The sequence below is a fragment of the Eublepharis macularius genome, chromosome 11 (assembly GCF_028583425.1).
Source record: "Eublepharis macularius isolate TG4126 chromosome 11, MPM_Emac_v1.0, whole genome shotgun sequence".
Taxonomy (NCBI): Eukaryota; Metazoa; Chordata; class Lepidosauria; order Squamata; family Eublepharidae; genus Eublepharis; species Eublepharis macularius.
Genome location: NC_072800.1, coordinates 88,807,825 through 88,879,913, shown reverse-complemented (window position 1 = coordinate 88,879,913; position 72,089 = coordinate 88,807,825). Strand labels below are relative to the sequence as shown.

Here is a 72,089-nt window from a genome sequence, read left to right as displayed (position 1 = left end):
CCTTTCCCGTTTCCTTGCACAACATACTCATAAAAAGAGGGTGGATGTGTGAGTTTATAACTCAACTCGGGTTCATCATATGTAGGGGGGGCAGACAATCATATAGCCCCTCTGCTGATAGAAGACCGGAAGGGAGGCTGATTAGATGGATCTTTTGCTGGCCTCAACCATATGCCTGGCGAAACATCGTCTTATGGGCCCGCCAAAAAGATACAAGATCTTGGAGAGTTCCACCAGGTGGGAGCCAGGACGGAAAACGCCCTGGCCCTGGTCAAGGCCAATCGAGACTCCCTGGGGCCAGGGACCACCAGTCGGTGTTTATCTGTAGATCTATGCACTCTCCGGGTACATACGGGGAGAGGCGGTCCCTCAGCTATGTTGGTCCCAGTCTATTTAGGGCTTTATAGGTCAAGACCAAAACCTTGAACCAGATCCAGAACTCCATGGGAAGCCAGTGCAGCTGCTGCAGAGTTGGAGTCACAATTAGCCGTTCTCCTTGCCAACATGGGGGGGAGACTGTTTGTGAGATGCTGCTTCAGAAGTCCAAGCCTTCCCGCTGAAGTATGTGGCAAGAAACGTTGCCGACTCTTGAGTCTCCAGATGTACAGGCCTTGCCATGGCCAAAATAATCTCTCAGGCGGGATCATTTTGCTTCTCCTCTTTCCTCGCAGCCAGAGCTGATTTGATTATCCCTTAGCAGATGCCTGTCTAGCCTTGATTTTCTGCACCGGGACCGATTCATTTCCGTTCCTGGCAAGACTGATCCATTGCTTAATGCCTTCCCTCCTTTACAGAATGATGATGGAGGTTTTTTCCCCGCCCAGAACGTAACCTAATTCCTCCCCATTGGCTTGTAAATCCAGTTCACGGCCTTTATTGACAAGGGCGTAACATCAATTCCTGTCTCTTGTGTACCATTTCATTAACCATTTATGTAGGAAAATAAAATTACCAGCTTTCCTTTCCTCTCCTGCATGTGGTTGATGGGAGCTTGTCAATGCCAAGTTTTAGGTTTCTCTCTCGTCTTGTTTTGAATACTACAGAAATTTTATCTTACTGACTGTCAAGAACAAAGGGGAGGCAGATGTCCAGAGATTTGGGGGGCTTCATGTGAACCTGTAGGTGCTGTTACATTCTCTTTAAACCCTAGATCAATGGATGGCAGACAGCCTCCCCACCCCAGTATCAGACAGAATGCCCATTTTGCACTTGTCATCAGGTAGCCAACTCCAGGTTGGAAAATTCCTGGAGATTTGGGGGAAGGCAGGGTTTGGGTAGGGGTATGCAAAGCAGATACTCTACCATTGAGCTATGGCTCCACCCCCTCCTGTTTCTAAAAGACAATTCATTGTCTAAATTGCAGAAAAAGCTAAGATAAAATTCAGACAAATTTCAGGTACTGGGAACCCTCCTGTACATTCCATGCTTAGTTGAGTCATTAAGTTAGAGTTCATCTTTGCAAAGTCATTTTTGGGCAGTGTTAATTCTACACAAATGTGAATCCCAAGGCGGTACTTAACACCTCCCAAAGTTCTATATTCCTGATCCTAGTCTTATTATTTTGGGTTTTAACTCAGAGCTGTATTAACATATCGAAAGACATTTCCTCCTTGCTGAATCTTAAATACAGAGGCAGAGAGCCAAATCAATGTCAAGCCAAGGAGTGTCACCATGACGGGAAAATGGAAGGCGACAATCACAGTCAGGTCATGATAAGGACTTGACATAACAAAAGCAACTGCAGGCTGAATGATGGCTGATCAGATACGGACCATTCGCAAAGGGAAATCTTGGCTTCTACTTTTTTCACTTCCTACACCCAAATTCAGCTTCTTCAGAATCCAGTCCCTGCTGTGACTGTGAGAAGCTTTGCCACTGGATGCTGTCCTCAAGATAAAGGTGAGGTAAGTATCAAGCATCCTTCTTAAGTCAAGTTTCTGAGGCATTTGGAAAGAAAGTAAAGGGGGTCTTGTTGCAGATCTCTGATTGTGGGGTAGCCAGTTTGGTGTAGTGGTTAAGAAGGGCAGGACTCTGATCTGGAGAACCGGGTTCGATTCCTCACTCCTCCACTTGAAGGCAGCTGGATGACCTTGGGTCAGACACAGCTCTCTCGGAGCTCTCTCAGACCCACCCACCTCACAAGGTGATTGTTGGGAGGATAATAATAACACACTTTGTAAACCGCTCTCAGTGGGCTCTGAGGAGCAGGTGAGTCAATGTTCAATGGCACTGGAATCTTGATAATAACAAAGTACACATAGTTTCAGGTGGGTAGCCATTAGGAGTGTGCACCAGAAAAAAATTGGGTTTCCTGCTTTGGGATTTCTCTGCCAAACAGCTGATCCTGGGGTTTAAATGCCCCTTTCCCTGCTGCTTCGCAGTGGCATGGAAAGGGGCATTTAAACCCCTTGACCCAAAGCTTCCGAAAGCGATACAAATCACTTCGGGGAGCTTTGATTTGGGGTTTCCGAATTGGGCCCCACATGCTGATTCAGAAATCCCAAATTTTTGCAAATCGGGTTCGATTTGGGTATTTTACCCAAATTGGAAACCCAAATTGCACACCCCTAGTAGCCATGTTGGTCTGCAATCGAAGAGCAAGATCCAGGTCCAATAGCAACTCAAAGACCACCTAGATTTCCAAAGTATGAGCTTTCGAGAATAAAAGCTCCCATCGTCAGATATGAGGAGTGGAAAAAGGAAGGAGCTTTTATAATCCAGGCAGAGAGTGGGAGGGGTATTGTAAATTGTTATTGGACCCAGATCTTGCTCTTCTAAAGTACACATAATCTCTCTTTGTTGTTCTTTGCCTCATGTATGTTACCTCAAGGAATATTTGTGAGATTTTGACTGGATCCATGTGTCACTGGATTTTGTGCTATCAGAATCGTTCAACTAGTTTGGACTTTCTAGTCTGAACTGACAAGGCCCTGAGCTAGCTTAGCAGTCACAACTCACAGAGGAGTTATGGATTTCAGAAGAACCCCTTTTAAGGAGCAAACTGTCTAATAGCCACTGGACAAAATAAAAGAAAATGAAGTATTAGCATATTGTTCTTTCCCTGGGTCTAAAATTTACCATGGTAGGACAGCAAATTCAGAAGTAGACAGAATAATCTTTAAAAATCCAAGATTTCATTTTTTCCCCTCACATTCTTGAAGCCATGTTTGTTTTTCTTTCTACTAGGCAAGCTGGATTAAACCGAACCATTTATAAATAGTTTCTACACACGGGCCTGAATTCTCCCAAGAAGCTAAAATGACAAAACTGAGGCTATCGTACTTTGGTCACATCATGAGAAGACAAGATTCTCTGGACAAGTCAATAATGCTAGGGAAAGTGGAAGGCAGCAGGAAAAGAGGAAGACCTAAAACGAGATAGCTTTACTCAATAAAAGAAGCCACGTCCTCCATTTTGCAGGATCTGATCAAGTCTGTTAATGATGGAATGTTTTGGAGGTCTTTCCTTCATAGGTTGCCAGAGGTCAGAGGTGAATTGACAGCACATAACACACACACAAGGCCATGGAGCATCTGGGTCAGCTGCCTGAGCCCTGGGTAGGTTGGGTCTATGACTGCCCAAGCACCCTCCCAAAGAAGGGGGAAATCATCGGGCCACTGTGCATCCCATCTGTACCCTATAGGGATTGGGCAGCACCAGCTAAACTTGGTGCCCACCCACACCGTCAGTGTCTTTGGCAGCCCCTATGCAACCCATCCACCATGCATGGAGCCCTAAGTAGCCCAAATGGGGGGGGGGGGTAGTAACTCTTGGGTTTATCTTGGACTTTTGCCCAGGCCCCAGATCACTATTTTCTACAAGCATCTCCCTACCCATGTGACTGATAGCAGCCCTGCTCAATTCCTGTTTATAGTTACATAAGCAGGGACAGAGCTTGCAGGTAATCTCAAGGGCTGCAAAATTTCCAAGGAATTTCCCTCATCTTAATTTCCCCTGAGATCCAGAGTCTCTACAATTTTCTGGAGCCTCAAAAATCAGCTTTGGGGATGGCTTTGCACAGTTTTATCCAAGCTTTAGTTGATCTTCAGGTAGAGTTGCCAGCCCTCAGCTGGCATTCGTCAGGAGCATTGGGGTGGAATGGACGTCACTTCCTATTTCAAAACAGCAAGTGATGTCTCACACTCCAGGAATTTCCCAATCTCTATGGTAAAAACCATAGTGATTTGAAAATTCCTAGAGCGTGAGACATCACATGCTGTTGCTGTTGCTCTAGGAATTTTCCAATCTCTATGGTAAAAACCATAGTGATCTGAAAATTCCTAGAGCGTGAGACATCACATGCTGTTGCTGTTGCTCTAGGAATTTTCCAATCTCTATGGTAAAAACCATCATGATTTGAAAATTCCTAGTGTGTTGTGATGTCTCTTCCTGTTCCAAACCAGAAATTGACATCCCAATGCCAACGGGTGGACCATTTCCTTCTCGCTGTTCCACTGAGTGAGGGCAAGGGACAGGGAGTCAGGGACCACCACTGGAATTATGCCAGTCGGAATCCTGTATCTGGGACTTCGCTGAAAAGCAGAGAAACATCCATTTTCATGCAATCATACTTAGCTGTTATCAAACATATACTTTTTATCAGACATACACATTTTAACATGAAAACTCCTAATTTTATGGAAAAGTATCCTCTAATTTTAAAGAAGCATCCCTCTCATTTTGATGGGTCTAAATAAACTGGCATAGCATTACAATATTTTTTTTAACTTTCAACTTTTATTAAAACTGTAAACACACAAAAATTTACAAAACACACAAGTCAATGCTAATAAACAAACATACATACACATATATACACACACACACACATCTACTTACTTTGAATCCTCTATTTAATATGAATGTATATTTTATATTTAGTGTCTTATTAGTATTATATACAATAACAGATTAAAACATTAAATACAGCATGTTAATCAAGCACTGACAAACACTATATAATACTAACAAATAATATAACTTGGTAAAGTAGTAACAATAAGCAGATTGTATCAATTTAAGCAAAGATCTATAACAATTGTTTATACTAATTAATTATGGATAACTTAATCTTATGTTTAATTATTATCTTATGTTTAATTATTATAAATGAATTGGTATCCCTATGTTACACAATGCAATTAATTATTAAATCTATAAATTAAAACTCTCCACCTATTATTCTTAAAACCGACCCTTAATACCCCACACTGTTCCCTCCCAAATTAATTAGGACAGCAGCTGATTATAGTATTACAATATTAATCTTTTTTTAAAAAAAAATCTCAAATCAGTTGTCTTCTTTCCTTCTCTTCTAGATATCTTCCGAACAGGTGCCTTCACCAATATTTTAGTTCAGTGTATTGGTCCACTGGGAAATATTTTAATCACCACAAGAAGTCATAAAACATCAAAAGAACATAACCCGAAACACATGCTGACAGCAACATGACAGGAATCTAGAAGCAGTCGAGGGCCTGAAGTGGCCAACAGCCATTTGAACTCTTGTTCCTTTCGCTTGTCCAAATGTCAAGTGAGTCAAATTCTTCCTCTTTTTGGCTTCCTCTTCTTGGGTCTGAGGTGAATTTTAAAAAGAAAGGAAAGAGAAAATAAGCTCTCAGCACCAATTAGGAGCCGACCCCACTGGCAGCCTGCCAAAATGGCTGCCAGGAAATATTTCAGGCGGGAAAATGGAGGGTGTTGGCAACTCAGAGGAAGGGGGGAATAAGATCCAAAGAGGGAGTTTTTGTTGTGAAGGAATCGAGAACACATCAAGTTCCCTAGGAAGCATTCAGCATTTTCAGCTCCTAAAGAAAGTCAAGGCCGCTTGGCGACTCATAGACTTAAGGCTCAAAGGAGGCCTTTTCTTTATTTAAAAAAAAAATGTCTCTTTCAAAAGTGTTTCTCTTCTTCAAAATAACCAGCCCTTCTGACTCCAGTACAGATTGGGCCCAGGGAAATTATGCCACAGTTGGGCAGCTGACACTTTTGACTTGGCATGGTTCGTCTTCTGCTATCCAAAGTTCAGTAAGAGAAGCAACTGTTTGCTCGCTCTGCATTTCTTTTGTGAAGGATAGGAAAGCATTACGCTTGAACTGGATCAAGGGTGTCTTGTGCTCTTTACAGTGTCTTCCGCAGTGTAAATGAGAACACTGCAGATAGGAAACGTCATGGGGAGTCATAGTGAAGCATGGGTAAGTGCTATCAGACAGTTTAGGGATCAATGAGTTTAAGTTACAGGAGGGCAGCAGCTGAAGGCTAGGAGAAAATTCCAGATGGTACAATCGGTTTAAGCAATTGAACTAATTGCTTAGTTGGGTGGTGGGCTCTCTCTCACACAAAGGCCATTTCCACACACGTTGAATAATGCACTTTCCATGCACTTTAGCAATCCTTTGGAAGTGGGTTTTTTGTTCCACACATGGAACAGCAGTTCCAAATGTTCACTAAAGAGTATTGAAAGTGGATTATCCAACGTGTGTGGAAGCAGCCAAACATACCTATGAAGCTATTTCTAGTCTGGTCTTTGACCTATCAAGGTCACTATTGTCCACTCAGATAGTCAGTAGCTCTCCAGGGTCTCAGGCAGAGGTGTTTCCAGTTTGGTGTAGTGGTTAAGAGTGTGGGACTCTAATCTGGAGAACCGGGTTTGATTCCCCGCTTCTCCACTTGTAGCCAGCTGGGTGACCTCGGGTCAGTCACAGCTTCTAGGAGCTCTCTCAGCCCCACCCACCTCACAGGGTGATTGTTGTTGTTGTTGTAGGGACAATAATGACATACTTTGTGAACTGCTCTGAGTGGGTGTTAAGTCATCCTGAAGGGCGGTATATAAATCGAATGTTGTTGTTCTTGTTGTTATTCAAATTACACACAACGCAATCAATAATAAATAAAGATCACATGTTATCATTGATTGGCCTTGCTGAGCTGATACAAGTTTCCACCAGAGACCTAAGCATCAGCCAGGTCTCGGTGCAATATGGACGCTGTTCCAAATAATGCCTTCTTTTGCAATTCTGTAGCTGTTATGTCAGAAAACTGCAGTTTTTTCTGTATAAGCTCCTTTTTTAAAAAATTGTTGTTGTTGTTGTTGTTGTTGTTGTTGTTGTTGTTGTTGTTGTTGTTGTTGTTGTTGTTGTTGTTGTTGTTACAGGCCAGTCCTTTTAAATGGAGAAACCAGGGACCAAACCCTGGACCTTCTTCATGCCCTACAGAGGCTCTTCAACTGTGCCGTGGTCCTCACTGGAGGTCTTCAAGGAGAGGCTGGTCAGCCGCGGTAGAGAGTGGTCTCAAGGCCAAGCTACAAGTGATGAATGACACTTGAACAGCAAGTGTATTTCTACATGTTCACTTGCCCTCCACTCAATCCACTTGCCGTTCAAGTGTCATTCGTCACTTGTAGCTTGGCCCTCACTTTGGTTTTCCAGCATTCACCCAGAAGTTGGACTTGATGGCCTATCAAGTACCTCCTAACTCAAGGATTCCCTCCTTCCATGAGGCCCCTTTATTTCTGCAGGACTCGTACCAGACACTTCCTACAGAACACTTTTCTTCAACTCTGGATGTAGTTAACATTAATCCTTAATTCATCTTTTTTCAATAAAAAAAATGGAGCTTCTGAATTCCTCTTGGAGAACCAAGGCAAACCATTCTCTTCTTTTATTTCTCCCTCCCATCTCCTTGCTCATGTGTTTCTGAGCTTTATCTGAGTCTGTCAGGCAAGGCTGTCAAAGTACAAAAAAAGGTTCTTTTCAAACTTGATTGCTAAAGAATATTTTGTTTAATTTTAACAAAAGAATTGGCAAGCAGCTGTTGCTTATCCAGTGTGTGGGGAGACAATGGAAACTTCCTGCCTGTAGATATAGATACATTTAATTGGAGCGATCAAACCACAGCAGATCTAGGCTCATATTGTTTGGATCTCATGTTCCATCCTCTCTGTGGGATAAAACGTAGAAGTTAACAAGGCCTGTTAACCTCCAACAGAATTCAGCTGTTGACAGCACTGAATGGCCAACCTGAAGACCACAAACCCCCACACCTTTTCTCTTCAAAAACAATTAGGGTTTTAAGGAAAAATAAAATGTCACATATGACTGCTTCACTCATCTGAGCAGGACTTTCTACAGGTGCCACCATGCACACTGGCAAAATCAACAGCTGCCTGAACATGTACGTTCTTTCTGATAGCCCCAACCTCGTGGAATGGTCTGCCTGGCTGTTTACAAACTGTATAAAACTGAATTATTCCGAAGGGCTTTTTATATAGGTAGGAACAAGGCTTTTTTTCTGGGAAAAGAGGTGGTGGAACTCAGTGGTGAAACTCAAGACCTCACAATGACGTCACTTTGGGTCAGCTGGAACAAGGGGGGAGTTTTTTAAAGTTTAAATTGCCCTTGGCAAAAATGGTCACATGACCGGTGGCCACTCAGCGGTGCGGAGGGCAATCTAAATTCCTCTCTGTCTGGAGATCAGGGGGCGGGGCCACCAGCCATGTGACCATTTTTAAGAGGTGCCGGAACTCCGTTCCGCCGCATTCCGGCTGAAAAAAAGCCCTAGGTAGGAAGGCTGAAATGTAAGGAAATGGCTCAAAGAGATGCTTGGGTAAAGGGATAGGGAGGACTACAGTATACTATCTGTTGCTCTAAGTATGTTCCTGTTATGAAATTCCTGCATCGTTTAATGTGTCATGGTTAAATTTTTACGCTTTGTTTCAGCTCTCTTTTAGATTTCTGCTTGGTTTTAAACCTTTGCATGTCTAATCCTATTACACTGTTTATTGGATGTCCCATCCTCCTGTTAATCATATTGACTTACACTGTGGAATTCACCTTGAGTCTCAGTGAGAAAGAAAGAAAGAAAGAAAGAAAGAAAGAAAGAAAGAAAGAAAGAAAGAAAGAAAGAAAGAAAGAAAGAAAGAAAGAAAGAAAGAAAGAAAGAAAGAAAGAAAGAAAGAAAGAAAGAAAGAAAGAAAGAAAGAAAGAAAGAAAGAAAGAAAGAAAGAAAGAAAGATGAAGACCTGGAAGGTGTGTCAAGGGAGGCAACATGGATTTTCCCAGTCTCTCTCGTAAATATCATAGAGATTGCGGGAATTCCTAGAGTGCTACTTAATACGGTGACATCTTCTGAGTTTTCACCCAGAAGTGACATCACCACCTCGAGCAATGTCTTTCCCCATCCCTGCACGCCCACTCTAAGCAGACAACTAGCATTCCTAATCTGGAGCCTTGCATTGCCACATCCTACCAGTCTGTGTAGGGCAAGCACCCTGGTGCCAAGGCCATGGCATTCTAGCCCTAGAGGCTGGGTACAGATCCTGGCGATTCATATATTTGGTCACCAAAAATATATAAGCCACAGCACACATACAAACCAAAGGCTGAGTTGTAGTGATATCTATGCTGGGCATTGTGTCTTTTTGATTTTGTATCTTTAAAAAAGTTACTTATAAATATCAGAGTCAAGATCCATCTAGTCCAGCAAGAAGGGTGTAGTGGTTAGATTGCTGGACCTGCCTTCTCTTCTGATAATTAAATCGTTATGTAGGCTTCCATGATTGGGCCGTTAGCAGAGTCTGTCATTTGGCATAGGAAGCATAATTATAGGCGGTTGTGAGCTGGTTCTGCTGGCTGGTGTGTGTTCAGGAATGAAAATAACAAACACATACACTTGCTTTATATTTAGAAAAGAAATTAGAGTTCTTTATTGCAGGAACTCCATACTCTGATAGGAAAGGAGGAGAGAGAGATCCTATCTACTTACCTAGTCTAAGGATGGGCATGGATGGCAGGACAAGGCCTGCATCCAAGCTGCGAAGATGGAGGGAGGAGAAGGAGAGAGGTGTCGCCTGTAACAAAGCCAGGAAGAGAAGGAGTGAGAGGGAGGAAGTCAGGAGGAGGAAATCCTGAGAATAGCAATCTACATATCAAAGGATAGTCAGAGCAGTAAACAGAGTGCCCTGACCTCTCTATCTTTCTAACTCTTTGGTTTGTCCCCTTTAAAACCTGAGGAAAGAGACAGCGCCAGATCCTCCACTTCCAACACTTTCCACTGGTGAAACTGGAGTGGGAGGGAAACCAGAAGCGCTTTCTCCCCCACCCCCACCCCTCCACAGCACTCCATTGCAACACCAAGTCACCAAGCACTCTTAAGGTGAGTTCCCCCATGTACATCTGACCACGAGTCTATCTGTCAGAATGTCAGTTCTCAAGCCATGTTCTCCTGTTATAATCTGTAGTTATTTAGTTCTCTCCCTCCAGGCCCAGGTGCTGCCCAGGCCGCCTATATCCATGGGAACGAAGACTTCTTATCAGCCCAGCCGACCTTGACGTCCTCGCCTTCCCAGGCCTTCTAGACAGGACTAAGGGGGGAGGCTGGGAAGGGGTGTTGGAAGTGTTGTTACTTTCATTTTATGTGTCATTCTCAACAAAGCTTTGGTTCAGCCAAGGGCCTCAAGTCCTTGGATTATGGACCCCTGTATCCTGAGCATAATCTTCCAATAAACCTTTTGAAACCAAGAGACCTTGTGCTTCTTGCAGAAGGGGGGAGACAAACTCTAGATAACTGGGATTCCATAGTCTGACACTATCTGAGCACCTGTGAGCTGACATGTGTTGGGCCTGTCATGGAGTTCAGCTCTAAGCCATTGTCTGACATCATCTGCATTTGGTATATTGGCATTGTAATGTAATATTTTGAAAACAGAAAATATTGTGTTGGTCTGTACGCTTGGCCCCTGATCTCAAGTACAGAGGAAATGGTGTCTTCGTGTCTTTTTACTATTAATAATATGATATTGTATTCTCGCTGAGCAGGATCCAAGCTCTTTGTAGCAAGAACGGGAAATGAAGATAATTGGCCACCTCGATGGCATTGTTTCATAGTAGCTATGGCTGCTCCAGGATGTCAGAGCTACAATAATCTTTAGAAATGAACCATTAAACCTTTCCTTTTAAGAGCCTCATTTGGTCTGGAGAATCTGTTGTGGAAACAAGCCACTTGATGTTCAAATCTAGGTATGTAATAGATTTTTTTTTAAGCTATATTCTAACACTTCAGAAAATGTGTGTGTTATGTGCTGTCAAGTTGCCTCCAATTTATGGCGGCTTCAGAACATATTAATGACCATATCTGGACCTTATTATTAGGCATGTGCTTCCACATTAGATCGATCCTCATAGAACAGTCCAAGTCATTTTGGCTCTCAGATACCTCCTAGAAAGTACAGTGTGGAGAAATAAAAGATAGAAATATATAATGTAAATAAAGTAAATTTGAATAGGAGCTCAGATTGATAGAGGTTTGCTTGTTGGGACGCTTGTTGGGAAGTCAGAGATCTTGAAAGACATTGTACCTCTCCTCTTTTGATGACGTTTGTTTGACCCCGGCAGACGTAGTTAAGAGCCTAGGGGTTATACTGGATCCAGCACTGCTACTAGAAAAACAAGTTAAGGCAGCTGCAAAAAAATGCTTACTACAATCTAACTCTAGCCTGGAAAATAGTTTTTTATCTCGACACGGCCGACCTAGCCACCTGGATCCATGCTATGGGAACATCAAAACTTGACTATGGTAATACACTATACATTGGTTAACTAGGAGGCTCCAACCGGTGCAAAATACTGCAGCTCGACTGGTATCAGGAGCAAGCAGGAGCAGGAGCATCACTCCCATCCTGCAGTCACCCCATTGGCTACCTGTCAATTACCGTGCTCAATTCAAGTTATTGGTTACTACGTACAAAGCTCTTCACGGCCTTGGCCTGACATACCTATGGGACCCCCTTCCTATGTCCCTCCGCAGCAGCTTCGCACATCTGAACAGGGTCTCTTGCAGATTCCCTACTCTTCCACTTGAAGGCAGCTGGGTGACCTTGGGTCAGTCACAGCTCTCTCAGAGCTCTCTCAGGCTCACCCACCTCACAAGGTGATTGTTGGGAGGATAATAATAACACACTTTGTAAACCGCTCTCAGTGGGCTCTGAGGAGCAGGTGAGTCAATGTTCAATGGCACTGGAATTGGCCATTGACCTTGGGCTAGTCACAGCTCTCTGGAGCTCTCTCAACCCCACCCACCTCACAGGGTGTTTTGTCGTGGGGATAATGATAACATATTTTGTAAACCACTCTGAGTGGGCATTAAGTTGTCCTGAAGGGCGGTATATAAATTGAATGTTGTTGTTGTTGTTACTCTATACTACCTGTGCTTCATGTTGTTTAATGTCAGTCCTAGAATTGATTATATTCTGTTTCAGGAGTTCTTCAACCTCATCTTGGATCCTTGCTAATGCTATGTCTTTGTAAACTTGTATTCATTTACCCTATGACATTGTTTATGGAAATGTTCTTTGACACTGTGTGGAAATGCTTGCCCTTGTCCTTGCTACTGATTGTACTAATCTCACACTATGTAATCCGCCTTGAGTCTCAGTGAGAAAAGCGGAATATAAATGACATAAATAAATAAATAAAATAAGCTTTTTGAAATATTGTTTATTATAAGCCTTAGATTTTCCAAAATGGAAACTTATACTATTTAACTCGAATAGTTTAGTATAGTTAGTATAGTTTGGTGCATTGTAGTATAGTAATGAAATGTGTAGATCACAGTGTGTTCTGAGCTATTGATTTGGAAGTGGAAGGGGTATAGTGATAAATATTGTTAAATACTTTATAATAATATTTTTGGTTTAATAGCAAGACACAGTGGAAGAGAGGGGAAATGGCTCTGAGAATAGTTGTTGTGGACTTGAACATAATATTCAAATGATGTATAGTGAGTGTGTTCTAGATAATCTGTGTAAAGGGCAGGGCTTTTTTTCAGCTGGAGTGTGGTGGAACGGGGTTCTGGCACCTCTTGAAAATGATCATGTGGCCAGTGGCCCCGCCCCCTGATCTCCAGACAGAGATCACTGAAAAAAAGCCCACTTTGCCTGATGCCAGAGGGATGAGGGAATTCCCTCGGCCCTCTTGCACTGGGCGAAGGAAGCACTTGCTCCTTGCTCCAACATGGAAAGGTAGCAGCGTGGGGGCAATTTAAACTTTAAACCCCCCCTTGCTCCAGCTGACTGGTGCCAGTCAGCTGGAGCAAAGGGGGAGTTTAGATTGCGAGTGACACAGAGGGTGATTTAAACTCCCCCTCCTTGCGGGAGTACTCCCTGGGGTGGCTGCACCATGCAAGACGACGTCACTTCAAGTGACGTCATTGCACGGTCCCGGGACATGTGGTACCACGGGCACCACCTCCTGATGGGATTTGCCTCATGTGTTGGCAACCTACCGAGTTCCACCGCGTCTTTTCCCATAAAAAAGGGTATCTTAATGTTCCCCCAGTGTAATGGGTATTTCTGTTTTCCTTATCTTTTTTTTCCTGTATCTCCTTTGTTGTTTAGAATTTTTTTAAAAAAAATAAAAAGTACAGTGTGGGCACGACTTGTTTTTCAGCACCGGCACTATGATCATTCGAGGATACCTCACGGTTAGAGAGGGATAATATCTCCTTTTTGCATTTCTTTATATATGCTGGTCCAAGCAGCACCTTAGAGACCAATGGGCCTGTTGATCTCTGAGGTGCTGTCAAGTATGCACATATCCATGCCATTTACGTATTCTCTGATCTCGTGCCGTGCTCTTGTAATTGTACTCTGGAATATAGTCACTTACTAAGCTCATGCCAATGTTAGCCTTCTTAAAACCAAAAGTGCCTTGCTTGCTAATGCTGAACAAATAACCAGCCGATTATCTCTGAAAATGTGCTTCACTGACTTTGCAGCTGCAAATGGAAATGTAACCATTTCACAGGGGAGAGAGAGACTTTGATTTCTTTGTAATTTTCTGCTGTTTTCTGTCTAGACGAAGCTCACGTAACTTCTTAGATTTTCGCACCTGAATGCAAACTACTCCAGGGGAAATTATGCTCCCTATATCAATAGTACCTTTTGCTTGTAAAATCATTCCTGCCAACTTTCCCATCTATGGATGTACCCATGAACTGAATGGATCTCTAAATAAAAGCCTTTCAACCAATGCACTGGAGTGCTTGCTGTGAGGGGCTTGGGGATCTATCTGCCATGGACTGCCGTCCCTAGAACTGACAGGTGCTACTGGACCCAAATCTTGCTCTTCTACTGTAGACCAACACAGCTACCCATCTGAAACTATTTTTATATGCTGCCACCGTAAGTCTTTGCAGTCTCCCCATTTTCAACAGTGGTTGTAGTGATAGAATTTATAATTTAAGGCAATCCATTTAATCATGTTCGGGAACTGGTAGTTTCAGGACTTGCTCTAAAATCACCTTAGTTAGTTCTAGGACAAGGCTTAGAGATTGCTATACAAGGTTTTTTAAAAAAATATGGGGTTTGTTTTAAGTCAGTCTTCATTCTGGTCTTATCTGTGTGTGGACCCCAAACTGTTACATTTGTGTTTGTAATGTTTATGGCTTATTTATTTATTTACTAGACTTGTGTCTTGCCTTCAGGGGTGGCCTTAGTGATTCTGTCTGGTCTGTTGGAGATGGAAGAACGATGACCCGGCAACCGCCATGACCTGTGCCTCCATTTTCAAGGAGGCATCCAGAATCACCCCCAGGCTCCTAACTCTCAGAGCCGGTGTAAGCACCGCCCCATCGAGTGTAGGAAGCCTGGGCCCCAAATCCACACTCCCGCGACTCAAGTGCAGGATCTCCGTCTTCGAGGGGGTTAACTTCAGCCGACTCTGCCTCAACCATCCAGCCACAGCTTCAATAGCATGCTCCAGGATATCCGGGGCCAATCCAGGCTGGCCGTCCATCAACAGACATAGCTGGGTGTCATCAGCGTACTGATGACACCCAAGTCCAAAACTTCGCACCAGCTGGGCGAGGGGGCGCATATAGATGTTGAACAATAATGGGGAGAGTATTGCCCCCTGCGACACAACACGCACTAGTGGATATCACAACAACCCTGGGAGGGAAGTTAAGCTGAGAGCACAGAACTAGCCCTCGGTCATCCAATAAACTTCTATGGCACAGTAAAGAGTCAAACCTGAATCTTCTTTATTCCTAGTTTGATATTCTAACCCACCACTATCCATACTCTCTCTCTAGTCGCTGCTGGTTAGACAATGTACCTGTTACATATTGGGTGTTGATTCACTCTCTCCATATGGTATGGTTACCTCCAACGCCAGGGTTTCTGGCGCCCGTGGCCAGCCCCATGTGGGCGCGCACGCAGTGCGTGTGTGCGCCCCAGACTGCGTGATGACATCATCACGTTATGACATCATCACACAGAAAAGCCAGGCCCATTGGCCGGCGGGTGGCTGGGGCAGAGCACGGAGGCTGCCCACGCTCCGCATGCTGCCCCAGCCACCTGCCGTGCCTGCCCCACAGCTGCTGTGCCCAGCCAGGGCGTGTGGCAGAGGCGGCGCGGGGCTGGCCGGCTTGAAGCAGCTGCAGGGCAGGCACGCCAGCTCCGTGGCGCACGCCTCTGTCCCTGGCAGCCCCTCCGGCGTCCCCTCCGGTGCCCCAGTGCCCACAGCGGCTGCCTCAGCACCTCAATGGTGGCGCCAGCCCTGGGTATGGTTGGAGAACACACGAGCTAGCATTCTTGATGGAACTAAGCATTCACTGCCTGAATAGGCGGGCTCCTAGGTTCCATACATATGCCTCCCTGAGGCATACATATGCCTTCTTTCCACATGGAAGGAAAGGGAGGAGACAAATATTTATGAATGCCCTGTAGTGTTTTTAAAATCCACGCAAGCAGAAAAGTACCAAAACAGGGAATTAACAGTTTCAGGTGGGCATCCGTGTTAGACCAAAATTCAAGTCCATTCACACCTTAAAGACCAACGAAATTTCAGGGTTTAAGGTTCCATGGCTGAAAGCTCACTTTGTCAGAAATTAAAAGTCTTTGAACTCTTCCCCCCTGATATGCTAGTTTTTTGCTTTCAGGGAAATTTTTTCAGCAACGGAAGCTTGCAGAAACTGCATTCTCCCACCTGCAGTCTAAAGTGGTATAGTCCACTCTTCCCACATCACAATTCTGCCAATTCGTAATGCTGTGTGTGTCAATATTACAGTGCAATCCTATGCACACTACTCAGAAGCAAATCAGTGGAGCTTATTCCATGCTTAAGGACTTCAGGGCTGCAGCCTTAGCCATGCTTCAACCTTGTTGAAATAAACGGAGCTTAAACTTGCCACCCCGTAACAAAAAGTCTGCCAAGAAAACATGATGTGACGTCCCCCCATGGATCAACAATGACTCGGTGCTTGCACAGGGGACTACCTTTACCCTTTTTAAACTTGCCACAATTATCTAGTCCAACTGATCTTATTTTAGCAGGAACAGGTCCGCAGAATAATCAAAACTTAACCTAGGTTGACATTTTATTACGAATAACAATTTCACAAATACGAGCACAACAGAACAAAATTTTATTGTTTTTAAGCCAATGGCAAGTCCAATAATGACATATTTACATGCACAAGATAATTGTATCAAACATATTCAAGGGATAATGAGAATGTTTTCTGCTTCTTGGATTGCTCCCCCCTCTTTGTTTTCTTTATTGATCTGTGCTTTGAACTGCTTGGAAACGTTCCTCCCCCTCTGGGTCTCCTAGGTCCATTTGTTCTGTAGATGCAGGAATGGATCAACTGTCATTTCAGTAATGGTTTGGATGAACTGAAAGATGTGTGGGCTCTTTTACATGTGAGGTAGGGGCTGTGGACATTGCTTTCCGCATCAGCTCTTGGCTCTGACTGAACACTTACATGGACAAACTGACTTCAAATTTGACCGGGACAGCCAGGTATGTTATCCATACATCCATCCCACTCATATATAAATTGGGTGGGCAGGGTTCAATTTTTACACAAAAATGGAGGCCAGAGGTTACAGGAACTCAGCCCTCCTCTGTGTTGTTCCCCATACTCGATTTCTTCCGGCATTCTTCTTCCAGATCAGTTCCAATATCAGCAACGAGCCAAACTAAGGAGGAAAATTCTTGAAGAGAGGGACTGTGTGAGGAACTGTGTGGGGAAATGAGGTGAAACTACGAATTGGCCTCCCACTTTTTACGCAAGTTGTGACCCAGAACGCACCAATTCGGAATCACGTGAGGTGACAAAAATTGTGTCTGTAATAGATTTGTCCCCGATCACACCCCTAAACATAATTTCAGGTAAATTTGGCAGTTTCCATTTTGACAAAACATTTGACAATATTTTTTTTGTGGGAAGCTACGTGAGATTTGATCAGTCAAACGGAATTTCTTAAAAGGGCTGGTGCAGAAATTCATCAGTCACCACTCATCTCTCTGTTCTTCATGTACATGCTTCTGAGCATGGGTGATGATGTCACTTCTGGGAAGTGATGTCATCACGCAGGCATGGGGAGCGTGCACTTACATCACAACAGGCTGATTGGGGCCCCAAATGGCCCCAATTCGGCCCATTGGGGGCCCAAATCAGCCCGCTACAAAGCGTGAGAGTGCTTTCAGGGTGCCATGATGACATCACTCCCAGGAGTGACATCATCACACTCCTCCCAGGAGCATGCCCTGGGGGCCTATTCCCCCACATTTCCTCCTCCCAAGGGGAATGACAACCTAACTCCCAACTGGAAGTAACCTCAAGCAAAATGTGAAGGGTATGTGGGGAACTTCTGTTCTGACAACATGTTCAATAATATATTGTACAGGTGATAAATTAAATAGTACAAAGACATTTAGACAGCAATTCTTAGCAAGACTGCTTGGAATCCTCCCCAGGACTGTTCTTTGTATTAGTTGATGGTCCCTCCCAAAGTGTTCTTAGGATTGCAATGTGGCATAGGTTGATTTTATCAGCATTTCCAGTAACAATGGTTGCATCCTGAGCTTGGTACAAGGGCACTTCGGACAGTGGGGGAAGAGAGCAACTTCCTCACCTAATCCAGACCACCACATCATGCTCATACTGGTGCCACTTAGGATCTAGGGGTTGTGTCCCCTAGATGCTAAGTGGCACCAGTATGGAGAATATAGTCGTCTATGGTGGGAGGGTGAGAATTCCATTCCATGAATGAAGCATTTGGATTCAATATTCTCTTTTTTCCATCTTTGGGGGGGGGGGCGCTTCCCAACTTCAGGTTGGGAAATTCCTGGAGATTTGGGAGTGAAGTCTAGGGAGGGCAGATTTTGAGGAGGGAAGAGGCCTCAGCAAGGTATAATAATAATAACAACATTTGATTTATATACTGCCGTTCAGGACAACTTAATGCCACACTCAGAGCGATTTACAAAGTATGTTATTATCCTCATGACAATCACCCTGTGAGGTGGGTGGGGTTGAGAGAGCTCTGAGAGAGCTGTGACTGACCCAAGGTCACCCAGCTGGCTTTAGCTGGAGGAGTCAAACCCAGTTCTTCCAATTAGAGTCTTGCCGCTCTTAACAACTACACCAAACTGGTGTAATGTTATACAATCCATTATCCAAAGCAACCATTTTCTCCAAGGGAACTGATCTCATTTAATTCTGGGAGATCACCAGGCCTTACTTGGAGGTTCATAATAACCCTAGGGGTTTCATCTCATATTTCTCTGTCGCTACAAAATAGATTAGTCTTTCTACACATAAGTAACAGGAAACAAGCCCTTGGTGCAACAATAAAAGACAGTTTCTAGGTACAGAGGCTTAAACGTTGTGCCCATTTAATATCTTCCTTTGTTTATGTTATCCCTGAATTTCCCAGTTCTAGCCAGCAAAATGAAGAAGGGCTGTTTTTTTTGCATAGTAATGCCTGAGCCATTAACGAAAGCAGAGAGACTGGGGAGAGATAAGAGTGGGCATGGGGGAGATGGGGTTCTATTGGTTGGACTGGTGTGGTTTTAATCTTACTGTTAGTAACCAGAGCTATCCGGTCATGGGGTCTTCCCAATTCAGTTCTTTCCATCCATCATAGTCCACTGCTGATGGGGAAAGACCAGGGCTTTTTTTCAGCTGGAACGCGGTGGAACGGAGTTCCGGCACCTCTTGAAAATGGTCACATGACTGGTGGCCCCGCCCCCTGATCTCCAGACAGAGAGGAGTTTAGATTGCCCTCCATAAACTCCCCTCTGTCTGGAGATCAGGGGGCGGGACCACCGGCCATGTGACCATTTTCTCTAAGGGCGATTTAAACTCTAAAAATCTCCCCCCTTATTCCAGCTGACCCAAAGTGATGTCATTGTGCGGTCCTGAGTTCCACCACCTCTTTTCCCAGAAAAGAAGCCCTGGGAAAGACTCACAACCATTGGCTCCATTCACATGGCTGTTTTGTTCACATAGGCTTGTAGCACCATGTATGGCTCCCATTGTAGCACGGCAAATACATTGGAATGGGCTCTCTAAGATTCTGCCACGTATGTATGGCAGAGCTTGAAACACTAGAGAAGGTTTCTGGTTTATCCAGTTATCTAGTTATGGTTTATCTATTGTGTAAAGAAGTTTTTTTGTTGTTAGTTTCTGAACATTAAACTTCCAGGCACTGACACTTCAACATGGGTTTTCTTCGTCCGCAAGTCTTATTGAGATAGCAACATGGCACACCCTAAAGCTCTTCCCACAGTAGAACATGAATGAAATTTCTTTCCTACTTTGGTTGTTTGAAGTAATGAAATCCATCTAAGTTTGTTGCTGAATAAATGTTGCCATTTTCTTTAAAACTTATTAAATGAATTTATTTTTTGCAGGCAGCTTTCTGGTGGAAATTCTCCTCACTTAAATTGTCTAATAAAATTTAAATTCTCCTAATTATTTCTCCTGGAAATGTTCAAGGCTAATGTTTATTTAGGGGCTTATAAGGGTAATATGTAAAATCATTGGTTTTGCCTTAATATTCATTTACCAAGTGTAGTAATTTATGCTTAACATTCTCCATAGTCCTATTTGAAAAGGAAAGTAAATGAGTCAAATTCTGAAATGCGGCTGAATTTAAAATACGTGCGAAATTTCATTTTCATCTCAGATCTTTGATTCGATGGTTAGCTACATAATTTATGAGACAATCGTTTCTTTCTTTCTTCTTCCATTCCCACTCTTTATGTAATGGGTACACCAAAATAAATACAGAAATTATACATTAAATGTAAACATGCCTGGTGTTTGGCACTTTTGAATATTTGTGGTACATTGTGAAGATGAACGTTAATTGATACACAAAAATAAAGCTTGGCTTATGAGCTGTGAAGTGTTTAACAGCGCATTCCACCAATAAGATTTTTAGACAAAATTATGGTACGTCAGCCTGGTCAACCTATAGGTAACTGGAGCTGGGCAAGATTTGCTTTCTTATGATGCCTGCGTTGGGACTACATGATGTGGGAAACCCAATGAGAATCTTTGTTTGAAGGCTTGTAGTGGTTCTTTCCCGTCTTGTCTGTGGAAGCCCCTTTGAAAGAATGATCAACTGGTGGTTTATGGGCCAGATTAAGCCCCTAAACTAATTTTACTAGCCACCAACAATCCTTTCTAATGCCCTGTCTAATAAGGTAGGAAAAAAATCACCCAGCTACATTGGAAAGGATACGAGACATCATTTCCAACTGTAAGAAACAAAGGCATTCTTCCCTCTTCTCTCCTCGAATTTCCATATATATTACACAGTCATATTTGCGAATACTATGCCAAAAGTCATGTGCGCCACAACTAGATGGCACTGACTTTATTATGGAATCTAGCCCCTAGCGTAGGGTTAATTTCTATGCTAAAATATATCTCTGGCTCCTGTATCACTTTCTAAAGAACACCACGGCACCTGGGAAGGTAGAAACCAACCATTCCTTTCACTGCATTTGCCCTTCCTCATAATTTTTCTGTTCCAGAACGTGGGCCTGAAATCACTCTTCCCTCTTCAGTGACATCTCTTATAGGCAACTTCTCTTCCGCATCCATTTCTGACTATGCATTGGCCAGACGTGGACTTCACTGACATCTATCAACATATATTGGGAGAAGTTAACCTCTTTGGACAGAGAAATGTAAATTTGGGCTTTCAAAACCATTACTGCAGATCTCCTGAGCTCACATACACCAAAAAATATAATTTTAACCCTATATTTTTCTCACTGTGAAGCCACAGATAAAACAAGGCCGGAAAGTAGAAGAGAAAAGAGAGAGAGCGAGAACTCTAAAGCCTTATAAAACCGTTTGGAAGAACTGCTTGTTGTTTTATAAAGAGTCTATAATACTGATAAAAATCTCCAAAAATTCGGGTAGGGTGTTTTTTTTCCCCTTTGCTTTTCTTCTTCCCTCAACTTTCCTTTATTTTGGCTTCATCTCCACTCTTGAGTCATCTGCATCGAGATCATATTCTTCCACCTGCCCACTGGTCCAGACTTTCATGCGGTCAGTGACGTCGCTGGATCTGGGAGCCAGGATAAAGTCATAGATGAGGGCAGCGCCGGCTCCCCCAATGATTGGGCCAACCCAAAAGATCTGAAAGGCAAAGCCAACGAGAGTTGCGTTTGACATAGGAGCGTTCACAGAAATGCTCATTCATTTTGTAATCGGATCTTTTGCACACAGATAAAAATGACTCCTTGCAATGTGTGAAGCAGGTTTATCTACAAAGGGATGTATCTTGCACCTTGGCCGTTTCCACACGACTTACCTGCCTGCAGAACATCGTGTGAAAGACCCGGAAGACAGTGTCTTCTCACGTGAAATCGTGCCAGGAAGACGCGATTTCACGCAAAACTCCCAGATAACAGGCCTGGCCCTATTTCATGCGAGAAGATGCTGTCTTCTGGGTTTTTCGCACAATGTTCCACAGGCAGGTAAGTCATGTGGAAACAGCCCTTGACTAGCTTAAGTTCAGAGGAACCTTCTTCCAGAGCAAAGAGCCTTTCTGTGCAGGTTTTACTGCAGGAGAAAGGTTTCAAATCCTGGAAGAGGTACCCACACTTAGCTGAGCAGAGTGGTAGGATACAATTTACTGTGTACACATTTTTGCCACACCCATAAATACAATTACGCCAAGCTAAATTCATTAACAGAGCAATCCTAAACACAGTTCTTCTAAGTCAGTGGGCTCAGAAGGATCTAACTGTCTTTAGGGTTGCGCTATGATACTTTGATGAGTCCATTTTGCAATACAAACAAACTGGAACTGTAATAATTAATTATTACTATTGTTAACACTTTTAGTGCTTTGCATTGATTTGCTGTTTTAGAACTATGACCAATGAACTATGTAAATAAAGAAGAAATTATTCTGATACATTTTAACAATGAATCAGCCCCCACACCCTATTTCCATTTTATTTTCTCACTGTGAAGCCTAATTTGAACGTAATGCTCGCAAGACAAAAGAGCTGTGCAAACAGGGCCGGTGCACCTATTGAGGCAGGCCTAGCCCCCGCCTCGAGCACTGAGGTGCAGAAGGAGGTGCCGGAGGGGGCACCAGGGGCAGGAGTGTGCACCATGGAGCTGGCGTGCCTGGCTCGCAGCTGCTGTAGCCAGCCAGTCCTGCACCACAGCTGCCACTGCCACCAACACACACCCCCGGCTGGGCACAGCAGCTGCAGGCCAGGCACAGCAGGCATCTGGGGCGGTGTGCGGAACCTCCCCAGCCTCCGTATGCTGTCTTAGCCACCCGCCGGCCAATGGGGCCGGCTTCCTGCGAGATGATTTCACATGCAGTGACATCATCACACAGTCCGGGGGGTGCGCGTGCACTCCATGCACATGCACGTAGGGGCAGCCACGGGCACCAGAAACCCTGGTGCCGCCCCTGTGTGCAAACAATCTACATGTGCTTAGTTAGCATACCAGCATCATAGCCTCAAGGGGTATGGATCTCTGCATGGGCTGCAGCATGGTTTCAACAAGACAAGGAGCCCATGCAAAGTCTTATGTCGCACCAGTATTGTTGCCCATCCCCCAGTGGGGTCCTAAATGCCTGATCTTTTGAAAATGGCTATCAGGCCTATAGTGTGACATCACTTCTGAGGAAAACCAAAAGTAATATTATGCCTGTCTAGGAATAACCAGAAACTCTGTGATAAACCATAGAGCTTTCAGTGATTCCTGGAGAGGAATGGAATCACTTCTGGGTTTTCCCGGAACTGACATCACTGCACTTCCAATGACTACCCATGTCCCCACCACTCCAGCCTCCCACTGGCTGGGCCTGGTAACCCTGTTCTCCAGTCTCTCATTTAAATCAGGCCTAGGAAAAGATAGGCTAGGGGGAAAGGAAGATGAACAATTCTAAAATGTTATGTCCATAAAGTCCACAACAAACAGCCAAAAAACTTCAAGTGAGAACCATGGCAGAGCTCCCATCACACATCATGATTTTCCTAAAACAAGAAGCCTCTGGGGTAACTTCATTTGAATAAATATGTACCTATTTCTGTGAAACAATTTGGAACCTACCCAGTGATTAGTAAAGATACCAGTAATCACAGCCGAACCAAAAGATCTGGCTGGGTTAATTCCACAACCGGTGTAGTCAATCTGTGAAAGGCAAAGAGGAGGACAGTTAGGAAGGACATGCATTCCACCAGAACCCAGACATTCTGCAGAAAGATCCTGCCTCGGCTACCAATTGAGATGGAAAGGAAGAACGAACGAACGAACGAAGATCCTTATGTCAGCCATGATTGAAGAAGGATATGGACATGGAGAGCTTTGGCCTATCCCTCTCATCTTCATCTCAGAACAGCCTTTAAATATCCTTTGAATATTTGTTTTATCTGGAGAACTGCAGACTGCCCCCTTCTGCCCCGCTTGAGCTTATACTTACAGCGAGAAGATGCCCCAATGCCACCGACAGACCAATGGCCAAGGGAGCTGATCCAGAGACGTCGGTCCTCCTCCGGTCAGTTGTGGCGAGCACGCACAGGACCAGCTGCAATGTGGCGATGATTTCAATGCCCAGGCCTTGCCCTGCATTGACCCCAGGTGCCAGCTGCGAGGAAAGGAGATGGAGAAGAAGACCTGTTATTTCTCTTAGTGGTTTGGTGAAGGAGGCACTCCCATTGCCCATCGAAAGAGCAGAGGCCCTCACCCCAGTACATCTTGCCAGAATAATCAACACAAATAATGTAAACTGTTGGAGAAATTGTGGTCAGCAAGGCAACTATATTCATATGTGGTGGTCATGCCCCATAGTGTCAAGATTTTGGGGAAAAAGTATTCATAGAAATGGAAAATATCACATGTCAAGTTATTTATGCCACACTAGTATTGGCCCTATTAATGATCTGGAGGGAACAAAATCAAAAAGTGTCATCAAAGGGGCTGATAGTGTTCGTGCTGATGGCAGCGCATAAGTATGTAGCAAAGTGCTGGAAGTTGGCAGACTCTTTATCAGTGCATCTTGGGTACTCTGAATTATGGCAAATTGCAATGGCGGAAAAATTGATGTACCAACTCAAAGCTGGTTCAATCCAAGTAAATTCTTAACATGCATTGGTATTCCTTCTACCAATTTCCTTTCATTGTTTCACAGCAGTTAAAAGGAATGGCTTGTGAAGAAGCGATGTGAAATGGGTTAAGGGCTGACGCACCCATTGCCAACTTCCCTAGAGCACTGCCAACTTCTTTGGAGCACTTTTCTCCGTGGACTCTTCTTGATGGGCTTCTGCTTAAAGAAAGAACAAAAAATGGACGTATAATATGAATTTTTCTATGAACTTTGACACTTACCTTTCGACAAACATTGGATCAATTGTGGTACTGACCAATTTAGAAAAAATTACTAATTGGGGTATTTTTGAATTACAAGGAATAGATATATGAGATTCTTTGATGTATGTGATATATTTAATGAATTTGTGTACACTTTTTGCACTAAAACTTTAAAAATTAAAAATGTATTAAAAATTTCTAGGTCTCTTAGGACCTTGTGTCCCCTTGGGTTTTCTAGATACCATGGACAGCCAAAAAGACCAATAAGAGGGTTCTAGAGCAAATCAAGCCTGAATTCTCCCTAGAAGCTAAAATGACAAAACTGAGGCTATCATACTTTGGTCACATCATGAGAAGACAAGATTCTCTGGAAAAGTCAATAATGCTGGAGAAAGGAGAAGGCAGTAGGAAGAGAGGAAACCCCAAAATAAGATGGCTTGACTCATTAAAAGAAGCCACATCCTCCAGTTTGCAGGATCTGAGCAAGTCTGTTAATGATAGGAAGTTTTGGAGGTGTTTCCTTCATAGGGTGACCATAGGTCAGAGGCAACTTGACAGCACATAACACACACATTCTTGAAGGAAGAGGCAATCAATGATAAACCCCCTCTGTTAGTCTCTTCCTCCTCGTATCTGAAGAAAGGAGCTCTGACTCTCAAAAGCTTCTACGCTGAAAATCTCATTGGTCTCTAAGGTGCCACTGGACTCCAGTCCTTCAGTCGGAGAGGTCTCACACATCATTTATTATTGACTGCTTTAACTAGAAATGCCAGGGCTTTGAATCTGGGACCTTTGGCATGCCAAGTGGGTGCTCTACCACCGGGCCAAAAACCCAAAAAGGGCCAAACAAGTATTTGATTAAGAGTCTCCCACATTGTAATCTGATGCCCCAACCACTACTACACACTGGCTTTCAGTAGGGCTTAATAGGTCCTTAAAAATCTTCATGAAATAGATTGAACTGGGACTTTTTGCGTGGCAATCTGGAAATATATAATGCTGTTCTCAGAATATTCCTGTACCCTCAGGAACAGCCCTATAAGTTTAGGGCATCTGCAGTTTTTGCAAGGATACTGGATTATTGCTTGCACCAGAACTCTAGCCTCCTCGCTATTACTCCTGCCAGGAGTTATTTATTGTTATATATTTTTGTTTTATTTGTTTTCCATTGTGGGTCCCAGCTCTATTGAGTGAAAGACCAGCTTACGGATATTTTAAATAAATACTTATGCAAACAAATTGTTCCAGTTTGTTTCCCAAAGGTGGTGCTGCTAACGGTCTTGCTATTGCACAGTGCAAGACCCTTCATTGACATCCAGGTCATTAACTGGCTGTTGCACTTGGTGCTGGACAAACTGTGTCGTACAACAGACCAACTGGGGATGGACTGTGAAATCTCTTGTGTAACGAGGCTACTTTTGGGGGGTTACATTTTGTTTTGTGGTTCTACTTTTTAATTTTTTTTAAAAAAAAAAATTCAATCGATGCCAATTTACCATCCCTCTCTCAATGATTCTCGAAAAAATGGTTTTACCAACAAATTCGTGAGACCGTATTCAAACCACTGAATGTAAGTTTGTTTTTGTACAGGAGATTCTTTTCAGAGATTAAATTCCCTGCCAGGCAGAAGTTATCTCATCTGGCAGAGGGTTGGTGTTTATAAGGAGCTAAAGCCGTACTTTTCAACATGTTGAATTGATCTCATGGCCAAGCGGGGAATGCGCAGGAAATCAGGCTTGAAAGAAAACCTCATCTCATGCATTTCCAGTCTAATTTCCGGAAGATAACTCATTTTGATGACTGCGGAGAAGTCCTGAAATGCTTGGATGCCTAACAGAATGTTTTGACTTTCAAATCTTGTTTGTTACTTTCCCTCTTTCTTTTAATAAAAAAAGAAATCTCCAACCAGGAAATCTCCCGGTTATGTGAGCCCCAAAAGAACAAGAATGGTTACATCTGTGCAGGACTTTTTTTCTGGGAAAACTCAGTGGTGGAACTCAAGACTGCACAATGACATCACTTTGGGTCAGCTGGAATAAGGGGGGAGTTTTTTAAAGTTTGAATCACCCTCAGCGAAAATGGTCACATGGCCGGTGGCCCTGCCCCCTGATCTCCAGACAGAGGGGAGTTTAGATTGCCCTCCGCGCCACTTGGCAATCTAAACTCCCCTCTGTCTGGCGATCAGGGAGCGGGGCCACCAGCCATGTGACCATTTTCAAGAGGTGCCGGAACTCCGTTCCACCGGCGTTCCTGCTGAAAAAAAGCCCTGCATCTGTGTAATGTGTTATGGGTGCATGTTTGAACTTATCACTGGGACATGGAGACACACAACCCGCAAATGTTTTCCACTCTGTCAAAATGGTGGCAAGAGACTGTCCCACCTTGCTGTTCATATGTTGCATTCAAAGTTGTCAGGATTACATTGGTGGGTCTTTGCCCTTAAGGTTGCCAGTTCCCAGTTGGGAAACTCCTGGAGATTTGGGGGTGGAGCTAGGAGAGGGCAGGGTTTGGGCAGGGGATAGACCTTAGTTGGGCATAATGCCATAAAGTCCACCTTCCAAGGCAGCCATTTTCTCCAGGGGGACTGATCTCTGCATCTCAGAGCTCAGTTATAATTCCAGGAAATCTCCAGCCACCACCTGGAGGTTGGCAACCCTATTTACCCTACAGCCCAGAACTACAACTAATTGCAGGAACTGTGGCTTTAAATTGGATTCGATAACTTCCTGGAGGACAGGTCCACCAATGACTATTAGCCACGATGGCTAAATAGAACCATGTTCACTGGCAGTGTACTTCTAAATACCAGCAGCCGGGATGCAACCACAGGAAGTGGCTTGTAGGTCTTCTGGGAGAAGAGCATCTGATTGCCCATTGCGTGGAACAAGATGCTCAGACAGATAAGACTACTGGTCTGATGTGGCATGGCTGCTCTCATATTCTAAAAGAGAAAGTAGAATATGTTTGTTTTGAGTCTTTTCTGCTATTCCTCTAGTCGATTCCCACGTTGCATTAGAGAGCATTTAGATGGTCACTGTTGCTAGGCTAGGATCTTGGGTTTGCACAACTCTTCTTATGTGCCCCATGCATGGAGTGCCAATCAAATTCAACGGTATTTGCAAGGACTCCAGATAACAAGCCAAGCTGGGAACTCCCGAGATCTGTCTGTAGGGCATGGTGCCATACTAGACACAGGGCTTGGATTTTTCACATGCAAGACAACTGGCTTGTGAAATAGTCCCAGTGGCCACTAGAGATGGGCACGAATCGAATTACGACCCAAAAAAACGCACAAACCAGGCCAGTTTGTGGTTTGTGAACCAGTGGTTCATGGAAGCTCGTTTCCACGAACTTCCATGAAGTGGTCTACTGCTTCGTTTGGGTCATAAAGGGGCAGTTTAAATGCCCCTGCCAGCAGTTTAAATGCCCCTGCCAGCTGATAGTTCAAAGGGACCTGCCGCTGGCAAGCCACAAAAAATGTTTATATGACCATTTCCCTGGGGAATGGCTTGCCAGTGGCAGGTCCCTTTGAACTATCAGCTGGCAGGCGGCGGGGGGGGGATCCCCCCTCACCACCTGCCAGCTGATAGTTTAAAGGGACCTGCCGTTTGCAAGCTGTAGGGCCCTTTAAACTGCCCAAACCGCAGCCCCCACCCCCCCAGCCCCAGCCCCAACCCCAGCCCCACACTTGCCTTGCCCTGCAGGCCCGTGGCATCCTCCCCCTCCTCCCGCAAGGGGCGGAAAGGCCGTTTTTGACCTCTTCCACCACTGCATAGGCCCGCAGGGTGGCAGAGGAGGGCGAAAATGGCCTTCCCGCCCCTCAAATGGCAGCCCCTCAAAAGGCCATTTTCAGCTTCCTCAACCACCAAAAATGGCCTCCCTGCCCCTCACGTGGCGGCGGCTTCCTTCTGCCTGGGGGAATTGATGAAGCAGTGGTAGAGGCAGCTAAAGGGTGGAGAGCTTTGGGCTGCACGCAGGGAGGAAACCGAATCAGGTGGGTGGGGCCACCAGACATGTGATTACTTTGGACAGGTGCCAGGATGCTGTTTCATCACATTCCGGCTGCCCTGATGATGGCTAAATGAAACTTCCTTGTCCAGAGGCAGGGTACCCCAATATTAAATGCAGGAAACAAGCATCAAAGGAAGGTTATTGCCTTCTTGGCCTGCTTGAGGACATCCCGGGGACCACAGTCAGAAACAAACTCGAAGGGTGTTGGTCTGAAATAGAGAGCTTGCGGGCTTTCCAAATTCATTTATCTAGAGTTTGGTTGATATGATCTGGAGCCAGTTGACATGACAGCTATGCTCATACCCAAGTCCTTAGAATCTGCTACAATTCCTTATTTATACATTTAAAGGTCATGTAAGAGCTGAACTAATCACTAGCAAGGTCTGAAATGCCTTGGAATTCCTTGATCACATAGATTTACTTCTCACTGAGAGCAAAGCTACAAGTGACGCCTTACACAGGTTGGACACTTGTCAGCTTCCCTCAAGTTTTGGTGGGAAATGTAGGCGTCCTGGTTTTACAGCTTGGCTCTCCATTACAGCTGCAAGACCAGGGCCGATTCCAGACGGCCCTCCCCGTCCCGAAACGTCGCGCGTCGTTGTGCGGAAAACGCTAAATATCGTGTTTTCCATGCGACGATGCGCAACGTTTCGGGACGGGGAGGGCCATCTGGAATCAGCCCAGGATGCCTACATTTCCCATCAAAACTTGAGGGAAGCTGACAAGTGTCCAACCTGTGTAAGGCATCACTTGTAGCTTGGCTCTGAGATAGTAAGCCTGTGTAGCACTTCAGATTACTGATAGGAGTTCTCCATGCCAAAAAAAATTCCTGCACACAGAAAAGAAACCTGTCAGGGAAAAGGTCCAAGTAGAATCCTGATCTGCTAGTCTTCTATGTACAGGGATTCCCCCCCCCTCTATTGAAGAGCATTCAGTCACAGGAATCTCACACAAATAAAAACAAAGCTGTTGTCAAGAACTCTCATAAACACAAGACTGCCGCAAGAACTTCTGAACTTCGGTTGCATATATATGCTCTGTTTTTTCTCGATTTTGCTTGTGGCCCCATTCTCAGACATTTCATCAGGAATGTGGGTAACAAATAGCATATTTCAGATTTGGGATCCTTACTGGTTACCTTTTTAAATTAAAAAAAAAACCAGAAAGAGGAAACAGGAAATTAAACTGGACCAAGGTAAACCGAGCTCTGTTCTTTCCCAGTGGCCAGATAATATTTTTCCCACTAGCAATAAGAAAAGGATTTTATGGGGAAGGGGAGTTTCCATTGCATGGACGTTGCTATCAAAATAACACTATTTGTTTGTTATGAAGGAGGGTATTATGGTATGGAACCGCACTCCATTAGGATCAAACGGCCTCTGGCTCACCAGCAGAGCGCAGATGCCTTTGTCACTTTATTCATTATAAAGGGGATTGTGGGTCTGTCAGCCTTTTTTCCCACTTAGGCGGGAAAACTCTGCTGAGATCTGAGTTCTTCAAATCAAGATAGACTTTTTCTGAGCCAGTGGCTAAGAGCCTTGCTACAAGTGACATTTTACACGTGAAGGATAAAGGATCATTTTCGCAAGTCTTTCTGGGAACTGAAGTTCCTCTCCCCCACCGCTTTTCCTTTTGTTCCTTCCCTTCGCTGCCTGAAGAGACAGAGAAAGCCTGCGGCAACAGCAGCTTTTGCAAATCGTTCCTCCAGTCACAAGCCTACTCTCAGTGATCTTTGGGGCAGGCAACTGCAACTTTCTCAGCTTTCTCCGGAGCATTCCGCCCCCCACCCCCCCAGCAAGACGATTTGCAAAAGCTGGTGTTGCCGTAGGCTCTCTCTGTCTCTTCAGGCAGCGAGGGGAAGGAACAGAAGGAAAAGGGGTGGGGGAGAGGAACTTCAGTTCCCAGAAAGACTTGCGAAAATGATCCTTTATCCTTCACGTGTAAAATGTCACTTGTAGCAAGGCTCTAAGTTGCACATCTGCCATGCAGGGCCATTTAACTCACTGGAAACATTCCCAACAGGCTGCCTCGCTGCCGGGCTACTGGCAGCTGAGAGCAAGCAGAACCAAATCCTAACTGTGGGCCAGCTTTGCAGGGCTTGCCTTCAGTAGCTTCTGGGGTCTGTGACAATTCACCAATTATTCCTTCTCGTGCCACAGTGAATTGATAGCAGTGTGGCAGGAGGCAATGAGTGAGCTGCTTTACCGATTGTTGGTGCCAGTGGCCGGGTCTCAGCCAAGCGGTTCCTACAACACTAGTTCACTAAATTGCAGGCACAGGGAGTTGGTCTTGCTCCCACATCTGTTTAGCTTCCCGCTGTTACCACATTGTCACAGGTAGACATGGGCACGAACAGGAAAAAAAACTGAACATGGTGTTCGTTGTTCATTGCCATCCACAAACAATGAACAACGAACATTGACGAACATGATCCTGTTCACGAACATGTTTGTTGTTCGTTGTTCGTTGTTCATGGGGGCCAGCAGGCTCTCCTCCAGCCATCAAGATCCCTACCACACCACTCCCAAAAACCCTACCTGAGCAGGTAGCAGGAAAGGTACCAATAATAAATAATAGCTTGGTCCCAGAGCCTGGCAGCAGCTCTGCAACTTGAAGGGGTAGATCCCTATCCCACCACACACAAAGAAAATCCAAGCTCCAATGCACTCACCCTCTCTCTAACAGCAGCTGTCTCTCCCTGAAAGCTAGAGCTGGGAGCCCCCCTCCCCCTTGGTCTTTTCCTCTTGCAACAAATTTGTAGCTCCAGTCCACGCTTGGAAGGAAGACCTGCCTATCAAGCTAAATTGGGCTTAAATTGGGGTTTCCAGGGCAACAGCAGGAGTTCAGACAGAGTTCAGACAATCCCTGTCTGAGTTGCCATGGGAATTGATTGCAGGTGCGAGACTGTCTGACTTGATGAACAGCAAGACGAACAGCAACGAACAAGGCTTGCAATGACCACCTGTTCGTTTAGAATGGGGCCTCACAAACAGCTTGTTCGCAAACAGCAGATTGGACTGTTCGTGTCTTTTTTCCGTTCGTATTGCTGTTCGTGCCCATCTCTAATCACGAGCTGTCTCCTTAGTGGAAAGCGACATGGATGAGTTACCTTTAGGTGGTTGTGAAAAAACTCAATACACAGGAAGAACCAAGAACCATCTCCAGATCACACCACTGTTCCAAGAGGCTCAGGTTATTTTCATGGAGGGACAGCCAAGGGTCATAGAGTCAGAGAAACACTCAGAGGCCATCTAGTCCACCCCCTTGTTCAATGCAAGAAATCCAAACTCAGATCATTCACAACACATGGCTGCCCACCTAACACTTTTACCATTAGGAAACTTCTTCCCTGACATCTACTATCAGAACTTTTTGCTGGAGATGCCAGAGACTGAACACTGATTCAGACCATTGGTCCATCAAGGTCAAGATTGTCTCCTTTGACTGGCAACTGCTCTACCAGGTCTCAGAGTGACATCTTTCACATTACTCACTGCCTGCTCCTTTTAACTAGAGATGCTGGGGATTGAACCTGGGACCTTCTGCATGCAAAGCAGAAGATCTTCCACTGAGCCACAGCCCCACAGTTAACATCCGTCCAGTTTCTCGAGATTCAAAACAACCTCAAGAAGTGATCCCAGTGTACCCACATAATTAAAACCGCATATCAAATTATATAAACCGTACGCTTTCTTTAAAAAGCGTTTCTAGGTAACACCTGTACTGTACCGCAAGCAAGAACGCCATTAAGGGCCTCTCTAATGATAAATGATTGAACAGGGTTAGTAAAAAGACTGTCCACTTAAGTTCCAGCAGATTTTAACATCTCCCTCCACATGCAAGACTAGAAAGTTTCTCTCATCTTTGACAGCAAGTCTTGGCATGGCAGGAAGTTTGTAAGGAGGGGGACCGTTCAAACATGCAAGCTCTGTGTCCATGGGAGATAAAGTGTTGACCCACAAGGGCTGTACTATCCATCCTGTTGAATGTTTTTTGCTATTCCTTCCAAGAGCTCGGTGTGGCGTACATAGTTCTCATATCAACTCTGTGAGGCAGGTTAGGCTGAGAACTTGATGGCTGACCCAGAAAGACGACGAGTTTCATCAAATATAGGCTTGGATCCAGATCACATCAGGACTACTCTGACACTCTAACCACTACATCACATAGATTAAGAATGTAAGAATCAGACCAGCAGTTTATCTAGTCCAGCATGTCATCTTACATTATGGCCAAACAGTAGCAGTAAGGGCCAGCCAACCAGGCATAGTGGTATTCCCCCAAATCTCCTGGAATTTCTCAACCTGGAGCTGGCAACCCTATCTAAAAGCCAGTATATGCAAACAACAGAATGAAAATCTTATTTTCACCACCTCAGGCTGCAGGTGTGGAGTTTAGTTGCCACAAAACTTTGCCTAATTTACAACGAGCTGAATTTGGAGATTCTTCCAAATCCACTGAATTCTGAGGGAAGCAATAGAAGATTCAATAAGCCTAGCAACATTTTCGAGATGGTTTAATGTACAATTCTATTGCACAGAGGTTGAATGCTTGTAAACCCATACTTCTAATTTGAGCCTCTGATATTTCATGCAACTGGCAGATTTAAGGTGTCAAACGTTTTCATCCTGGGCGTTGCCGACTGCAGGTATGGGTTTTATGTTTCAATGTCCATTCATTTGCCCAAAATATTTTCCTGTATTTAGAAAACTAGAATTCAGAACTCTAGTATAATTCTCCCTGACATGCTAGCTTTCTACTTGAAGGGAGTTATTTTTTTAAAAAAATAGGGAGCATCCAACCATTCAGCAATCCCAAAAATAAGAGTGGTTCAGTTTGGGAAATTTTACTCATTGCTGCTTATCAAAAGTAGTCCCTTAGCCTAAAATTTTTTCATACATATGCAAATATATAAAATACCTCTTAGTTTCATAGAATATCTGGTGTACTTTGTAAGAAGTCCCTCTCTTTACTAGATCACCTATAATTCCTTATATTGTAATAAGCATTACTTAGTACAATTACTACTACTATAATTAATAATAACATAGACTTCTTGTGAATTATAAATCTTTGTATATTTAATTGTTACTTATTACTTGCTTTGACTTTATGCATGTTTTTAAATTTTGTGTGCTTATTGTTTAACAGTTTATAGTTGTGTTTTACAGTTTTAATAAAACTTTATTTAAAAAAAAAGTAGTCCCTTAATTAAAGTAAAACCCGCCTTGCTTTTCTTTTTCGACAGCTAATGTCCCAACTGTCATATCTCCAATAACTACAAAGCATGGTGAGAAACTAGTAGTCCCTTTTGTGTGTGGCAGACCGTAAAAAGAAGAATGATAGTTCTATTTACATAAAACTAAAGGATCTAAAACGTAAAGTATGATTGCCATAGGAGATAGCAAATTGCCTCATTTCTATGAGCCTTTCTTTCATGGTTGCCAGCAAAAGACATTCCCATTACTGAACTGTCACATTGAGACACCTTTGTGTCTTCCCTGTGGGAAAGTTTTCTTAGAGTTGGGGGGAAATGTTTGGAAATAAATCAGGAGGGTGTTTAAAGTGTGACTAAAACAGACTGAGCCAGAAAGTTTCTCAATAAAGTTTGAAACATTTATTTACGGCTGCAATCTCCCCTTCTGTGATCGCCATGGTTATGGACTCAGTGCAGACATGGAAATTGCTAGCAGGCAAAGATCTTAAAACAAATTGCTTACAGCACTGGAATTAACGTTGTCACTTGCCACCAAAGGCTGGCCAAAAGCCAACACAGCACTTGGTCCTTAGGTACAAACTTATTTACTCATGTTTTGATTCAGAAAGATTTCATCTGCATGTTTGGCTTAATAATAGTTTTGAAATTTGCAGCTGCCATACACTCTTGCATCTGTTTTCGTTGAATGCACTGTTGGTCATATTGTATTTTTGCTCTTTGCATGTCCTCGCTAGTGATTATATTATATTCACTTGCGATATGTAATCTGCCTTGGATCTCAGGGAGAAAGATGGACTACAAATAAACAACAATAATAATAATAATCAAAAAGAGTCCAGTAGCACCTTTAAGACTAACCAACTTTATTGTAGCGTAAGCTTTCGAGAATCACAGTTCTCTTCGTCAGATGCCTCTGACGAAGAGAACTGTGGTTCTCGAAAGCTTACGCTACAGTAAAGTTGGCTAGTCTTAAAGGTGCTACTGGACTCTTTTTGATTTTGCTACTACAGACTAACACGGCTAACTCCTCTGGATCTATGACCAATAATAATAATAAATGTTTGGAGGAATTCTGATGGAAGCCAACAGAGTTTTTGGCAAAACGCATAGAATTTTTATAGCAGAGCTACACACATCCCGAACTAGAATACCAACAGAAAGAAATGGCTTCCCAGTAACTGAACTGAATACAATTAGATAGGAATATTTGTAACAATTGGTAGAATCTGAGCATGGTGTTATGAGAATGCTCTGTGTGACGGAGGGAGGATAAAAAAAAAACTTGGGTCATCATTACATGCATTTTACAAAACCTTATCAGATTTGAAGAGGATTCAAAGCTAGGAGGGGATAGCAAACACCTTGCAAATAAAATTTAAAATAACCTTGATATGTTGGAAAGCTGGGCTACAAGATGAAATTCAGCACAGGTGTGTTCAGTTCTGCATTTAAACAAAAAGAATCATACAGACAGGTATAGGATGGAGGGGGTGGATATCTGGCCATTGTACACGTGAAAAGGATTTTAGGACTGCAGTGATTCAAAAGGTGCTCAAGAGTCGGCAGTGTGATGCAGCTGCAATACAGGCTAATGCAACTTTCGGTCGCATTAACAGAAGAGTACTATCTGTGTTACAAGGAGTAATCATTGCATTGTGTTGCTCCATGCTAGTCAGACCTCAACTGCAGTCCTGTGTCCATTTGTGCAGAGGGTTGGACTAGATGACCCTTGGTACCCCTCCAGCTCCTTGTTTCCATGTTACCACAAATTAGAACAGAAGGCAACAGAAATGCTTTGGGGTCTGTCAGACATGAGCTGCATTTCTATTAACCTTTCATTCAAGGTTGAGCCTGGGACATTCTTCCCCTGAGCCCCTCCTCAAATCATAAGCCCTCCTACTGATCCAAGACCCTCTCTCCTCATTGCATCTTGGGAAAAATACTCATGGTATTCTATTCTCACCAGGAACCATTACAGAAATATAGCATAAAGAATCTTCTGCCCACCCTCCCCAAAATTCCAACTCTCCTTAAATTCTCTGTGCAAAACAGATGCTGCACTAACAGCCCGTCTAGTAAACTGTTGCACAAACTAGCTGAGAAAGCTTGAGAAAGTGCTGCAAAGTTTGGGTTCCTCGTTTATGCCGGCAAGAGGCAATCCATCTTCCAAATGACAGATGCGGTTGCAATCATTACCGATACCACAGTACTCTTGGGGGAAACAAATGTGCTCGGCTAGTCTGATGGATTCTGGAAACTCAACTCAGTGGCGTTAATGGCTGGATAATGGAATGAGCTGCAGTTGGGAAACAGGAGCTGGTACACGAAACGTTGGGTGTGAGCCTAGGCTACCGGGGCCCAGATTGTTCTCAGGCACATTGCTCCATCTGTAAACTCAATTAATAGAATAGGCAGGAATTCAGGGCAGTGCAGTGTTTCGTAGTGGTTACAGGCAGCATCAGGCCAGAATCTAAGAGCGGGACCACAAGTGATGCCTGACACAGATTGGACACTTGTCAGCTTCCCTCAAGTTTTGATGGGAAATGTAGGCCTCCTGGTCTTGCAGCTTGGTTCTCCGACTGCTGTCCAATGGACTTTTCAACTGTCACTTGTCCAACATTCCGCCAATCTGCCTACATTTCCCGTCAAAACTTGAGGGAAGCTGACAAGTGTCCAACCTGTGTCAGGCGTCACTTGTGGTCCCGCTCTAAGAGACCTGGATTCAAATGTCCCCATTCTTCCATGAGTTTCGTTGGGTGACCTTGAGCCAGTCATTGTCTCTGCCTCAACTATCTCAGAGGGCTATCGTGATGATCAATCAGGATGGGACAACCATGTGTCCGACCTTTAGCTCCTTGGAGGAAGGGCAGAATGAAAATGCACTGGGGTGGGTTGATAAATAGATACACCAAAGACAAAGCAAAAATCCAGATCTGGCTCAGAAGTAGGCCTGGCTCCAGTTTGTTGGGTCCCATTAGAATTGCCAACCTCAGACAAATATATCTATATATGGCAGTGGTAGAGAATACCCTCAAGTCACAGCTCTCTTGTGGCAACCCCTTGTGGGGTTTTCATGCCAAGAGACTAACAGCCATGGCTTGCCATTGCTTGCCTCTGCAACTCCGGTCACTGGAGGTCTCCCATCCAATTACTAACCAAGGCCAACTATGCTTAGCTTCTAAGATCTGACAAGATCAGGCTCACCTGGGCTATCCAGGTCAGATACACACACACACACACACACACACACACACACACACACACACACACACACACACACACATACACATACACATACACATACATATACATATACATATACATATACATATACATATACATATACATATACATATACAGGGCTTTTTTCAGCAGGAACACAGTGGAACGGAGTTCCGGCACCTCTTAAAAATGGTCACATGGCTGGTGGCCCCGCCCCCTGATCTCCAGACAGAGGGGAGTTTAGATTGCCCTCCACGCTGCTGAGCAATGCGGAGGGCAATCTAAAGTCCCTTCTGTCTGGAGATCAGGGGGCAGGGCCACCAGCCATGTGACCATTTTCACCGAGGGCAATTTAAACTTTAAAAAACTCCCCCCTTGTTCCAGCTGACCCAAAATGACATCATTGTGCGGTCCTGAGTTCCACCACTGAGTTCTACCACCTCTTTTCCCAGAAAAAAAGCCCTGTGCATATACATATACATATACATTTGTTCTTGTTATGTGCCATCAAGTCACCTCCAATCTATGGCGACCATATGAATGAAAGACCTCCAAAACGTCCTCTCATTCACAGACTTGCTCAGATCCTGCAAACTGGAGGACGTGGCTTCTTTGATTGAGTCCAGCCATCTCGTTTTAAGTCTTCCTCTTTTCCTACTGCCTTCCACTTTTCCTAGCATTATTGACTTACATACATACATAGATTTAGATATACATATATTTACACGCACGCACACCCCAACATTTGCCAAACAAAGACAGACTGCAAACTTTTTAAAAGAACTCAGAACCACAGCTCACCACTAATTAAAACACTGTTGAGGTAATGAATCTCATCACCAAGGAGACATCACGGGCGGGGTAGGACAACGGATGGATACCGTCTTTGGGGAACCCGGGTAACACCATTAGTCAGACATAGCTTCCTTGTTTGTCACATGGTACCTTCAAACAGCCACAACTGTATGTGTCATCCAAATGACAGATTCAGTCTTGCTACATAAACAATGTTCCTAACATAGCAACAGCCGTTCCAGCCTTTCCAAACCTGTTATTTTCTTGTGCTGGGCCTTGGCCAGGAGGGCTTCTCCCTGACCTTCTGCTACTCAGGAGAGAGATACATTGACAATACAACAGGCCTAGAATACAATAGATCTACAATACAGTACAATACAATACAACCCGCCACCTCTAACCCAGCCTTTCTAAACAATGTTTAGGCCAAGTTCTTAGTGACATGGGAAATGTGTGTGGACTGTACCACATCAGACAGCAGGTCCTTCTAAAGAATGTTTAAGCTGAGTTCTTAGTTATGTGGTAAACATGTGTGGACTGTACCACATCAGACAGCAGGTCCTTCTAAAGAATGTTTAAGCTGAGTTCTTAGTTGTGTGGTAAACGTGTGTGGACTGTACCACATCAGACAGCAGGTCCTTCTAAAGAATGTTTAAGCTGAGTTCTTAGTTATGTGGTAAACATGTGTGGACTGTACCACATGTTTAAGCCGAGTTCTTAGTGGCATGGGAAACAGGTGTGGACTGTACCACATCAGACAGCAGGTCCTTCTAAAGAATGTTTAAGCTGAGTTCTTAGTTGTGTAGTAAACGTGTGTGGACTGTACCACATCAGACAGCAGGTCCTTCTAAAGAATTTTTAAGCTGAGTTCTTAGTTATGTGGTAAACATGTGTGGACTGTACCACATCAGACAGCAGGTCCTTCTAAAGAATGTTTAAGCCGAGTTCTTAGTTATGTGGTAAACATGTGTGGACTGTACCACATCAGACAGCAGGTCCTTCTAAAGAATGTTTAAGCCGAGTTCTTAGTGGCATGGTAAACATGTGTGGACGGTACCGCATCAGACAGCAGGTCCTTCTAAAGAATGTTTAAGCCGAGTTCTTAGTTGTGTGGTAAATGTGTGTGGACTGTACCACATCAGACAGCAGGTCACGTGACCGAATACCCCCCCCCCAGGGGACAAAATCCTTTCATATTGAAAACTGGAGGGATTTCCACACACACTCACAGGCCTCTGAGACCAGCCGGAAGAGCCTCCTTGAGTAAAGCCGGCTGGAGTTCACCCATTAATCACCTTTGCTGCTTAGACAACCTCTTAAATACACATATTCCTATTGCCTATTTTAGCTGCTGGCTCTGAAGCAAAAGGCACTTTCACAGAACTGGACAAGGGCTGGATGAAACCTTTGAAATCGTTCCAGTCTGGCTCTCCGCAGACATAAGCAAGACATTGACACCTTTTCCACTTGGCTTCCCCCTCCTTTTTGAGCTGGTTTGCTACTCAGCAGTTTTGAGGGCTTGAGTGCCTGTAACAGTTTGGAAGGTGGAAGGTGGAATTTTCCAAAAGGAGAGGTGCCAGGGGACGAGAAACGTGCCAGGAAGCCGGCCCTTCAGCTCCGTGCGTCCTTTGCCAAAGTCTCAGCTGAACAGGGACAGAAAACGGTCACCTACTGGTGAAGGAAAGGCACTCTTTGCATGCACCAAAGTGACTTTTCTCATTATTATATCACAAAGCTGGGTCCTGGCTTTAAAAAAAAACATTTCGATAGAATCCGTTATCATCTGCTGCCAGGGTTTACTGATTTTTATCAGGCTTTAAAGGTTTCAGAGAGTCCAAATAAAAATTTGATAGGAAGGTAAGTGGTGATAGATGGAAAAACTTTGTAGTTCAATAAGAGTCGGTGTGGCGTAGGGTTGCCAGCCTCCAGGTAGTGGCTGGAGATCTCCTGGAATTGCAACTGGTCTCCAGGCCACAGAGATCAGCAGGAGAAAATGGCTACTTTGAGGGGTGAATTCTATGGAATTATGCCATGCCGAGGTCCTTTCCCTCCCCAAACCTAACTTTCTCCAGGTTTCACTCCCCGATCTCCAGGAATTTCCCAACATGGAGCTGGCAACCCTAGTGTGGTGTGATGGTTAGAGAGTCAGACTAGGATCTGGGAGTCCCAGGTTCAAAGCTTGCACATACTCAGCCGAACTTGTAAAAATAAAAATAAAAATAAAAAATAAATCATAGGCCTTGAGTAGGCCTTGCATCCCCTTGCACTGCAGGTCGACACTGGAGAAGCCTCTCCAGGAAATACGTTTCACGACTGAGTGCCCGTTGCTCTTTTTGACAAGAGATGAGTAATTAAAAGTGGCGCAATGGACAGAAATGTAAGAGCTACAACTTTTCCTACAACTGCATCTCCGTTATGGGGAAAAAGTGTCACCTACTGAACCATGGATCTATTCGGGGCTTTTTTTCTGGAGAAAGAGGTGGTAAAACTCAAGGGGCTACCAGCATACAGGGCAACTCCCGGCTGGAGGTGGTGCCCCTTGTACCACATGAGGCACATAAAGCACGCGCACGATCCTGGGACTGTGCAATGATGTCACTTCCAGGAAGTGCATCATGCAGGGCACAGCCACTCCTGGGACCGCTCCCAGGCATCAGCTGGAGCAAGGGGGAGGAGTTTTTAAAGTTTAAATTGCTTTCGGCGCCAGTGATGCTGAGAGCGAGCTAAACTCCTCTCTGTAGTTCAAGGGGCGGGGCCACCAGCCACATGACCATTTTAAAGAGGCGCCGGAACTCTGTTCCACTGCGTTCCGGCTGAAAAAAAAGCCCTTTGCACAGAAATAATATCAGAGATAGGTGGCAACCCTACTTAAAATGACCTCTCTGCACATACATTTAGAAAGGGGACGTTCATCTAGGGATCCTTCAAATTCAGGCTTTCTGTCAGATCCTCACTATGTTTAGCCTCATGTGAAGCAGGCACTTCCCCTTACCCAACACCCTCCAGCTTTGCAAGCATGAAGCATCCTTGCCTCCCAAGTCTTCCTAGACCCCTTCCCCAGTTCTGTCTGTCCCTAGGCCCTATGTAAGTATTTCTCCTCTTCCCTTGATGCCATTTCCTGAATGCCCCTTCCCCCTCCGAAGTCAGAATGTTTATGAACATTCCGTGACAACTCAGCAACTTAGAGAATGTCTATGCAAGGCTACAGTCGATGTTCCATCATGTGTCATCTCTATCACAGCGATGGCTTTAACCTGAGTGGTATTTTTTCCACAGCACATTTTGTGATAGCTCCTGGGAAATCTACTTCCAGACTTCTCCGGTATTGTTTTCTCTCATGCTGAATGTGACCTCCTCCCTTTGCTGCCTTTCCTACAGAACCGATCTAAGCTGTATAAACTTCCTCCTCTTTTTCTCTTAGCGGAAAAACAACAGCTGGTGCCCTACCCATCTCCATGGAGATCCCGCCTCCTCCCCTACTTCAAGCGACAAGCATATGTCAAGCGAAAAGGGAGATTCTGCGTGTGTGATTTGGGGCCAGAATATTTTGAATATAGATTTTACGGAACAAGCAATCGAGAGGGAGTCTCATTACAGGTATGCTGCAGTCGTACAAAAAAGGTGTGTTTCTTGTTTATCTGGGGGAGGTGGGTTCCAGGGTTAATGGTACTGAATGGCTTGTCCTTCCTTTGGAAGTATTTCTTCACAAAATTACTTTATGGAACTCTTTGGTATAGCTTGCAGGACAAATGCTGTTTTAAGCAGAGTGGTAAGCTGCAGTACTGCAGCCCAAGCTCTGCTCACAACCTGAGTTCGATCCCAGCGGAAGCCGGGTCCAGATAGCCGGCTCAAGGTTGACTCAGCCTTCCATCCTTCCAAGGCCAGTAAAATGAGCACCCAGTTTCCTGGGGGTAAAGTGTAGATGACTGGGGAAAGCAATGGCAAACCACCCCGTAAAAAGTCTGCCAAGAAAATGACATGATGCAACTTCCCCCCATGGGTCAGTAATGACTCAGTGCTTCCACCTTTACCTAGTCACAATACACACCCTGAATCCTGGCAGAGTTGAAGGAAGTATAATGGCCATAATTACTTTTGACAAAGGCTTCCGATGACTGTCTGGAAGTTTGCACTGGTGTAATCCAAAAGCATCAGTTCACTGACAAGGATTTATTCCTATTCTTTGACATTTTATGTTTTGCAGCTGCAGTTGGCTTCCATGGACAGGTCAAAGTATCGGTGATTCTTATTAGCAATGGCTGAATTCTCCCCCTTACCAGGGCCGATTCCAGACGACTAACCTGAAGGCGCTGCATGCCGCCATGTTCCGGATCGCGACGGGGAAAACGCGAAATATCGCGTTTTCTCACGCGAGTTTGGCACGACGTCGCGCCAAACTCGTGCGAGAAAACGCGATATTTCGCGTTTTCCCCGTCGCGATCCAGAACATGGCGGCATGCAGCGCCTTCAGGTTAGTCGTCTGGAATCAGCCCAGCTCAGTTTAGCAAACCATACTTTCCCTTCTCCCAAAGTCAAAAAATAGTTCTTTCCTTTCCAAGCCCATAACCAAACTGGGAAAGCCAGTGGGGTAACAGTAGAGATCAATTTATTAATTTATTCATATATACCTCCATCTTTCTTCCCAATGGGTTCCAAAGCAGTTTACAACATTCTCCGCTTCTCCATTTTATCCACACAACAACCTTGTTAGCTAGGAGAGCAATGATTAGAGATCACCTTAGAGACCAAATAGACTTCCAGGGTGTGAGCTTTCGAGATCGAAGGCTCATCATAACCTGGAATAGGGTTTCTAACCTCCAGCTGGTAGCTGGAGAGCCCCTGGAATTACAACTGATCTTCAGGCCACAGAGATCAGTTCCCATAGAGCAAAAGTCTGTTTTGGAGGAAGGTCTCTATGGCATTATACCCTGCTGAGATCCATCCTCTCCCCAAACCCCACCCTTTCCAAGCTCCACCCATCCACCCACTACCCACATCTCCAGGAATTTCCTACCCTAGAGTTGGAAACCCTAAGAAATCTAGTTGGTCTCTAAGGAGCAACTGGACTTGAATCTTGCTCTGCAGACCAACACAGCTACCGACTTGACTCTGTTACGTAACTAAGAGCGGAACCACAAGTGACAAAAGGCACAGATTGGACACTTGTCAGCTTCCCTCAAGTTTTGATGGGAAATGTAGGCAGCTTGGTGGAATGTTGGACAAGTGACAGTTGAAAAGTCCATTGGACAGCAGTCGGAGAGCCAAGCTGCAAGACCAGGATGCCTACATTTCCCATCAAAACTTGAGGGAAGCTGACAAGTGTCCAACCTGTGCCTTTTGTCACTTGTAGTTCCGCTCTTAGGCTGAGAGTATGTGACTGGCCCAAGCTTCCATAGCAGAGTGGGGATTCGAACCCAGGTCTCCCAGGACCAATAACTATTACACCACACTGGTTCTTTTTTTAAGGAGCCTTCTTCCCTCCCTCTCCCTGACCCTCCAGCTCCCAGGATATTCAAACAGCAAAGTGCCGTTCTCCAGGGCAATTGAGGGCCAAGCTACACATGACGAATGACACTTGAACAGCAAGTGTATTTCTCCCTGTTCACTTGCCCTCCACTCAATCCACTTGCCATTCAAGTGTCATTCGTCATGTGTAGCTTGGCCCTCAGTCTCAAGCACAGGGGTCCTCAATCCTGTTGAGCCAGTGGGTACATCTGAGGGTGGGAATGGGTGCCACCACAAAATGGCTGCCATGGAGCTCTGGGGCCCAGCACAAGCAAAGCAATCTCTGATGATGGAGTCAACTGTTTCTGAACGGTTGTTCCCCACAGACAGAATCGGGAATGGCTCCTGGGTTCTTCTGCACAGTCTCCTGTACCAAAGAGGTTCAGGAAAGCTAGGACTGCCTCATTCTTCAATGAAGAAGCAAATGGCTGCTGGGAATCCCATTTATTTCTTTAGCCATTTTAACTCACTTTTGTCCACTCAGTGAGTGGACTCACTTTTGTTCCCTCACATACAGCAACCAAAAAAGCCCCATCGAATGTCACAAAATTAAATTTCCCAGCAACTTGAGGGAAAGAAACCCTACCCATGATGCTAGGCAAGAAATCAGTTTTACTACGTAGCACAGATGAAGTGGTAATACGGTTGCCAGCTCCAAGTTTGGAAATTCTTGGAGATCTGGGGGGTGAAACCTGGAGAAAGTGGGGTTTGGAGAGGGAAAGGAAGTTGGCATGGCATAATTTCATAGAGTCCACCCCCCAAAGTAACCATGTTCTTCAGGTGAACTGATCTCTGTGGCCTGGAGACCAGTTGTAATTCCGGGAGATCTCCAACTACCTGGAGGCTGGCAACCCTAAGTTGTAACCTTTTTTTTTTATAGATAATAGCTCAGAATAGAGACCCCATGCTTAAAAGCAGTCTACCTGATTCCCAGATGCTAGGAATAAACTAAGCTGGGGAGAAGCTATATCCATCCCTCTCTTCTGATAGCAAGTTTTCCAGAGGCATCTGGCTGCCCACTTTTGGCCTCCTTCTGTGTTATTCATATGTTCCTGCATGTCTGTGGAAATTTTAAGACTCCAGAGACAGTTAATAATATAGTTTGAAACCGTATAAATAGAGTGATTTGCAAAGCACAGGATGGAAGGGCAGGGGGGAGGCAGGAGAACCTACCATTAAATATTCAGGTATGTAGCGCTGAGAGCTACTTAAGAATGTGGGTTTTTCCCCTCAAGAGAGCGTAATATTTTTAGCCTTCTTATCCCCTCACACAGGAATAACACACAATTCATTCTCCAAACCATCTTTCTGCTCTCTTCTCACTTCCTCTCTCTGCAATTACCACTGAAATTTTGTCTGAAGCAAAATTCAAAGCAAATTGAGAGGGAGGGTAAGCAAAATTACCTCAGTTGACCCATCTGTGGAATTTCTAAGGAAGTCAAAGGGTCTTCTTCTTTTTTAGTTTAGCCATTTTTATTTTATTGAGAAATTCAAAATCCCTTTAAGAAGGGGAAAGAAAAGAAAAAGAAAGAAAAAAACAAATACAGAAGGAGAAAAAGAAAAAAAAGAAAAGAAAAGAGAACAGAAACAAAAGAAAAATGATACATATATAAGAAATTATTTTCAATTTCCTCTACAACACCTATAATATCCTTACAAACATTATACTTCTAGTCTTAATGCCTCAAAAATTTACCTTTTCTATATTAACCCCCCCTCCCCACACACACACACACACACACTTTATTTAATTTTCCCAATGTTATCTTCTTAGAAATCAAATCCACAAATCATCCATTCATTTTTGGAAGTGGAAGAGTCTTGAGGAAATGGACTTTTTGAGTGAAGCACAGAGGTCTGGCACTGGATATTTCTAGCTTGTCTAGCTGGGATTTAATGGGGATTTTGAAGCTATATTGGAGTTTCTCAGGTGAAGTTTTTTGACCCTTGTGGGATACGCTGGGGAACGGTGCCTCGCTCCCATACCCTTAGCTACATGCCCTCGTACCAACTTATTCCAGGTTCCCAAGTGGGCTCTGCCTCGATGCAAGCGGGAAACCATTTCTGCTTTAAAACTTTGTAACAGGAGCCAGAGATTCAAGGAAAATTCTCTCGCAAGCAGCTGCTTGCATGTATTTTTTAGAGCTGTCTCCATGCTGAGGAAACCCAGAGCCCCTGCGTTTAATGACGAACGAGAACGCAGTCTGGGAAACCCAGATGCCAACACCCTTGGAAACCAGACCACACATCTTTCATAGCTGCTGTCAGTCAGCCGTTTTTGGAAGGCCGTGCCGCTTGGCACGGGAGCCAGTGTGGTCGATTTTTCTGCTGCGTGGGCTAGTTCTCTAGGGCAGCGGTTTCGGAGGGAATGAGCAAGTCTTCTGTTTTGCAGCCCTGGCCCAGGCGCTTTCAAGTCAAGGGGATGGCTGCTTTGGAGAGCTGCTGGAATTCAGTTTGGGTGTTGCAGCCAGATGCTAAACATGTTGGCTTATAAGCAAATCCTATTACTTTCAGTGACATTTACTTCCAAGTCGGTAGGATTTCAGTGTGAGGTAACGGTCAGGATGTAGGACTAGTACCTAGGAGACCCCAATTCTCTCTCTCTCACACACACACACACACTCACACACACACACACACACACACACACACACACACAAACTCACTCACACACTCACACACCAGCTATGAAACTCACTAGATCATTCTCTCTCAGCCTAATCTGCCTCACAGGTTTGTTGTGAAGACAAAATGGTGGAAGGGAGAACCCAATAAGGCACTGAGATGCTTGGAGGAAGGGCAGGATAAAATGATAGCTAGAATAGAGGCAATTGCTTTATGCTGGGACAGAAGGCAGGCATAATGTTAAAAGAGGGGTCCTAGCTGAAAATAATCAAAACTATGGTATTTGCCATTACTATGTATGGATGTGAGAGTTGGACAGTGAAGAAAGCAGACAGGAAGAAAATGGATTATTTTGAAATGTGGTGCTGGAGGAGAGTTTTGCGGATACCACAGACAGCCGAAAAGACAAGTAAGTGGGTTCTAGATCAAATCAAGCCTGAATTCTCCCTAGAAGCTAAAATGACAAAACTGAGGCTATCGTACTTTGGTCAAATCATGAGAAGACAAGACTCTCTGGAAAAGTCAATAATGCTGGGAAAAGGGGAAGGCAGCAGGAAAAGAGGAAGACCTAAAACGAGGTGGCTGGACTCAATAAAGGAAGCCACGTCCTTCACTTTGCAGGATCTGAGCAAGTCTGTTAATGATAGGACGTTTGGGAGGCCTTTCATTCATAGGGTCGCCATAGGTCGGAGGTGACTCGACAGCACATAATGCACACACAGCTGTCCCAGCTCAGTTGCCCAGCTGGCCACTTTTCATGCCGCCATTTCCTCCACTTAGGAAACAAGGTGCCCCACAGGTGTATACCTGACTGTAACAGTTTGCAAAGTTAAGAAACAGCCCTGCGGGGAGCACCAGAGGGGCCACACATGGGCTTCTGACCAGGGTGAAAGCCGGTCCAACCAAGCAGTTCCAAAGGCACAGAACAGAAAGGTAGTTTGCCTGATCCTCAACAGATCTTTTTTCTTATGTCCCTTTGTATTTCCACTTTTAAAAACACAATATATCATATGGATTAATTCATTGCAAGTAGGGTGGCCAACCTCGAGGTGGTGGCTAGAGATCTCCCAGAATTACAACTGATCTCCCGGCTACAGAGATCAGTTCCCCTGGAGCAAATAGCCACTTTGGAGGGGGGGACTCTATGGCATTAGAGCCCATTGAAGTCCTTCCTCTCTTCAAGCTCTGCCCCACCCAGGTCCCACCCCCCAAATCTCCAGGAATTTCCCCAAAGGGAGCTGGCAACCATAATTGCAAGGGACCTTAGCCCCACAGTTTAATGAGTGTTGCAATCTTTCTCTTTTTCAAAGAGTTTTTTGGCCCCATAAAAAACTAACACTTTCCCTTCAATGGGTTTATAAAGTATGGGATTATGCCATACTTGCAGAATAAATCATTGCTGAATTAGGATTTAACAAGAGATTTAAGTGTATAAACCATGGTTTTAAAAAATATTACCGTGGTTGTTGCGAATGGCAACTGTGCTATCTCTTCTTCCCACACAGGTAAGAATTCAGGACCATATTTAAAGATGGAGAGAAAGCAGCAGGATTACTGAATTATATTTTTTTAAACCCTGTAAAAAGGAGCATGGGGTAATTTATTTATTTATTTGATTTATACCTCGCCCTCCCAACAAATGGGCTCAGGGCTGCTAACAACATTCATAAAATTCATTAAAAGTGTGTGTGGGGGGGGGTTCCTCCCCACCATTGCACTTTAATGTACTTAGTTAATTTATTTTATTATTTCTCATTGTATGTTGATTTTAGAATTATTGTTTTCTTGTTATTATTGATTTTAACTGTTGTTCACCACCCAGAGCCCCTGAGGATGGGCGGTTAATAAATCAAAATAATAATAACAATAATAACAACAGCAGCAGCAACAACAACAGCAACAATAAGTCACAAAACCATAAAATCAATAATAATTTTTTAAAAGTCATTAAAATAGTCCAGGAGCAGGCTATTTAAACAAATAGTGGGACTGGGAGTCCATATATGGGCATAGCAGATGGCCGAGGGCAGCTCCAGAAAAAGTGGTGGTCTTAGATGGACACCCACCCTGTTATATGCCCTGTTAATTACATGCCCTGTGCTCTTCAAGCAAGCCAAACTTTTATATGTACTGTTCTCAAAAATAAAATAAGAGCCCTGCTGGATGAAAGCATAGGTTTGTCTATGCCAACATCCTTTTTCCCACGTTGGCCAACAAGATACTTCCAGAAAAACCACCAGCAGTGAATAAAAGTGACAGAAGCCCCCAGCAACTACAGTGTCCAGAGCAACACTGCCACTGAACATGGAGGTTCTATTTAGCCATCATAGTCAATATAGTACTGAGGGAGCTTTCTCCTTCCGTGAAGCTGTCTAATCCCCCTTTACAATCTTCTTTTAGTAGTTAATTCCATAACATTGATAGCATCATTAAATTGATGGTAATGAATTCCATTTCCTTTAGGTGTCCTTGAACCCGTTGCCAACTGAGTTCATTACAGGTGACCCAAAGATCTACTATTAAGGCAAAATAAAAACCTCTCTCCGTTTTCTCTGTGCCATCCATTCGTTTATAAGATTATATAAATTATAGTTTAATAAGTCTTCTTACTTTTGTAAGAGAGGCAAGGATAGCTTCCCTTACCTTTCACAAGCCAAGCCACACCTGCCAAAATGTTCTGTCTGTTAAAATTTTAGAAACCGACGCTGCTCTCTTTGGGTCAGGCCACGAGGATTCCACCCAGGTTTTGCTATAATACCTTAATATTACAGTCCTATGCACACTAGTCTCTCACCATGAAAACCCCACCAGGGGTAGCTCTAAGTCAACTATGACTTGAGGGCATGATTTCATTCATTCATGCTCTCCTGCCTGGGAGCAAGCTCTACTAAATATGGGGGATTTGCATCTGAGTAGGCCCATTTAGGATTTCAGTGTGAGACAGCTACCTCTCTGGAATGCCTCCCTCTTTGAACCCAATCTTACGCATGACCAATCAAAAGTAATTCTCATTGTGTACAACGGGCTTACACTAAAGTAACCCACTAAACAAAGAGGCTTCTTAAAGGGAGAGCAACCTGAATCAGAATGAAGAACAAAAGCTCTTTCTCGTACACAAATAATACAAGTGTATTCAATGTATAAAGTGCTCTGCAAGAAAGCTTGCGCAAATGTGCGCGTGTGCGAAACAAACTTTTAAGCTAGCAGTTTGTCAGGCAATTTTGTAATCTTCTGAACATTGAGGGGCTGGAAGATCATGTTTTGAGCAACAACACTTTGCTTTGAGAGTCCAGCAGTCAACGGGGTATCACATTGGAAATGTTTATTGAAGCTCGTTGCTATTCCTTTGAAACTTATTCACGCTCATACGGACTAGAGAAACTATTCTCCCATCATTTACTGGACTGAAGGCCAAGCTACAAGTGACAAATGACACTTGAACGGCAAGGGGATTGAGTGGAGGGCAAGTGAACAGGGAGAAATACACTTGCCGTTCAAGTGTCATTCGTCACTTGTAGCTTGGCCCTGAGTGAAAAGTTACACGTAAAAATTGTTTGTATGAAATTAAGACAAAACTGTTTATACTGTATTTATTTATACATTGATACATTGTGTTGATTGAAATCTGAATTGTTAGTTTGTAGAGCACTTTATATGTTGAATACACTTGTATTATTTTTGTATGAGAGCTTTTGTTCTTCTTACTCTAAAGTAAGCCTGCATACATGCATAAAAGCATGTTCCTTTCAGCACATGCCCTTTCCCATTCCCTGGTAGGGACATCATACCCCTGGTGGGGGCGGGGAATCCCCTGCCCCCACCCCTCACACCCTGCCCCCACTTACCTGGCCAGCGGGGGGGCACACCTTCTGTGCGTGCTCCCCTGCGATGCTGCGCGCTCCCATGCACAGCAGCTGCCTGAATCAGTCCAGTTTGGCATGGATCGGGGCCGCTGTGGAGTGCGGGAGCGCTCCTGCGAACTGCAGCGGCTCAAAACGGGCTCGATCCGTACCCAAACGGGGCTGTTTTTGGCGCTGCAGAGGGCAGGAGCACTCCTGTACCCGTTTTGGCGTAGATCAGGCCCGTTTTGGGCCTCTGCAGAGGGCAGGAGCGCTCCTGCCCTCCGCAGCAGCCCCGATCCAAGCCCCTGTGGAGCGTGGGCGCGCTCTTGGGAGGGGGTGCTGCATGATGACGTCACTTCCCGGAAGTGATGTCATCGCACTTGCAGGAGAGTGCCAGGCCCCAATCCCCCTGCCGGGAGGTTGAGGAGGGCAGTCAACCCTATTCCCTGGGCTTCTTTTCTAACCACTGTCTCCCTTCCTCAGATCTCTTGCAGTACCCAGATTGGTAGGTTCAGCAATTCGGGGCATGGAAGGAAGGGGTTTGTTTCTGGGATGCTTTTGTATTGTCTCCAGTCATCTCTGCAGTTCCTTACAGAGCCAGTTTGGGAGTTACAACAGCCTTAAATAATAGGGTCGCCAACTTCCAGGCCGGGGCTGGAGTTCTGAACCGAGTGGCCCTGCCAGCACGGCTGTTGGGTTCAGTTTACTTCTGGCTCCAGTTGCTCCTGAGGGCCTACTGGGAAACCTTCTGGTGAATGAAGGATTCAGTGTGGTATAGCGGTTAGCGCGTTGGACTTGGATCTGGGAGACCTAGGTTCGAATCCCTGCTCTGCCGCAGAAGTTTGCTTGGGCCAGTCACACTCTTTCAGACTAAGCTCCCTCGCAGGGTTGTTGTGAAGATAAAAGGGAGGAGGGGAGAATGAGATAAGCTACTTTGGGGGAGAAAGTCGAGGTATAAATGAAATCGGTTAGACAGTCCATCCCTGGTTCCTGAGAGTCTATCTACATAGCACATTTTAATCCCTTTCTTTCTCCAAGGAGCTCAGAGCAGTATCCATTATGTGACTGGCCCAAGGTCAACCAGCGAGCTTTATGACAGAGTGGAGGCTGGAAGTTGGGTATTCCAGCTCCCATAATAACAACACACTAACCAAACTAGCTCTTGGTAACTTGTTCATTTTCCACAACGCTCATTTTTCTTTTGCCAAGGCAGCTGCTGGGGTGACTTATTCCCAGAGAAAACAAGAGTGGGGAGACAAGAGAAATATTCTGCTTTTCCTTCCTGCTGAAAATTGCCTCCTTTGACCCCGGGAACTGGGGGGGGGGGGGATTATGCAGCTGAATTGTGGATGGATTTTTCAGCAGAAAAAAGTGGGAGAAGAAATGGATTTTTACCCCCCCCCCTTCCCAGCCTTTCTCCTCCTTTGAAAAACAGCTCCTTTGAAAAAATGAGTAAGTTCATTTGGCAAGGGAAAAAAACAAGAATTAAATTAAAAGTACTCCAAGGATTGAAAGAAAATGCAGGTTTTGCGCTACCAGATTGGGAAAAATATTAGCCAGATAGACTGGCTAAAATGTTTAAAAATATGTCAAATAAGTGTTGGAAATGTAAAGAATGTATAGGGACATTTTTCCACATGTGGTGGACCTGTAAAGAAGTACATAGGTATTGGATAATAGTACACAAGCTATTACAAAATATCTTACAGATATCAATTCCTTTGAAACCAAAACATTTTTTATTAAACTGTATGCCGGATATAAAGAGAGGATGAAAACCAAAAAAATCACAGGGACCACAATCCAACAATGAAGTTTTATGTTCAGAAGTACAGAACTAAATTTCACACTGCACAGTGAAGAATAAATTTTGGCCAGTGAGTCAAAAAAAAATTTTTTTTTTACTGTAAACTCCTGGCTGGAGGTGGCAACGGGCTTGCCAGCTTCAGATTATCCCATTTCGCACCCATGTGCTTCTTCTAAAGCCACTATATCAAGATTAAGTCATCCACAATTTTCCAGTCACATTTAGTATGGTCTGTCTCCAAAGTATTTTTTCACTTGGTGAGGGGGACACAGGATGGAACTGCTATTTCAAGTCATGAAACTTCATTGGTGGATTGTGGTCCCTGTGATTTTTTTGGTTTTCATTGCTTCTGAGACCACCCCCCTCTTTGGATTCAGCTTGTGGATATAAAGAGAGAGCAAGAACACTTGGTAATCCATATAGTAACAGCAGCTAGAATCTTACTAGCAACCTATTGGAAACAACAAAGAATCCCTCAGCAAGAAGAATTAATAACAAAAGTAAATGGATAACTTAACATTGTTAATGAAAGGGCAAATGGAAGAAGTCATCTCTGTACCATGGGAACCCTTCTACAAATGGATGACAAATAAATACGTTTAAACATAAATACGATATTAAGACTAACTATATAATGACATAATAGAACTCACAATGAAAGATGTAATAAGATAAAATATAAGAGGTAAAGAAACAGATAACAGATATCGACAAGTAAAATGATAACTGTCTCATGTCTGTATATGTATGTGTGAAAACAATAAAAAAAATATTTAAAAAGAAAAGACAAACAACCCCTACAGCTGCATTTGCAAATGAAAGCAAAATCATTTAATAGTCACAGATGAAGAAAAAAAAAGTTATGAGTAATTCATCCTTGCGATAGAAGTGGGGCAACCTGTTTCCTTCCTGGGCAACAAGCTGCCCGGCTGATTCTTTCTCAGCCAAAAGGAGAGAAAAAAGAGCAGCGGAAGCAGCAACTGGGCAGGTGAGTGGGGACTTGCGAGAGTGACGTCTCAGGTCTCGGTTTCCTTGTTGTGAAACAGCCGCTTATCTAAAAGGAGATCGAACTAGGCTTTTGCAGCCTGCCGAGTTCTTTTTCATAGTTATGTCTCTCCTCAGCTACCTAAATGAGGCCGGCTGTCTCGTTATTGCTAGCTCTGAAAGTCTGTAGTTCTCCATGGACTCTTTCCCTGCTTTTTGGCCCATCTGTTCTTGAAGAGGAGAGGGACTGAAGGTTGGACTTTGTATCTGCAAGAGATGAGCTATGAATCCTCCCACAAGGAGACCAGCACAGGAGGGCACTTGCATGGCTGTGCACTGAATGTAGGTTGGGGCAGCGAGAACACCGAATTCCAATCACCACAGATGTGTTGACCTGGGCTTAAATCAGTGCTCAATCAAAGGCCTATTATGACACTTCTTTAAGATGCACGGTGGGGCCACAGGGAAAATATTTATGCACAATGCTCAGGCAATTCATGGTGAGTCAGTTTTTAATATCTACAAACACATGCAGGAGTGGTTTTGTGCACACACTGAAAAGTACCAGAAAAATGCCTCACCAAAGCATGCTACTTACTAAACCTGTACATATGACAGTGGGTGCACATGAGTGGCTCATCACAGACCGGCAGTCAGCATGCTCAGCTCTTCCTGCAGCCACCAGAAAGACAATTGCATAAATAGTCCTGTAATCTCTCATTCAAACTGGCCATTTAACTTATAGGGATGTTATCTAGTGGACTAATGCCATTAGGGCTACTGGTAGAAAAGAGTAACCCAAGCAAAGCCACCGAAACTCTGCCTGTGTTTCAGACTGCCCTTGTCTCAAAGTCCTCAGACAGAGTTCCACGAAGACTCCATGTATCTCGTCCTCTGCATGTTACCAATTCCAGATACCACATTATGCATCTAGGACTGTTGTCTCCTCTGGGCTGGGCAATACTGATGAGACACAAGGGTCTGAATTGCCACATAATTTTGTCTAAAGCAAAAACATTTCATGTAAGTTATTGTGACAACCGGAGCTTTTTTCCAGCTGGAACACGGTGGAACGGAGTTCTGGCACCTCTTGAAAATGGTCACATGGCTGGTGGCCCTGCCCCCTGATTTCCAGACAGAGGGGAGTTGAGATTGCCCTCCGTGCTGCTCCAGCGGTGCGGAGGGCAATCTAAACTCTCCTCTGTCTGGAGATCAGGGGGCGGGGCCACCAGCCATGTGACCATTTTCGCCGAGGGCGATTTAAACTTTAAAAAACTCCCCCCTAGTTCCAGCTGACCCAAAGTGATGTCATTGTGCAGTCCTGAGTTCCCCACCTCTTTTTTCCAGAAAAACAGCCCTGGTGACAACCCCAGAGGAGGGAGGACATGTAGTAAGGGTGTGTGGGGCACAAATTTCTCCCCACGAAATCTGCTAGTCTTATCAAAACATTTTTTTGGATGAGGAACCTGATGAAGAACCTCCAAAATAGCTTCAAACTTCACTTGAAAATCCACTGAGAAAGTAAAAATGTCCTGAGCTGCCCCCCATACTCTTTTCACTTCCTTAGAAATTCATCAGACAGTTCAACTGAGGTAAACATGTCTCCATTTTTTTAAAAGGAGAAGGGTCTACAGAACACGGAGTGAAACGAAATTGGGGTTTTGACAAGGATAACAAAACATCTTACAGCGTTAACATCCCTAAGAAATTCAACGGAGTGTCAATCTCACCAACAGACCTGGGCCGTTTCCACATGGCTCACTTTGTTCTGGAAAACAGCGAAACCTCACACGAAATCTCGCGAGAAGACGCTGTTATCACGTCTTCTCACACGATAACAGCGTCTTCTCGTGCAATTTCGCGCGATAACAGCGTCTTCTCGTGCAATTTCGTGCGAGATTTCGCTGTTTTCCAGCCGTGTGGAAACGGCCCTGTTCTTCTATTCCCTGTCTTGAACATCTTGAGATCATGTTGGGTTACCACTGCAAAGGCACTGGTGGTAACACAATCTAACTCAACAGAACTCAACTGCATAAAATAATGACTGATGAGAGAATAACTGTCCCAAGGAGTTTTTTTTTTAAAAAATTCTGGTATCCCATCAAGACCAGACTGCGCTGACACCTGCTGTATGCAGCACAGGTAATAGGTGGCCCAGAATTCATATCCGTTTGCCCTAAGAACTGTGTGCCAAAAGACAGGCCTGGCTGAAGCCTTACAGCGGAAAAAGATCTAATGAATGGCTCAGCCAAAAGTGCTCTTGTCTGAAAAAGAACTCTGTGGTGGAGATGAAAATTTCAGCCAACACTTCATTAATTACGAGTTAGACACAGACACCCTGCCCAATTGGTGGCAACAATTTCCTATAGCAAACCCTCTGCTCCAAGGGAATGAAGCACCTGATATCTGTTTCAGCAGAGATGCACGCACACACCCAAGACATGTCTTGAAAGACACAAGCTTTATAGCGATGTGGTTTGCCTCCTATCATGTTGCCCGGCAAAGTTGGAAGCCTTCCTCGAAATGTCTAAATTTCAGCTAGGTAGCCTTGTTGGTCTTCGGAAGAACAGCAGGATTTGAGTCCAGTGGCGCCTTAGAGACCAGCAAGATTTTCAGAGTATAAACTTTTGAGAGTCAAAGTTCCCTTTCTTCCTCCTTGTATCTGAAGAAGAGCTTTGACACTCAAAATCTTGTTGGTCTCTAAGGTGCCACTGAACGCAAATCCCGCTGTTCTTCTAAATTTGTATCTACCATGTCACTGGAAGGTTTCAAACTTTGCTGAACGACGTGATAGTGTAAGGCATGGTCTCTCTGCCGGGGTACAACAAATAAGTATAATGTCACTTCTCTAACAATCTCCTGTCCCCCTAGACCTATGGATGTAGATGCTTCAGCTGTGCTTCTTTGTACATCTGTTTCCATTAAGCTTGACCTCTCGGAGATATGGGCTGGGCAGGGGCCTCGACCATAAAGAAAGCCAGCCCTCCGTCATACATGCTCTCTCCGTCAGAATTTCCAGCAGCAGCAGCCTAAAGTTTATGACTCTACAACAGATTTGTTTAAGTCAAGTAAATGTTTGGAGGTCTTTGGCAGAGGTTTTTGCACTGGTGCCCTGGACAAGAGCAAGCCGGTTGAGGGGAAGTGGCTACAGTCAGGCTTTGCAGAATTCTAGAGGGTGCAGAGACGCAAGCTAGACATTTGGCCTTAACTTAACTGAGAGCCGTTTTGGTGTAGTGGTTAACAGCAGCAGGACTCTGATCTGGACAGCCAGGTAGGATTCCTCACTCCTCCGCTTGAAGCCAGCCGGGTGACTTTGAGTCAGTCACAGCTCTTCCAGAGCTCTCTCACCCCTGCCCACCTCACAGGGTGATTTTTGTGGGGATAATAATAACATATTTTGTAAACCAGTCTGAGTGGGCGTTAAGTAGTCCTGAAGGGCAGTATATAAAACAAATATTATTATTAACTCATTCTTCCACCTGTCCTTTTTTTTTTGCTCAAACTTACCCTCCTCCAAGGTGCTTTTTCACCTGCTGGGGAGGAAAACATAGGACCCACCACAGCCGCTTTGCTGACTGGAAGAGGGCCATTTGCAGGTGCCACACTACAAATAGGTAAAATCAACAGCTGCCCTTATATGCACAATCTCTGTGCATATATACCCTATGGAACAGCCTGCCTAAAGAGGTCAGGAAAATTCCCACTCTCCTACCTTTCTGCAAAAAATGTGCAAAACTACATTATCCAGAACAGCTTTTTACACCCGTAATAGGTCTATGCTGTAAGGAAATGAGAGCTGTACCGGTAAAGGGATAAGGACTACTGACTATACTACTGTATACTGTCTTTTGCTGTAATTATACTTCTGGTGGATAGTTTCTCCATGTTGTTTAATACGTAAAGTCAATTGCTCATGTTTTGTTTCAGCATGATTTTGTCTCTGTATCAGATTTCTACTTGTTTTCAAGTTTTTTTGGTATTCTTTATTGAATGTCCCGGCTAGGAAACTTAAGCAGAGTGAAAGGCAGGGTTGTGCAGTGGTTAGAGTGTTGGACGAGAGAGCTGCTGTAGCATAGTGGTTAAGTGGTTGGTCTGTGAATCAGTATTCTGCTGGTTCGAATCCCACTCTTGCAATGAGCTCGGCAGATGGCCTTGGGTAAGCCCCTCCTCTCAGCCCAGCACCCCCGCTGTATGGTGGGGATAATAACCAGTCTTAGTGGGGTGCTAATCTGTCTAGAAGAGCAGTATATAAGTGCAAGTATTATTATCTGAGAGCTGCTGTAGCATATTGGTTAAGTGGTTGGGCTGTGAATCAGCCCCCTGCTGGTTCGACTCCCGCTATTGCTATGTGCTCTGCAAGTGGCCTTGGGTAAGCCATTCCTCCCAGCCCCAGCTCCCCAGCTGTATTGTGGGGATAATAATAACACTGGCTTTGTTCACTGCTCTGAGTGGGCACTAATCTGTCCAGAAGGGTGGTATTTTAGCTTATTATTGTTGTTGTTTTTAACATCATCATCATCATTATTATTCCCAGGGAAATAAGGGTTCAATTCTGCACTCTATCATGAAGCTCAGTGAGTGACTCTGAGCCACCTAGTCTCTCTCTCTCTCTCTCTCTCTCTCTCTCTCTCTCTCTCAGCCTAACCTACTTCACAGGGTTATTGTAGAGATAAATGCATAAGTATATAGCCAAGTATTCAGGGCCTCCTCAGTTCTCCAGAACAAGATCCCCAAGCAGATACCTCCCGCTGATCTCTCTACCCTGCCACAAAGGCCCCCTGTTACTGAGACTGATATCAGAGGTCTTATCCCCCCCCCCCCCGGTGAGAATCTGATTCTCCTCCCCAAGATGTTTAAGTCCTTCCCCGATTGGTGGGCTCCCATCTTAGCTAAGTTATTCACCCGGGTAAATTCAACAGGGGTCTTCCCCTCAGGGTGGAAACTGAGTATAGTAGTCCCAGTGTTTAAAAGGGGGAGCAAAGCAGATCCCCAGAATTACCGTCCAATAAGCTTGCTGGACATAGCTGCCAAATTGTATAGCAAATCTCTGCTATGTAAGCTGGAGGATTGGAAAGCCTCCAACCAAGTCATCTATCCTGAGCAAGCTGGCTTCCGCAAAGGGCGTTGTACCATTGTCAAGCCCTCTACCAACTAGCGTCCCAAAGTATCAAGAGCCCCACTAAATCCCTGTATGTGGCCTTCATGGACTTAACAGCCGCTTTTGACTCCATTGACAGAGAACACCTCTGGATGAAGCTGGCTGCCTCAACCATAGATAGCCGGCTATTGTTTCTTCTGCCGGAATTCCGCTCCAACATCTTTGCAAAAATCAGGGTGGGCACCTCAGGCTCTTTAACAGAGGCAATACCAGTTCTGAGAGGGGTAAAGCAGGGATGTGTCCTCCTGACCCCTTTGCTTTTTAACCATATCTAAACGATATTATACCGACGTTATCCGGCCCCGAGTTTGTCCCCCCCTTCTTTAGGATCTCAGAAAATATCAGTTCTTTTATATGCATAGGTAGATAGTTGAGCAACTCCTATGTGCAGAGTTGGATCTTCTTCTGCACGCGCATCAGCAACAATTGTTAAGTCCTGGGCACCTAAGCCCCAGAAACCAAAAGCACAGAGGAGGAACTTCTCCTCTTGCAGCTGTAAAGACAGGAAAATCCACATCTGGCAAGACCTTCTGCTCTTTGCCACTATTAAAGGCGGTGCCGCACTAAAAGGTTTTGGTGACTTCCAATATCTCATCACAGGCAGCAAGATAAGATAAGAGTTAATCCTGTATGGATAATTACAATATAATGACCTGCTGGACTGAGAGAAATGGAAGTGTTCCCTGTTTTTAAAAATGCATTTATCTGCGTCTTCATTTCGGGCACTGCCTCCTCTAGCAAACAACAGTAATTAATGCATCCATTAAAGAAAAAAAAATCTGTAAAAGCTTTCTGAAGCGACGCCTGAAAGAACAGGCAGGCTGAAGCTGAAGGCCAGCACTTTTCATTCTGGGCTCCTATGCTGCATCACAGGCGGAAAATCAACTGGTGGGGTTGCATCGCCGGGGAAACGTCGATTTCTGCCTGTTGCTGCAGCCTCAAAAGCACATAAGCCCTGCCAGATAAAAGGTGGGAAGTTTCTGAAGTCCCTAGAACGTCTTAATATCCTTTTCAACGGGCTCCTAGGTCTACAGCAGTCCCCTTTGCAAAACTAGTGCAGAAAAGAATGAACACACACTGGTTGCCAACTTTGTTCTGGCAGCAATCCTGTGTCTTTGACAGCCCCGTGGCAAGACAAAATCCAGGACACTTCCCAGCAAGAATGCAAAGGAGCTTCCCATCCCAGAACAGTCCTGTAAAATGGATTTTTCCGCAGGTTCGTTTTCTGTGACCCCGCTATGACAAGCCCTATCTTCCCTAATTGCCTCTGCCTATGCAGTGATTAAAGGCAGAGGAGAGCCCCGTTCTCCTCTCACACATAGCTAGAAAAAAAGTTTCCCCTGATAAATTCCTGATCATCACCTTGTACAGAAGCCCTGCCAGAATAAAAGTTGGCAGCCTTAAGCTTTATCCACCCTACTGTGCCACTGTAGAACTCAACCCTTGCTCTTCAGAGATTACAACCTTACAGAACAAACTTTGGAGGAGGAGCGGGGTTGTGGCTTCCTAGCAGTCAATGACCAAATAATCAAAGTGAGTTGAAGAGCACACTGAACATAACACAGCCAGAATAGCTCAGACAGAGATTCAGTCAATAAGAGTCGAGCTTTCTGTTCTCATCTGCTTTGAGGCACGCACAAAGAGGGATAGAAAAGAAAGGCTTCGATGCCACCTTACCGCGTTGAGCCCGAGTGAGTTGCCATCCAGAGACGAGGTGACCCCCGAAAGAATAGCTGTGGCTACGATGGCCCCCAGACACTGGGCGATAATGTACATGATAGCCCGGAAGATGCTGATCTGGCAGCTGAGGAGAAGGCCCAGGGTGACAGCCGGGTTCAGGTGGGCGCCGCTGACGTGGCCTATACTTTGGGCCATGGTGGCAATGGAGAGCCCAAATGCCAGAGACACCTTCACGTTGTCTTGGGTGGGCGTCGTGGTCTTGTTGGCAGAGATGGGGAAGTTGAAGCCCAGGGCTGAGCCGATGCTGATGAAGATGAAGAGGATCATGGCCAGGAACTCGGCCACCACCGCCCTCCAGAACATTTTCTTCTTGAATTCGCTGGCCATCCTTGCTTCTCCTTCTGCTGGCCGGCTTTCTCCTCTCGCTTCCTTCCCTCTGCCTCCCTTATCACCTACCACTTGCTTTCTAAACAGGCTGCCTGGATGAAGTCTGTGGAAGAAACGGAGCGCTCCAATTATTTATAGGGCTTTGGGTGGTCTGGAGGAGGAAAGGGGTGTTACACAGAGGGAGGAAAGAACAGCGAGAAGGATGCTGACTGAAGCACGGCACCGGTTGCCTGCCAAGTAATTTTTTCTCTCTCTTCTTTGGCTTCCCCCGCCCCATCCTCCCCCCACCCCACCCCCCATCTTCCTTAGCAAACTCTGCTGGCTGCTGCTGATTTTTAAAGGCTTTTTAAAAGAAAATCCTTATTCAAAGGGAGGTGGAGGAATGCCTACTTCAGGAATCCAGCATCCAAGCATCTAGCAAAGGAACAGGAGCAAAAACTCTTACCGGACTTTCCCGTCTCTCCAAGGACTGAAGAAAGTCTCTTAACATTCTCGTGGGCTATTGGATTTGCTGTCAGTGAATGTGGAGGGATGGCTGAACTTAAGTGAAAGGTGACTGGCATCTTTAGCAAAAGAAACAGCTAAACAGTCTGATAGCACGGGTGCAAAAAGCAGGGCTACAAAATTGCTCATTCAAACTGTCCGAAGAAGGCAAGGTTTGCTGATAATAAAATGGAAAGGCAGCCCTTAAACTCCGAAGAGTTAATCCCAGAAGACTCGAATCCAAGAAAGGTTGTGCTGGAACAAAATAAGGAGCCACGAGAGTACGGTTTATTTTTACTCTGATGTCTCTGAAATATGCCACAGTCTTAAAATAAGGGACTTTCCTCCAAGGACTTCTAGGAGTGTCTGCCAGAGTCGATGTGCGCAGTTTTTTAATATTGCCTCTGACCCTGACGGTGTCTGACGGTGTCTGTGTGGAAGAATCACTTGAGGAACACAGAAGGGAAAAACCAGAACTCTTCTGGGAGCAAGTGCCCGATGAAAGAAATTACATAATTGTCATGCATTTTTGAAATACTTCACATAATGTATAATTCACCTGTGGAATTCATTGCCACAAGATGTAGCGATAGCCTCTAGCACTGATGGATTTAACGGGTACACCGAGGGAAGGTTGATCCAAGCTATTGGCCATGGGGCTAAATAAAACCTCCATGTTCAGAGGCAGAATACCTTTTTGTATTGTCGAAGGGTTTCACGGCCAGAGAACGATGGTTGTTGTGGGTTTTCCGGGCTGTATTGCCGTGGTCTTGGCATTGTTGCTAAGGGGCAACAATAGGGGAAGGCTCTTGTCTTCATGCCCTGCTTGTGGGTTTCCAGAAGCATCAGTTTGGTTGGGGAGGGGGCACAGAATGTAGGCCTAGGTGGCCCTTTTGTCTAATCCTGCATGGCTCGTCTTAGAGCCAAGCTACAAGTGACGAATGACACTTGCCTGGCAAGTGAACAGACTCACGTCACGAGTATTCCTCCCTGTTCACTTGCCGTTCACTTATGCTCCATTTGATCAAGTGGAGCGCAAGTGAATGGCAAGTGAACAGGGAGGAATACACGTGAGGGCCAAGCTACAAGTGACGAATGACACTTGAACGGCAAGTGGATTGAGTGGAGGGCAAGTGAACAGGGAGAAATACACTTGTCGTTCAAGTGTCATTCGTCACTTGTAGCCTGGCCCTGAGTCTGTTCACTTACCAGGCAAGTGTAATTCATCACTTGTAGCTTGGCTCTCACATTTATTCCTCCCTGTTCACTTGCATTCATTTGCTCTCTACTTGATCAAGTGGAGAACAAGTGAATGGCAAGTGAACAGGGAGGAATACACTTGATCTCCACTTGATCAAGTGGAGCGCAAGTGAACGGCAAGTGAACAGGGAGGAATACACGTGAGTCTGTTCACTTGCCAGGCAAGTGTCATTCATCCCTTGTAGCTTGGCTCTTAGGCTCTGATCTCTGTGTGTAATGCCCCTGAGAAATTATGCTATAAACTCTCTTTTTCTTCACACCTTTCTTCTAGCAAAAGCATCCAAATTTACTCAAGATAGTCACTTCATTCTGTGGAAACGTTTTTATCTTGAATTGCCTCCAAGGAGCTCAGTTGGCATACATAGCTCTACCCAGCACTTTGTCCTGACAACAGCCCTGTGGGGTAGGTTAGGCTGAGAGAAAGTAGCTGACCCATGGTCGTCCGTGCAGTTTTGTGGCTGAGTGGAGATTGAACCGAGGTCTCGTGGGTCCTGCTCAAACACTAATCTCTATGCCACAGTGGGCCGGCTGTGACAGTTCCATATCCAGGTCTTCTCCGTCTTTGCTTTTTGCTTGACTACTTTCTTCTCCAAATTCAGGCTCCCAACAAAATATCAAGTGCTGGCAAGAGATAGATGATGTCCCCGCAGACAGCCGATGTTTTCAGTGGGTTTTCTGGTAGGATGTGCAGGTCCACCCCTGAGAACTCTTGCAATCTTACCAAAATTCCCCTCCTTCAAAATCCCCTCAAGCAATATTTGCCATAAAGTTTTGGTTTAGGTAAAATTTGGTGGAAACTTTAATGAATCAACAGGGAGATCATTGGACTCTAGTTAGGTTCAGTGGATAGCTTAACGGAATCAGAGATCCTGGAATCTGTAATGAGAATGCTCCGATCTTCTGCAACACACTTTTCCAGGAGTAAACACAGCCTACCTCAGCATCCCTGGGATATGCACTGAGGTCAAAGGGCACGCCTTTCAGAAGAAACTGAGATCCTTAGCGTCTGTGGTTTTAGACAACAGCACAACCTCAGTTGCCTGTTTCGTGGGACCTCTGCTGTTGATCCTCAGGCTTTGCACCAAGCCCGTTGTCACGTCCTTGAATACATAAACATCTGATGCTGCCTTATACACCCTCTGGCCATCTAGCCTGTATTCTCCATCAAGGGCTCTCTAGGGGCCTGGACCAGCGGCGTAGCGTGGGGAGGGCAAGCGGGGCAGTCACCCTGTGTGCAAAATTTGCAGGGGAGGGGCGCAAGAGACTGTGCCGTGCCCTTGGGGATGCCCCCCGTGCCCCCCGCACACTGATGGGGTGGCCCGCTGCAGGAAAGCCAGCTCAGCACTCAGCGAGCTGGCCACCCCACCAGCGCATCGGCAATGCAGGCGGCCTCCCCAAGGGTGCAGCACAGTCTTTGCTCCACTGCAGCTGCCCGCACCACTGTGCCCTTAGGGAGGCCGCTGATGGGGAAGCCGCCTCTCAGCGCCAGCGAGCGCCTAGCAAGCAGCCCCATCAGCTGCAAGCGACGAACCCTGCCTCCCAAAGGGTGTGGACGGCTGCGGCGGACAGGGCAGCCACGTCCTGCATGATGATGTCACTGAAAGTGAGGTCATCACGTGGGCACGGGCGCGCACGTGCGCTTTGCGCATGCGCAATGGCTTCCCTTGCCCCAGGCACCTTACAGGCAAGCTACGCCACTAGCCTGGACTGAAGCCTTTCTCTGCCCTGCTCTTGGAGATGTTTTCTAAACTTGGGGGCGGGGGGGCTGAGAGGGCTCTGAGAGAGCTGTGACTGACCCAAGGTCACCTAGCTGGCTTCAAGTGGAGGGGTAGGGAATCAAACCCGGCTCTCCAGATTACAGTCCTGCCGCTCTTAACCACTACACCCTTCTCCACAATGTGGACCCAAAGCAGGTTACATCAGTCTCCTCTTTTCTATTTTATCCTCACAACAACCCTGCTGGGTAGGTTAGACGAAGAGTATATGACTTGACCAAAGTCACCCAACAAACTTCCATGGCACAGGAGGGATTTGAACCTGGTTTCCCAAGATCCTAGTCTGACACTCCAACTGCATCACCAGACTGGTTTGCAATATCTCTGGTATCATGCATGTATTCAGCCAAGCCACACACTTGGCTCCAGAATGCCCCTGGTTTAGCTACTCCAAGATAAGACCTGGAGTTAGTGTTGCCAGTCCTCCACTGCGAGCGAGTATCCCCCGCTCACACACTTCACCCCCCACTCCTGCTTACCTGGCTGGTAGGGGGACAGGTAGGGGAACACACCTTCATGACCATGCTTCTGGACAGCACAGTGTGCTGCTGCACACCACAGTGGCCCAATTTGGACCCCAAATGGTTTGGGGCCTAAACTGACCTGCTGGGAAGCACAGGAGCTCACCGGAGCCCTCCCAGCAGTGCTTCCGTGCTTCACAGCGGGCCGATTTCGTTCCCAAGTGGGCCGAAATCAGCCTGCTGCGGAGCGTGGGAGTGCTCCCAGGGGGCGGCACATGGCCTGCACGATGACGTCACTTCCCAGAAGTGATGTCATCGCACAGCCCAGGAGCACGTGCAAATTTTGCGTGTGCACACAAAGACTTCTAACAAGGCGAGTGCCAGTCCTCCCATCTCCCGCAACCCTACCTGGGGTGGACCGACTGCTCAGCTTCTTCTGGAATCTTGCCTAGGAACAAAGGAGGGCTCTGTCATAAATATTACATCTGTGGCAAGCATTCTGCATCCTCAGCGGGCACCAAAGGTATCTGCGCTGAGTGGGCCTTATAGGTGCTTTCATAAATGATGATAATGATGAGGGAGCAACTGGCAAAGGGTCCTCTATGCCAAAACAACCCCCCGCTTCACCTCCCAGCAGTTGTCAGTGAGGCAGCACCACGCTCCAAAGCTTCACAACCAGGGCTCATTTCGAGGGGGAACGTGCAGGAACGCAGTTCTGGCAGGTCCCCAAAGAGGTCACATGTCAGGTGGCCCTGCCCACCTGACTCTCGGCCATTTTGGACCCGTTTTGGCCTGGATTGGAGCCGAAACAGCCCGGATTGGGCCTCTGATGGGTGGTGGATCACTCTCCCACTCAGCAGCAGCCCGATCCTGACCATTTTGGGCCCCTTTTTGGCCATTTTCAGCTCCTTTTTGCCATTTTTGGGCCCAATTTCGGCCCTGAATGGCCAGGATTGGGTCCAAAACAGCCAGGACAGGCGATGTCAGGGGGTGTGGCATATGCAAATCAGCTAGGCTAATGACACTTCTGGTGATGGCAAGGGGTGTGGCATATGCTAATGAGTTATGCTAATGAGTTATGCTAATGAGTTCCTCCAGCTCTTTTTCTACGAAATGACCCCTGTTCACAATGATGAAGAACCTCGGAAGAACCACCATGCTTTGCTCGAGCTTCAGAGCAACGGCATTCCATGTGTGCTGCTGGGAAGATATTTGCACTGGATTTCCCTGCAAGCCCTTGCAAAGAGCCTTTGGGCTGCGTGGTAAGCATCTTAAAGGGCACTTAAAGGGCAGACTGTCTCTGCCAGTCGGCACTGTATGTAATTTGGGTCCCAGAAATATTTCTGGAGGGTTTTCAGCAGAATAATCCCGCCTTTGTGCTACAGGGTGGGTTTGGCTCATCAGGAATTTTCATTCCGCTGATCAGAATGGCCATTCAGTTCCCTGTGTGGTGCCGTTGCTCAGAAGAAGGCTTTATATCCTTATCTGGATCCATTTCTTTGTTGGGTGCAATGTGCTACTAGTGCAATGTGCTACTAGTGCAATGTGCTACTAGTTTGTGACAATTGTACAACAGTGCAAATCAACAATTCCACATATGTATGAATGACCAAACCTGGAAAGAACAGAGTCCTAATGGAGACATTCCAATTTACAGAAACCCGGATAGTGGCGGCTGTACATTCTCTCGCGCCACCTGGAGGCTGGCAACCCTAGCTAGTGAGTATAGTGATGGCGAGTATTGACAGATTCATAGAGTCCATCCATGGATATTAGCCATGGTGAATAAAGGGAATCTCCATATCTGTAGCCAACAGACCTCTCAATCGAGCATCGAGGGAAGGCTTCGGCCTTTAGGCCCTCTTTGGGCCAAGCTACACATGACGAATGACACTTGAACGGCAAGTGGATTGAGTGGAGGGCAAGTGAACAGGGAGAAATGCACTTGCCGTTCAAGTGTCATTCGTCACGTGTAGCTTGGCCCTCAGTCAGCCCGTGAGATTTTTTTCACCATAAAATGCAGTCTGATTCAGCAATGATATGTTCAGACAAGTTCTTCCTTGTGTTTAATTGTTTCTTGCATGGCTCACTTTTTTCTTAATTTTTCAGCTGTAGGGTTCCCAGGTCCTCTTACCTTCCTGGCAGGAGAGGGGGGGGACCCAGGAGACTCACCTTTTCGTTGCTACTAGTATGCATGCTCCCATGCCTGCGTCATGACGTCACTTCTGGGAAGTGACGTCATCTCACAGGCACATGAGTGCGCTTGAGCTTTGCAGTGGGCCAGGAGCATGCCTGGGAGGTGAGTGGTGGCAGGGAGGTGAAGGGTGGGAGCCGGGATCCCCGGCTATGCTCGCAGCGTATAAAGAAAGAAATACATTCCTTCGAAGAGAACTATACTGAATCTTCCTCTTCGTGAAAGAGGCGTTGATTCAAAACTGACTTAAATCCCTAAAAAGAGGAGTAGAAATGGATTGATGGATTTCAGGAAGAAATTCGGCAAAGAGGAATTAAGAGAATTCCACTTAACAACCTAAAATTAGCAGATGAACACTGATTCGTGAACTGGGCATCTTCCCCCTTGGTAATCTGTTAAGGTTTTCTGCACACTCTGTGTTCAGGCTACTATCGGAGGAGGCGATTTTAATTTTAAAAGCAGAGGGTCTGGGGCTCAGGTCTGTCTATGCAACTCTCATGGGAGGAAATCCTGCTTCTAAACTTTGCGGTTGCTCAGCAACAAGGAAATAACACTCTGTGCATGCTCAGGGATACTTTTCTTTCTTTTTTAAAAATAAAGTGGAAGGAAAGAATGTGAAATTCTTAGTTTTAGGGGTGGAGGAGTAATTTTCAAGACCAGCAGGACTGCAAGATATTCCCCCCTCCCCGCCCACTTACACGACTCTCCAGGAAATTCTCGCTTAATTTTACACTGCATATTTTAGAGCAGATTTTTTCCCAAAGGCGGCTGCCTCTGCAATCACCAGGGAGACCAGATTCTGCATATACACTAGCCCACAGAGACAAGCAATTACAGAGAGCACAGGATAAAACAAAATAAAGTCAAAATAAAACGCAGGCCTGGCTTCACTTGCAAAGTAAGTTTCCTGCCAGTGCCGAAGTGGAGAATAGTTAGAGAGCAAGACGCAATCCTCCCCCACAAATGCATTTTGGTCTGTGAAATATGATTGCCTATCAGATCCTTCAACACATCTTGCAGAAGTTTTTTTTTTAAGTTTCTTTATATTGTTTGTGCAATGCTGACAGCCCTTTTCTCAGCTGAGCGGATTCGGTAAGAAACAAAAAGAACCCTTGGAACACGAAACCCATTCAAATTCAGCTGGCTTGGGATTTTTTTTTAGAGAAACACATCCTGTTGAGTTTCCGTAAGGTTTGCTATTTGTAAAATATATATTATTCATTGATTTCATTCATACCCCAGTTTTCTCCACCACGGGGGGGGGGGGGCCCAAAGCAGCTTACATCATTCTCCTCTTCTCTATATTATCCTCACAACAACTCTGAAAGGTAGGTTAGGCTGAGACAGGATTTCCGGCCTGGGGTCGCCCACTGAGCTTCCCCGACAGAGCGTGGATTTGAACGTGACCTCTCAGATCCTAGTTTGAAATTCTAACCACAGCACCACACTGGCCTTTTTGGAGACGCTCCTCTTGAACAGTAGCAGAATAACCACAGAATAACTGGAGGAAAGAAGAGGGTAACGCAGACCCCACAATAAAGAATCTAAACCGAGTTTATATATCCTATGAAGCAATTATATAAAGTGACTTAGGGCCAAGCTACACATGACGAATGACACTTGAACGGCAAGTGTATTTCTCCCTGTTCACTTGTCCTCCACTCAGTCCACTTGCTGTTCAAGTGTCATTCGTCATGTGTAGCTTGGCCCTGAGACAAACCAAAACCAGAAATTAGGAAAGGTCTCGGCTGTCTGGGCTATGTTTCCACATATAGTGGATAGCTTACCAATGAGATGGGATTGTTGAATAGGGCTGAAAGAGGTAGCTAGTGCCTGAATTGTAGGTGGAGATGAGGAAGGAATGGAAGAATGGGAAGAAAGAGGAAATAGAGGCCAAGAGGAAGAACGGTGAGAAGAGAAGTTGGGCCTGAGATGCCCAACTACTCCCCGGCAGTCTTCTAGATCCATGGTACGTATCATACCTCTCCCTGATCCACTGAGTCTGAAGCCTTTCTCCAGCTTAAGGACTTTAGGTAGAGTGATAGGATGAGTGGTGGAGAGTGCCCGCAAGTCATAGCTGACTTATGGCAACCCATGGCAGGTTTTTCTCAGCAAGAGACTAACAGGTGGTTTGCCATTGCCTGCCTCTGCAATGCAGGTCTTCGATGGCGGTCTCCCATCCAATTACTAACCAAGGCTGACCCTGCTTAGCTTCTGAGATCTGCCAAGATCAGGCTCACCGGGGCTATCCAGGTCAGGTCTATAAATATTCATAAATATACCGAAATCTCATGTAGGTATCGGCTGCATGGGAATCGCTGGTTAGGGGCCCAGTAGGACTTTTGGGGGAGCTCCTTCCAACTGGTTCTGAAAGAGAGTCTCTTTTCAAACTGCTTCATGTTCTTCTGGTGTTACAAATGGGCCTGGACTCTGTGTTGCCAGCCTCCAGCTGATGGCTGGAGATCTCCCAGAATTACAACTGATCTCCAGGCCATAGAGATCAGTTTCCCTGGAGAAAACAGCTGCTTTGGAGGGTGGACTCTACAACACTGTACCTGTTGAGGTCCTTCCCCTCCCCAAACCTCATTCTGCCCATGCTCCATTCCCAAAATCTCCAGGGATTTCTCAAACTGGAGCTGGCATCCCTACTCTCGACTGGTTAGGCCATAATGAGAGATGACTAGAAGAGAGTGGATTTATACTCATTCATTCATTCATTCATAGTCTGCCTTTCTCACTGAGACTCAAGGCGGATTACATAGTGTGAGATTAGTACAATCAGTGGCAAGGACAAGGGCAGGCATTTCCATACAGCGTCAAGAACATTTCCATAAACGATGTCATGGGGTAAATGAATACAAGTTTACAAAGACATAGCATTAGCAAGGATCCAATATGGGGTTGAAGAATTGCTGGAACAGATAATCAGTTCTAGGAGTGACATTAAACAACATGAAGCACAGGTAGTATATAGGAGTACATATTTAAAGCAAGAGACAATGTATAAGGCAGCATAATGGTGAAGTCCAGGGCTCATTTCGAGGGGGAACGCACAGGAATGCAGTTCCGGCAGTTCCCCAGAGAGGTCACATGTCAGGTGACCCCGCCCACCTGACTCTCGGCCATTTTGGGCCCGTTTCATCCTGGATTGGGGCCAAAACGGCCTGGATCAGGCCTCTGATGGGGGTGGATCACTCTCCTGCTCAGCAGCGGCCCAATCCTGACCATTTTGGGCCCCTTTTCGGCCATTTTCAGCCCCTTTTTGCCATTTTGGGCCCAATTTTGGCCCTGAATGGCCAGGACTGGGTCCAAAACAGCCAGGACAGGTGATGTCAGGGGGTGTGGCATATGCAAATCAGTTGTGCTAATGACATTTCCGGTGATGGCAAGGGGCGTGGCATATGCTAATGAGTTATGCTGATGAGTTTAGCTAATGAGTTCCTCCAGCTCTTTTTCTACGAAATGACCCCTGGTGAAGTCTCTGGTTCCTAACTCATTTGAGAAACATCTGAGATCCCCTCCCTACAATACTGCCCTCCTCTCTGAGAAAAAAAAGCCTTTTTGAACACAGGTAGGGCTAATTCCTGAGCGTCTTGTGGCATCTAAGTATGAAGGGGCATTCCTAAAATAGTTTAATTTATGCACATCTTTGCACTCATGTAGGCAGCCTTAAGTAGCGGTGGAGTTTTCCTTACTCATCACAACGTGCTCCCCGCCTTTATCGTCCTTGATTTCTCTTTCTACCTTTCCCCTTAATCCTCTTCATCATTTTGGACGCCGGTAATGCATTCCTGGAGTCACAGATACACGCACAGCAATGTTCTTTCCACTATCTCTGCTAATGAGAACCTGATGACACCGCAAAAGGGCACCAGCCTTTGAGCCAAGTCGTGAAACGCAGACTACGCGTGTAACCGAGGTCTTACCGCAGAGCAATATTGAAATCCCGAGAGGTCATCATCAAGCCATGGTATCCAAGGGCAGAGGTTTGCAAACGCTCTCTTGGGAGTTGGATGGATTCTTTTTTTTTTAATAAAATTTTTATTGGATTAGATATTCACATTAGTTTCACATTACAATCAATTCCCCCATTTCCCAATTCTAACCCCCTCCCTTTCCCCCCCTTTTTGTAGACTTCCAACAGTTTTCCAACCCTTTGTCCCTTTTCCCTTACTCATCTTAAATTTATCTATCTAACAAACATATACTTTCCCTTTATTCTAAGCAATAATTCTTTACCTATTTTTAATACTCTGTACTCTATCTTTAAGTCCCTTCTTCCATATTAGACAAGCAATTTGTCCCATTTTTCATAATTTCAAATATTTCTATAAACCATAAACCATACAAACCATGCATTCATATAAGTCAACCAATTTAACTTATACTCTATATGTTACTTTCTGCATATCTTATCTTCATTCTGCTTTAATTATATTTAATTATATTATTATTATTATTATTATTCTACTTTGATTATGCATCTATATAACTATCGTCAAAAGTTTTCAAGTTGGATGGATTCTTGACAACTTCCCAGGAGCTTGGTGAAAAGAATTAGCAGATGGGCTTCATTCCTGGTTGAGTTTTGGAGCAGAGCGGAATGATTTGATTCCATTTTGCTAAAACTCTAGAATGGATTGTGGAAGCTAAAGGCAACTGTGTTTTGTACAAATCCACCTATGGGAAAGTAAAAGCAGAGACTGTCCTCATCAGACAGCTTTAGGAGTGGACGTAGTAAATTATATAATCTGTTTTCTGATGGGAGTGTGGCCTATTTGCATTTTAATGTTCATTTTCTTAATATGTTTTTTACGTTTTTTGTATTTTATATGCCACTGTGAGTTTTGCAAATTTTTCAAATAAAGTAAAACAGGAAGTGGCATCAATAAAAGGGAGAGGAACTCTGTGATGGGTGAAGAAGAAAAAAAGCAACATCTCTAATCTCTAAGTAATGTTTTTTTCTATTTTTTGTTTCCAAGGTGTCATTAGTTTTTATTGCATTCTTTGTTGTTCCCACTTGTTATTATTTCTTTTGTTTTCGCTTCTGTTGGTTTCGGTGGGAGACATTTCCAACTGTAACTTCTTTGTTTACCTCCCTGTGTGATCGACGTTTTCGAGGTTTTCCCCAAAGAAACCTTCCAACAAAATTGCAGGCGGATTGGACAAGAATTCCAGTTTCATTGGCAATTAAAGTCACGTCACGTGGCAGTTAAAACACATGACAATGGAAGAAATAGCAGAGCTCAAAGTGGGCTGGGATTGGTGAACATCCATTTCTTTTAGACACGAGGTTTAATAAAACCCATTTCTGTATCAGTGCCTGGAAACTAACATTGTTAACAGGGATTCTCTTAATTCTACTTTATTTCTCACTGAAATCAATGAATCTGTTTCTTTTCCTCTTTTTAGGAATTTGGAGTCTGCTTCAGATTCATTCCGTTGCAACTAAAAGAGAAATTTGATGAGAGGAGGGGCAGAAAGTGAGGTTCTACAAAATTTCGGCATTTCCTTCTGCAAATGCTCAGCGGCGGGCAACATCAGCCCAGTCCTCTTGCTAACCTGTGATGTGTAACATTTTTTTAAAAAAACGTGCAAGGGTTGGAGCTACAAAAGGATGCATAGACGTGGAACAGAAAAATACAAAGAGAAATCAAAGAGATATGAAAGATAAATTCTTCTTTTGAAAGAGATTAACAGTGCAATCTAAAACAGTTACTCCAATCTAAACCCATTGAAATTAATGGGCTTAGACTGAAGTCACTCTTCTTAGGATTGTATCGTAAGAGTAATCAATGGCTATATCTAAAGAAAGGGAATTTTGGAAGAAGAAATTCCAGTCCATATAACAAAGCTAATTAAAACCACCCCAGGATGGAACAGGTTCACACCAATATGTTGGCCAGTATTAGTCTGTGTTTATTAATATATTGTTGAAGGCTTTCACGGCCGGAGTACGATGGTTGTTGTGGATTTTCCAGGCTGTATAGCCGTGGTGTGACAATGAGAGATCTCTGTCTTTTGGAGCCACACCTCT

The 72,089-nt window shown here is 44.9% G+C and overlaps 1 protein-coding gene across 1 annotated transcript; it reads right to left on the bottom strand.

Moving 5' to 3' along the window:
* Positions 1–19,936: 19,936 nt before the first annotated feature.
* AQP1 (aquaporin 1 (Colton blood group)) lies at positions 19,937–59,996 on the bottom strand. Its single transcript, XM_054992020.1, has 4 exons — positions 59,490–59,996; positions 23,759–23,923; positions 23,389–23,469; positions 19,937–21,444 (listed from the first exon to the last, which is right to left on the bottom strand). The coding sequence occupies exons 1-4, from the start codon at positions 59,877–59,879 to the stop codon at positions 21,271–21,273; spliced, it is 810 nt and encodes a 269-aa protein (XP_054847995.1). The 5' UTR covers positions 59,880–59,996; the 3' UTR covers positions 19,937–21,270.
* Between the last annotated feature and the right edge of the window lie 12,093 nt (positions 59,997–72,089).

What these genes read in the sequence shown, in the direction of transcription:
- AQP1 (XM_054992020.1), bottom strand. Translation starts at nt 59,879, where the DNA reads ATGGCCAGCGAATTCAAGAAGAAAATGTTCTGGAGGGCGGTGGTGGCC. An exon ending in ACTCACTCGGGCTCAACGCG is followed by an intron (nt 23,924 to 59,489) that starts GTAAGGTGGCAT and finishes CTTTCCTCGCAG; the next exon opens with CTGGCACCTGGGGTCAATGC. An exon ending in GTATCTTTACTAATCACTGG is followed by an intron (nt 21,445 to 23,388) that starts GTAGGTTCCAAA and finishes TTTGCCTTTCAG; the next exon opens with ATCTTTTGGGTTGGCCCAAT.